Here is a 72,089-nt window from a genome sequence, read left to right as displayed (position 1 = left end):
AAGTGGACCATAAGCCCTACTTGATTGTCCCCTCCTTATCTGGATGATCTTGTAATGACAGCTGGAGTTATCTGCCATCAGCATCACTGTCCACAAAAGCTTCTACTCTCTCTGCTCAACTCTTCAGCAGCCCTGGGGAGCTGGAGCTGTTTCAGGGGAGAGGGCCCTAGAGGATTGGAAACTTTATTAAAATGCAAAGCTGTCTCTAGTGACATAAAAGCCCTGTAAAAAGTGATGGATCGAAGACCACAGGGCCAGAAATGATCTACAGAATGAAAAACTGAGATTTCATATACTGACACCGAAAGGCTAGGGTCAGTATAAAAGAAAAAGCAATGTGAAATAAACAGCAGTGTTAACATAAAGAGCAAGAGATGGAGGGAAAGGAAAATATAATGTTTCAACATGAGTAGTGCAACGAAGGCCATGTGTCAGACTAGCCCTTGCAGACTTTTGTCTCAGGAAGCAGCCCTCCGCAATGTATTGTGGGAAGTCAGGAGAGTTGGCTGCTTTGAAAGGTGAATGAAGCACCCCCCCCCCAAGTTATTCCTGATTTTCTCTTGGTAAGCAATTCATTCTTGAACTATAATCCATGAATTTTCTGACACTCTTTGTTACTAATGAAATCAGTAGTAATAAGATAGTAATAATAGGAATCCCTCATACTTTGGCTTGAAGTCTGAAAGTGGCCCTTCACTTCATTTGCCATATAACCATGAGGAATCTAAAACTTTGTCCATTTAACTTAAAGGACTCCATGTTTATTACTCACTAATAAGTTGAAATGTTGAAATGAAAACTGAGGCACTAAAATATGTAACAATTAAGTAATTTGTTATAAACAAGGAAAATTAAAAACAAGGTTCAATTTCATTTTGAGTATACTGAGCTCTCAATAAATCCCTCTTCCTTTATTTTGCATTCAAAATTCCTTAGTAGAGGGGCACCTGGGTGGCTCAGTTGGTTAAGCATCCAACTCTTGATTTTAGCTCAGGTCATGATCTTGAAGTTCGTGCTATCGGTGCCAATAGCACAGAGCCTGCTTGGGATTCTTTCTCTCCTTCTCTGCCCCTCCCCGGCTCATTCTCTCTCTTTGTCTCTCTTTCTCTGTCTCTGTCTCTCTCTCTCTCTCAAAATAAATTTTAAAAACCCAAAAAACAAAATTCTTTCTAGGGTCTCATGATACTGGAGTTGAAAAATACTCACTAGTGAAATTAGCAACCAACTTCAGCAATCTTTGCTCAAATCGCTAAGCACGAAAAGTCAAATAATTTTCAAAATTGTTCAGAACATATAAAAACCAAGGTGGTATGTTCCCTTGTACACTTAACTACTTTGAAAGCATTTCCTAGAAGAGATTTATTAGCATTACCATTACCACCACCACAACTACCAACAACCGTTTAATTGAGTGCTCACCATATTTCTTCCTAGCCCTTCTCCCTTCTCCAACCCTCATCATCAAGCCTCATTTTTGCTTCTGCTCAGGAACCTTGAAAAGGAAAAAAAAATCAAAGTGTTGGTCTAAATTACCCAAATGTTAATTTCTCTTTTTATGCACCTGGCAAGTTTGGTTAGCAAATGAACAAAGCCAAATGAGGTACCCCATTCCTTCATCTTCAGCAGAAGACATTAAAATTCCTAAAAAGTTAGAGAGGGAGGGAGCCAAACCATAAGAGACTCTTAAAAACTGAGAATAAAATGAGGGTTGATGGGAGGGTGGGAGGGAGGGGAAAGTGGGTGATGGGCATTAAGGAGGGCACCTGTTGGGATGAGCACTGGATGTTGTATGGAAACCAATTTGACAATAAATTTCATATTTAAAAAAAAAATCCTGATTGAATCATAGTTACTCCATGTTCAGAAGGACCCCCTCAAATATGTAATACTTTTGTCCTTATTTTCCCTAAAAATATTGTGTTCAGACTTGACATGTTTATAAACTGATTTTTGTGATGACAAAAGATTGGCAGAATTACTTAAGATGTTTTTTCCACCTTCAGCTCAGAGATGGCTTAAGATGTGACCTTGTAAACAAGCTTCTTTCTCCAATATTAAAAAAAAAACAAAACAACAACAACAAAACAAGGTCCTCTCTGTCCCCAAAAAAGAGACTGGGCACTGAAACACAGAGAGGCCCCTTTGTCCAGCTCTCCCCTCACCCCTATTAGTATGCACTGCTGCAAACTTGACGCCCAGTGAGGAACTTCTTTGACTTGGGAGGCTGGTTTGTGCAAAACCCCAACCTTTGTTCCACAGGGACACTCATGTCAAATGATAGTCCCTCATGGGAATCGTGGCCCCACCATGTTCTCTCATTCAGGAGAGGGTATTGGAGTGCAAGTAAGTGAAAGCAGTGCTGTTAGAAGGATACCCTTGAGCTTGCTGGAATTAATTCTAAAATAGGTTATGTGGAAAACCCTAGAGCTTTATTACTATTTCACATTCCTTATAACGTATCTCAATCACAGCTGACTATGACACACCAGAGTCTAATGACACTGGAGTTGAAAAGTCCCCACTGTTGAAATTGGCAACCGAACTGGCAGAACTCATGAATGATGAGAGCTCCTTAGATCCCTGGAACTAACCCAAGGTCCGAGAGGGCACCCCGAATCAACTCGGGCTCTTGGGAATCTTTGTGCAAATGGTAAGACCACATCATACTGCTTTGTCCCTTTTGGTCTGGTGCCCCTCATACCAAATCGACTCAACAGCCTCAAATTTATGGGGCAGGGCAGGACCAGAGAGTGTTTACATTAAACTAGGATTCGAATAAGCTTAAGATACCAAATACTGTTAACGACATGAAATTCATTTTAGGCACCATGAATAAATTTCTGTCTTTTTATTGATTATTTGCATGTGTTAACTTGGACTTTACATTGAAAAAAAATTATTTTTGTACAACAAATTTCAGTAGTTCAAAATGCAATGATTCTCTGAGGAGCTTTTTAAAAGGCCAATACTGGGGGTGCCTGGCTGGCTCAGTAGGTGGAGCATGTGACGCTTGATCTCAGAGTTGTGGGTTCGGGCCCCCGAGTTGGGTGTAGAGATAACTCCAAAGATGATTCTAGCACGTAACCAAGGTTGGGAACCACTAGTCTAAGGAAGGGAAAAGGGCGAGAGAGGGAAATCAGTATAGGGAGATATTCAGAAACTGTGGTCATACAGTTATAACTGGTATTATTTAGATTTGTCAGCCTGGTACTCTAAGCGCTATGAGGGACACTGGAGATGGGCCTCACACATCCCCAGACAGTAGTCACTCCCTGCCTCTCTCTGTGCATCTGTGCTTGAAGCCTCTATCTCCGTGAGTCAAGGGCAAAAGAAGTAGTGACTTCCCTATAGCTGCAGAATTCTCTCAAAATTGATTCAGTAACACCTTTCTCTACTTCTGTCTCTTTAGAGGCAGGTAAAAGTCGAGCGTCCTGGATCCACTACAAACTTCCTCACGAATAGACAGACTCAGACCAGAGTTTAAAAAAATAATATGGAATGTCTATTGTGAGCAAAGTACTGACTTAATCCTCATTACAACCCCATCAGGCAGGTATTAGATGTGCCTCCATTTTACAGATGAAGATACTGAGAAACAGAAACATAAGAAGGCTGCCTGAGGTCATACAGCTAATGTGTGTCTCAGTCTGGACATTTACTCTAAGACAGATGGAAAACTGACCAAGGGTCACCCCAGCTATTCATGGACAGCTGTCTGTGTCAAAAGAATCTTCCATTCTTTAGGTAGAGAAGCAAATTAGTATGCTAATTGTTTTTGCAAGTATGTGTAAGCAAGCATTATACTCACAGACATAGAAAAGAATCTTAGTATGCAGACACCAGTATGGGATTTGTCCTCTTTTGAAACCTCATCACTAGTTCACATGACCAATTTAGGTCTATGGGCGTTTCTTTGATTTAAAAAAGTATTTGGAATATCTAAGAGAACGCGGCATATGCATCTAAGCTCAAGCTTACATGGAACCTTTGGATACAGAGTCTGTCTTCTTGTTAGAACATCTCTGAAAATGGAAATCCTCTTGAATTCGTAGTAGTAGAAAAGGCAAAGAAGAGTATGTTCGGTATGTTCTCCCTATGAAGTCCTAGAGTGTGATAGTGTAATTGGAATTGACATCAACTCTACAGCTGGAGCCATCTGTTCCCTATTTTGTAAACTTTTTTCAACCAGAAACTGCTAGCTACCTAAAGAAACGGCGTAAGGTAGGACAAGCCCTCAACCAATTTGAAGAAAACAGTTTATCTTCTATTTACACATGAGGCGTTGCCTCGTGTCTGTTACGTGCTAGGTGCCATTGCTCTAGCTGCTTCATCTTTAAGCCCTTCTCACCTTACCGGCATGCTTTCTCTCTCTCCCTCCCCCTCTCCCCCTCTTCCTCCCAGCAGCCTTATTCTGGCTGTTATCCCCTGTCCCTCTCTACCCTCTGGGCCAACACCTGCTCTCAGATCCTTCATTCATACGAAGGTAAAAGTGGTTGATAACAGCTAAAAAGAGTTATGATTTCCAGGGTGACAGGCATTTTAACAGAGATCAAATCCTTTAAGCTAAAAGGGCAATGTTCTTGTGACATAATTACAGGCAGTGGCTCTCTGGAGACTGATGAAGCCTGCTCCAATGTTGCCACTCCCATGGCAGCCTGCTGCCCTCCTGAAAAGGTCAGTGCCTTTTCATGTTTTTATCCCAAGTGCTTGGCACGGTGACCAGCATATTTGGCACTCAATAATGAAGGAAGCTCTGGCCTGAGGAAAATAAGTTGCATCAATAGAGATGCCCTGACACAGATGAATGGGAAGATGCCGGATTAGTTTTGAGCCAAAATGCCATGGGAAGAGGCCAGATAAAGCAATAAGAGGAGATAATGTAGTTCCATCCTTTGAACCTTCCTAGAAGCCCACAGCAGTTTCAAGAGACTTATATGCTATTGTGAACCAGGAATACTGTTAGGCACTATAGATTGCTGCCCTTATGAAGCTAACATTCTACCTATAGGGCCTGATATGAAAGCATTAATTATGTAATTCAGTATTTAATCAGTCATATTGAGTGCTGCAAATGAAAATTGCGGGGTACTTACTAAAAAAGCATATAACAGAGGGACACAACCTAACACAGAAGGTCAGGCAAAACTTCTCAGGAAAAAAATACTAAAGTCACTTATGCTGATTCCTGAAGGATGAGTGGGAGTTAGGTAGGCAGAGAATTCAAAAAAGGAGTGGACATTCCTGATAAACACCTTTAATCCTGAGAATTGCCTTGATTCCATTTCTTGATGTTGCCCGGGTAGAAAACATTTTGAGGTCTTTGTGACAAGCTGCCTATTCAATCAAGACTCTGAATTCAGGGGTTCCTGGGTGGCTCAGTGGGTTAAGCGTCCGACTTCAGCTCAGGTCACGATCTCGCGGTCCGTGAGTTCGAGCCCCGCGTCGGGCTCTGGGCTGATGGCTCAGAGCCTGAAGCCTGCTTCCGATTCTGTGTCTCCCTCTCTCTCTGCCCCTCCCCTGCTCGTGCTCTATCTCTGTCTCTCAAAAATAAATAAACGTTAAAAAAAAAAAAGACTCTGAACTCAGACAAAAGAAAATATTGGCATAAAGGAAGGAATCACTTCCACAGATATCAACAACTTCATGAACATACATGTGTACCGTGATCTCAGCCATTACTGGTTTTCTGTGTTCTCAGCTAGGTTGTTAGCGTGAATGCCCATTGGGTATACCCCATCAACATCGTCTGGGCCAGCAGCTTTCAAATTCTGAAATGTCTACAGACTAGACTCTCTATATGCCTCTGTCCAAAAACTCTGGGTGAAAGAAAAGGAGTTGGGAAAAAGGAGATGAGTTAAGAATGGAAAACCTCAGAGAGAGCCTGGTGTGTGTAAGCCTGGTCTGTCTGACCATCCCACCCTTCTTTTAATATGGAGCCAAGACTTTGTATGTCTGCAAAAAACACATTCCCAAGCTCATCGTGCCATTTTATGCATCATCTTCCCTTGGCCCCCTTCTTCAGCTAATTAAATTCTTGTTCCTAAAAACTCAGTTCTGGCATCCTATCCTCTTACCCCACTGTCCCAGTCTAATTTAGATATCCCTCGTCTGAGCTCTCATAGCATGCTGTACTTTTATACCTTATCACGGCTATATTGTAATAATTGATTTACTTATCTGACTCATCTACTTGAGGGAGTAAGGGCGAGACTCATGTTTTAATCATTTTCATATCCCTAGTCCCTAGCAGAGTACTTAAAAATCCACCGAATGAATTAATGTTTATGCGTGATAGTTACTTTTCCTCTCTTAGCCTCTGGAGAAATGTGGAGACCTAGATTTTGCATATCTGGTAAACAAGCCTGGATTTGTATATTGGAAACTTTTGACGTATGCCAGTCTGAAGTTCTTCTCCATTTGTGCATATGCCTGTTGTGGTTACCTTAACTAGGCTGTTCTCTATAGCCTTTCTTTGAAAATATCTTAAGAACTAATAGACCAGTATATATATGACCTGACTCACCAATATATCAGTTAAGAACACGATTGGTTCTGTTGTTCAGCCCTGAATAAGCTACAAGTCTGTGCATAAGTCTGATCTTTTAGTCAATGCATTTTAAATAATGTCCATGTTTTATGTTAGAAGTGGCATCATTTCCAAGCTAGAAGCAAAGAAAGAATAAACTGTGCCTACCAGGATATTTGCCAAATATTAAGTACTTAAGTATTTCTTAAATGAGAAAAGGAAAGGAGAATTAATAAAGGAGTAATTGGATGCATGTATGACTATGGTACAATCCACAGGAATCCTCAAGTCATGAGTTAGAATAAGGGACTTATTATTGGCAAAAATGACAAAGCCATCAAATGTAAAATATAAAAGCTATTGGAAGATCACATTTTCCAAACCTGGATGAGGCAAATGTTTGATATATGAGGAGAATGTATTCTAAACTGTAGAGAAATCCCTGTACAACCCAATGTTTCTCCTCGTCCCTCCCCCCCCCCCACATACACACACATGGTCAGCACCCTCACATGCACATGTCATGGGTGTCTTGTCTCCTTGTTTTCCTAAAATGACTTTGATTTGAAAAAGAGGACATCAGAGATAATAGTAGGGTGAGAGAAAGTTTCCTCCAACTGAAATTCTCCTTCCTTCTCTGTGTATGATTTTTCAAGGTAGGCATAAGCAACCCTCTTCTATGAAAACCTTTTCTGATCCACGAGAGCCCCCAGCTAGTTGCCTCCTCTGCTCCACCACCCCAGGTTACCTCTTCCCCTCTTTTGCAACTTATTTCACTATCTTTTATCATAGTTGCCTACATCTGTCTACACCTGTCCTTCCTCTAGAATAGGAGCTTTGAAAGAGGGGTTAGGCCTCATTTATGTTATATCCCACCACCCCATTGGTAACCTAGAGCCTTGCTCCATTCCTAACCTAGAGTCTGGCAAAAAGTAGGAACTCAGAAAATGTTGGATGAAGGAAGGGAAGAAGGAAAGAATAAAAAGAAGGAAGTTTATCTCTGAACGAAAAGAGCATTTGTCTTCTTTCCTCAAAATATTGTATCTTTCTAAATAGGGGCAGCCTGTTTTCTTTCCCTAGGTGTTAGGATATGTGCCCTTGAACACCTTACCTTGGCAAAGAGCCCAAATTCCATCTCCAACCAGCTGAGTCACTTTCTGTTTCTTTGCGGTTCATTCATGCTTTTCCCCTTCATTGACACATTAACATTTCATGGTGAGTGGGTCCTGTTCAGCTGGCAGCCCCTCTCAGCCCACACACCTCTAAGCTGTCCTCACTTCACTAGTTCCCAATTGCCTGCCTCTCGGGGGCTCTGTCATCGTCAGCATATAGCTAGAGGAGCTGTTGGTTTGCTGTTGCCATACCTAAGTTTTGATAATTAACGTAAGGCAAACTCACAATGGGAGAGCTCTGCTAGAGGTGATCTTCTCTTCTGGGTTCTTTTCAAAAGCACCAGGTTGATTGAAGAAAATGAGAGGAAAAACAGATAACAAAAGAACTGGAAAGATCTAATATCTGCTTCATTTGATATCTTATCAGCCTCTCTCATTTTTAATTTTTCTCCAATACCTGTACATCTTTTAACCTCCATGCCATCTGCAACACTGACTCCCAATGAGTTTCTACTTCAGTCTTGTTTTGTAGGTCAACAGTTTGTACCTTAACCTCAAAAATAGCAATAATCCATGAGCAAATTAATAATTAAAAGTCTAGCATCTCTAAAGCATGGCATACGTGAATTCCCATTTATTGACTTTGAAAAAGAAATTGCACATGTGCGTGTGTGTGCGCACACACACACACACGCACACACACACACACAAATATTTGTTACAAGCTTAGCATTTCAAGATTTACTTTTGCTCCTTAGGCCCTTAGTAGGTGCTCAATAACTCCCTGCCGACACAGTGATTAGTTTTGGTAGCTCCCTGTTATTTCCAAAGACACAGCATTTTCCAGACTTTTCTGATCAACAAATGAAACGTAGCTTTCCTTAAAGCTGTGGAAATAGAATAATTCATATTGCGAGGTTATTTATTACCAGCCAGACCCTCATCTTGCTCTACAGGGCTCTGATAATCACCTATTTCAGAAGCCATTAGCCTTCTGTGTGCTGTAAAGCACTCTTCACCGTAACGTGTCTGTGCCTTTGTATTCTAGGGGAAGGAATGGTGTGTACTGAAGCAACAGACCTCTGTTGACCAAGTAAGAAAGTCTTTGATGCACAAATAGTACATTTAACTGCTTTGATTTGATAGTGTTGAAGTTAAACAGTGTGTAGAATCCCTGCCCAGGTATGGAAACATATAAAACCTTTGAGAATTTATACATTAATTCAGATGCTTAAAATTATAGAAACACAGACATATAGGAAAAATACGCATCGAAAGAATGTAACCGTCAAGCCTTAGGCACTTACGGGAGGACAGCAGGAGCTGGATTTAACTTATTGATTTTAGAACCACTGTTTTTTTTTAAAGGTGAAATATTGCCTTTCCTGTTTTCAGATAATAATGACTGTTGTTGCAAATTATAAAATTTAATTAGCTATATAAATGCCAGAGGAACAAATAGTGTGCTATTGTCTTGATATCTTTCCAGAAATTAGTCTTTTAAAATAAATTTGCCATATTAATCATCTAAAAATATTTTTGATCACTGAATTAATAGTTTGCAGCCTGTTTTCAGGTACTCATTGCCATAGGTGATTGCTTCTTAATTACTACATGGGCTCTTTCTATTCACTCATATTAATTCATGTTTTCTGGCACAGTCCCAAAAGGCAGCCTTGCCCTATATCTTCTAATTACTTCTATAATTGAATTTGCCCACTTTTTCTAACCTACTTTTTAAACTGACTGTGTTTGTTCATGGTTTATTGTGTCTTTTTGTGTCAGTTCTCTGCAAGCAGAATGTACATTGATTCTTTCCTCGTTTCTCATTAATTTTCAAGAGCTTTGCTGCATGTCTGTTTTCTCAGTCTGTCAGACCTATTGCTAGACCAAAAAAAAAAAAGGACTCTTATTATTAAAGGTTAGGTAAAATAGACTGAAGTTAATTAATTCATTAGTAACTCTGAGCCAATTACTGGAGCCTTCTCTTATTTATATACTTGTTAACAAGACAGAAATGAGAAAGGCCAATTACAGGCACATGTCCTTCAGAAGTTCAGCAAACCCAGAGCATTTATTGACACCTTTCCAAAAAATTTCAGTTTGTATATGAAATGTGTGACATTGCATTTAAAAATTATTGGCTAACACTCTTTTCCTTTCTATTAATGAATTTGAAGGATTTCCCCCCACCTATAGAAATCTTTAATATGCCTACTATTACTAAATTCTTCTAAAATTATCTCAAGGAGTATTGCTGAGCCTTAACAATTACGAAAATAGAAGAATTGGGCTTATTTTCTAGATTTTGTTATTCTATTCTTTCCAAGCTATTAAAGTTTTAATTCTTGAAATGGGGTAATTGACTAGCAGATCTCATATACTAGAACTCTTTAAGATACGTTTTACCTGATTATTATTGAATATGCCAAAACTTTACTGCACGTGGAAAGAAACTTTATTCTCAGATTTTTCCTGGTTACCAATAAAACACTTTAACTGCTTCATCCCTGCGGACTACCTGCAGGGCACATACTGTATCCATTACTTCTTCCCTGCTTCAGAAATACTTTGTTAATTTCACAGGGGTTTGGAGGGAAGGGAGCCGGTGATTGACAGTTGTCTGTACATCTACATTCTCTTCATATGTTGGTGTCAGCATGGAACCAACAAACCCAACAGAGTGCGTTAACACTAATGTCTCAATAAATTGGCTGTTGGGCTGAATTAAAACTAGTTTGAGTGTTTTGTTTTGTTTTGGTTTTGGTTTACTTTTTGAATCACATGTGGACGCAGATTTCCATAGATGAGTGGATGCCAAAATGATGTCAGGGTTACTGCTGCCTAACATTTTAGTTTTTTCTAAGTCCCAAGTGTATTCAAAGGTAATCAATTATTTTATAGCATGATAATGATGATCACAGCATTATAAAATGAGAAAGAATCCCAGCAGATGATTAGTCCAGGTCCTTGATTCTTAGAAAACCAAAGGAAAAAAGTTTAAAAATGTGTAATGTACCATATTCAGGAAGCCTTTCTTAATACTTCTTATATATGTGAAGTGAACACCTTGCCTCTGAATTTCCATACTATCTTATTTATAACTATTTTATGGAACATTTTACTTTCTACCCTGGATTATAATAACTTGTATCTTTCTTTCTGCTGACTTATTACCTAATTGAAGGAAGTGTATTTTATGCATTTTGTAGCCCCAACAGTCAGCTCGATACCTGGCAAATAGTAGGCCCTCAATAAGTATATGCCAAAACACTTAAGGCTGAGGAGTCCATAATCTCTTTTTTAACGTGTTCAGTGTCTAACCTCCCTCACTGTCTAGGCTAACTAAAGAATCTCATGCTTGAAATCAGTTAATGTATCTTAATTTTCTGTGGTAACTGCAATAAATTGGTAACAAATGTTCCGTTATTAATTCATTATGTAGACTTCTCTGCTCCACGATTAAAAATCTATACTAAGTTTTCCTCAGATGAACTGTTTTTCATTCCTTTAATTACTACATGACTTTTTTTTTCTTTTTTTTTTTTTTTAGTGGCTTTATGGACCTCAAGTTTGTTCCTTCGGGCCAAGACCACACAGGCCCTTGTTTCTCTTCCAATTCCATGTGTGGTGCAGTCTCTGTATTTTCAGAAACACCTATGTGGAACACAGACTTCTTGAGCCCCTTTACTCCTTACAGCTCTCACCCATCAGTTCTTTATGCCCCTGCCTCAGTGAAGCTGGTTTTCTTTCCCTCAGTGAATTTTTATATATTGTCCCTGCCTTTCTTTCCTTTTCACCCTTTCTTTTCTTCCTTCCTCCCTCTTCCTTCCTTTCTTCCTTCCTTTTCTTCTCTTTATTCTTTTAAATAAAGTGCTTAATAACTATGCCTTCTAATAACAGCACTCTGTATGTTTATATGATCTCCCATTATACAAGCTTTTGTCACAGATACTATCTCATTTATTCTTATAGGCATCTGTATTATACAGATGAAGAAACTGAAATTCAGAGATTCAGTGACTTGCCCAAGACCACCTAGCTAGGTACAGTTTCAGTTTTTGAATTCTTGACTTGGTTTACCTGTGAGAACAAAATCCAGAAAGCCCCCTTTTCTCTGTTGATTCTTACCTTTTGTGTAAAGAAATTACCCAAGGTACTCTGCCGAACAGCTGGATGTGTAGCCACCTGAATGATTTTTCCAGTAATTACATAGGTCATTATAAAAAAGAAAATGTGGCCTGGTACTTTAATGTGCCTACATCATCCTGTGAACATGCAGATTCTGATTCAGTAGGTCTGAATTTCTAATGAGCTCTCAGGGATCTAGGAAGGGGTGTGATGCTGCCAGTCCACAGACCTCAGTTGGAGTAGTCAGGTCTAGGGAACAGAGTGAATTTTGAGAATTGGAGAGACTTGGAGCTCCTGGGTGGCTCAGTTGGTTAAGCGACCGACTTTGGCTCAGGTCATGATCTCGCAGTCTGTGAGTTCGAGCCCTGGGTTGGGCTCTGTGCTGACAGCTCAGAGGCTGGAGCCTGCTTCAGATTCTGTGTCTCCCTCTCTCTCTGCCCCTCCCCTATTCATGCTCTGTCTCTCTCTGTCAAAAATAAATAAACAGTAAAAAAAAATTTTTTTTAAAGAATTGGAGAGACTTGATTCAAGTCCTGTCTCTTCTCTCTATTAACTATGACCTTGGGCAAGCTACTTAGTTCCTGTGAGCCTCAGTTTTTTAATCCTTAAAATGAAGATATTAATATGTATCTTACTCACTGAAAGTCGAGGGAATGGGCCTATTTTCTCTCCGCACTACTGCCTGGTTAGTCTTCCTAAGGTCTCCTTGAACTCAGAGACTTTGCAGGGAGCCTCACCACCTGGTGAATTATATATAAACTCTTCCCCTTGAACCTCCAACCCTCAGTGTTTGAGCCAATGTCACCTTTCTAGCTTGATCTCTCCCTACTTTCCATTCAGACCTTACATGTAGCTAACATATCAGATTTTCTACTTCTTCTTCTTGATTCGCCTTTGCCCCACCCAACCTGCATCACATCTGTAGAAATTCTGTCCTTTATCTAAGTCCCTTCTCCCATCCATGCTCTTACTGGGAGCATTTTTGCTGCTGTCTATCCCCCCCCGCCCCTCACACCCAGCTCCTACTAGATCTGTCTCCCTGCCATTTGGAGCCTCGTAATACTCTGTTTTTATCTTTGGATGATTTTTGTATTCTGTCTTATGTTCTAGTCATTTCCCCAATTATCCCCATTCCTAGTAGACTCTAAGTTCCTTGAGGATGGAGAGCAGGTGTTGCTCTGATATCACAATGGTAAAAACATAGCTTTGGGGCACATTGACCTGGGTATGTGTGCATCTCAGCTTCACCGTTTGCCAGGACAAGCCGCCTCACGTGTCTGAGCTCCAGTTTTCTCATCTTAAAGTAGGTGCCAACTGGGGCACCTGGGTAACTCAGTCGGTTAAGCGTCTGGCTCTTGATTTCAGCTCGGGTCATGATCTCATGGTTCATGAGGTCGAGTTCTGTATCGGGTTCTGCTCTGAGCCTGCACGGAGCCTGCTTGGGATTCACTGTCTGCTCTTCCCCTGCTAGTGCTCTCCCTCCCTCTGTCTTCCTCTCAAAATAAATAAACATTAACAAAAACAGTGGGTGCCAATGATACCTAGCTTGCAGAGTTCCTGGGAAGAAACGTCGTATATAAAATACCTCACACAGCATGCAGCACACAGCAAGGGCTCGTGTCAGTGAAACAGAACAGATTAGAACTGACTCTGTGATCCCGGCACAACTCAGACATTCATTCTAGTGTGTGAGCAACTGGACCCAAGCCCAGGCTTCCAATTTGTGTGAATGTTTTAACATTTTCTTTTCTGGCTATGCTTATGTCAGTATAAAAGTCTTATCAGAATATTCCATATCCAGCCCTATCCCAATCAAACTATATTTGTTGATCTAGCTCCAGTGAGCGTAAAGTGATAATGAATGTTGGTTATATGTATGGTTTGGTTTAAAAAACAAACCAAAGCAAACAAAAAAAGGCCTGTGGTTTATAGTTCAGCTTGGGTTGTTTGAGTACAAACTGCCACTCTCTAGCATTTCCCTAATCTCTCTGAACTATAACAATCTCAGAAGTTGGGACGTTTTTCATTTTCTTCTTTATATTTGTCTGTATTTTGAGGATTTTTTTCAAGTGAAGAGCACATTATTTCTTTAGCCCAGAGACAATAATAATATTCTCTTGAATGACAGCAATAACTTTCATTGCCTCAAATCTCCACTTTTATGAGTTGAATTCATATATCTGTATATAAATTTCACTTGAGTCTTCTGTGCTTTTGTGGATTTAAATATTTTATTGCAGTAATTGCTAAGGAGCCATAGTTGCATTTCCTTTTTGATTCTTTTCAACTAATTTTTAAAAAGAAATAGATTAACAGACTGTATCATGAGTCAATTTAACCTTTTGGGAGACAAACTAATTTTTCTTAATAACTACAAGTTACATATTGTCAATGTAGCCAAAGTTGACTCGATGCCTGGACACAGTGCCAAAGATGAATCCAAGCTGTATCTAAACTTAGGGCAGTCAAAGTCAAAGTCACAGCTATAGTCAGTATGTTGTTTTGTTAATGTGGGTAAAGAGGGTTTTTAAAAGAAAAATAGAAAATGGGACAAGCCTTGTTTTAATCAGGGAGTATATGGAAAGCAAATTAAATGCCTATATTAAAACCTATTCTTTTAGACTACCAATAACATTTCCCCCTAGCCCCAAGAGACCATCATAAAACAATAGTTCATAGTGCTTTTAGAACAGGAACTGAAGTTGTGTTCTGTGCATGTATGTATAGTCCTACATAGGAGGAATGCAAAGTTTAAAGCTGCTGTCGCCCTTTGGGGGAAAAAAAGGAAAAAAAAATGGGATTCTGACTCAAGTATGTATGCATTTTCTGTTCTTCTATCTTGTGGGTCTCTATTGCTAAAAATATTTTTATGAAATTGCTCTGTGCTTCGTGTGGTCTTGTTTGCTTATTCTCAAATCTCAAACCATGACATAGTTATGAAACATCTTGAGTTATTAAAAGTGGAGAAATTATATTTTGTTTGTGAACTGAACAGCAAGCCAAGCGATGTCTTCAGAAACAAAGATTTTATTTTATATGAGAAAAAAATTTATTTCTCATTTGTAAGCTACAATAAGAAATGGTTCTAGGACAAAGAGACAGAAATTGTCACTTGGAAGCTGTAATGTTGAAGCTGTCTACATAGCTGCAAATGAAGTAGAAGTTGGTTTCTTTTTCTTGGCCTATTTGGCCAATGTAAAAGCATCTTATTGGGTGAGCGAATCTCAAAAAGTCACCTTGAGATTTAAGTTACCAGTTTACAGCATACGGATGATCAGTTTACCAACAACAACACAAAGACATTTAATTTTACTTCATGCAGCATGAACACAGATTGAGACACTGTATCAAATGGTTAAGAGCATAGGCTTCAAGCGGTGCCTGGGTGGCTCAGTAGGTTAAGCCTTTGACTTCTGCTCAGGCATGTATCATAGCTCATGGGTTTGAGCCCTGTGTCAGGCTCTGTGCTGACAGCTCAGAGCCTGGAGCCTGCTTGGAATTCTGTGTCTCCCTCTCTCTCTGCCCCTCCCCTGCTTGTGCTGCTCTGTCTCTCTCTCTCTCTCAAAAGTAAACAAACGTTTTGGGGCTCCTCGGTGGCTCGGTAGGTTGAGCCGCTGACTTTGGCTCAGGTCATGATCTCACAGCTGGAAGGCTCATGGATTCAAACCCCCCTTCGGACTCTGTGCTAACAGCTTAGAGCCTGGAGCCTGCTTCCGATTCTGTGTCTCCCTCTCTCTCTGCCCCTCCCCTGCTCACGTTCTGTCTCTCCCTCTCTCCCTCTCTCAAAAATAAGTAGACATTAGAAAAAAAAAGTAAATAAACATTAAAAAAAAGGGGGGGGGTGCATAGGCGCTTCAAGTCAGGCTAACCTGAATGTGAGCCCTGGCTCTACCGCTTGCTAACCACATGATCTTCAGCAGCTTAACCTCATGAAGTCTGTTTCCTCACCTGTAATACGGGGATTGTGCCATATTTCATTAGTTGAGATGCATAGTCTTTCACATTTTAACATTAGAATGTATCTTGCAGCTGATGGTGTGTCTCAGCAACATTTTTTTTTCTTGCTTGCTAGTACATAAACTAATTGTGCAATTTAAAACCTATGGCATCTGATAGTCAACTAAATAATTAATATATACTCCATAGAGGCATTTTGAGATATAAACAAAATAATGATGTGAATAAAATCTTATGCTCTAGAACCTGGCCCGCAAAAGACTTAATAAATAATACCCACTAAAATGTTGTGCACTATGATTTTTGTAAACTCTGGCATTTCCATGTCTTTTTATTCGTGATTTGTGTTTGCCAAAACTAGAAGTTAACTTCTTTGCAAAATCCTTGTGTTGGAACAGTCTGCCTACTGAATTGTTCATCAAATTTCCTCTAATTTCTCTGGCAGCAAGATATTGACCCTAAGGGTTTAAATCTGAAACACGGTCAGAATAAGGGCTTGTGAAAGTCCGCAGTGATTTGTCAGATGGAGTTGTCTGCAGACAAAAAGAGGAGAAAGTAGTTGAGCATATGCTGCAACAGTGCTGAGCCCACAGTAAGCAGCACAGAAGTGCTCATGACAGGGAGGGAGTGGCATGCATGGAGTGGTTGAAGGGCATAGGTTCTGGAGCCAGGCTGGCTGGGTTTGAGAAGATTCTGGAGCCAGTTTGTCTGGTTTGAGTCTTGGCTCTTCACCTTACAAGCTGGATAACCTCGGACAAGTTATTTAACTTCTCTATGGCCTCCATTTCCTTCTAGGGTTGTTGTGAAAACTAAAAGAGCAGTGTCCATAGAACGTGCTTTATAAGTTTGCTATTATTATTGAAAATACACACTTCTTGTGTTTTAAGTTCCTTAAAAAAAAAAAAAAGGTCTGAGTTTTCTCATACTGAAAGGGAATATTCCAGTCAATTTGTTTCTCTAGCAGGTGATTATTATAATTCTGTTAGAGGCTTGTACCGTATAAAACATACAACTTACAAATAGTGTCTTTTGAGTATTTGTGATCATGTGACATAGCTGATAAAACTAGCCTATCTAGCAATAAACACATGACTAAAAACAAAGTATCACATAAGTCTGAGGTTGCTTTCAACAGCCTTTGGAATGTCTGTATAATATTATCTTCTTACGGCTTAAAACTCAGTATTACATATGTCAGCCTATAGCCCCAAGAAAGGGTCACTATGACTAGGAATTTTAGAGTGGGCTCTTTCTAGTGTTTGTTTACTTGTACCCATGTTATTCCAATTTTTTTTCTAAGTTGTGAACATGGTTGTTGTGCTTCAAACAACAGCCATCAAGCATGTTTATATCTCTAAGCGTGAGATTGGGTGCGGCTTTTTACTTATGGACCACACCTACTTAATACAAAGAATCAACTCGGAAGTGAAATAAAACTTACTAATAGTTAATAACTATTTATTGAGTGGCAATTATGTGGTAATTCGCATGAATAATTGTAATCAGTATTGTTGTTCCATAACGGAAGCACATTTTTAGCTTTTGTCTTCTCTTTTTATTCACATTTTGTTCACTTATCAATTATTTATCTTCAATATCAGTATCAAGAGACTGTATAGAGCAAAGTGTGTTGGAACATTGGTGTCCCAACAACATAGCTCCAAAACCCAGTCTGTCACCCAACTAACCCCCAAATCTCTGATAAGAGTTGTCCTTGCTTGGGGTGTCCGGGTGGCTCAGTTGGTTAAGCGTCCAGCTCTTGATTTGGGCTCAGGTCATGATCTCATGAGGGTTTGAGCCCTGCATCTGGTTCTGCAGAGCCTGCTTGGGATTCTCTGTCTCTCCCTCTCTCTGCCACTCCCCTGCATGCTTGCATATACACACATGTGCTCACGCTGTCTCTATCAAAATAAACAAATAAACTTAAAAAAAGAAGATTCTTGCTTGTGTCATAAGTCTGCTCAGGGCTGGGTGGCCCTTCTTTATCTTGTAGCTCTGCCATCTAATAGATGCCTTCCAAGATCATCCTCGTAGGGAAAGCAGAACCTGCACTCTTGTAGGAGCCAGTCCATTAGCTAAAACACAGTCATATAGCCCTGACCAAATTACAAGGGAAGCTGTATTCTTCTTACTTGCTCAGGAAGAGAAAATAGCGTGGTAAATACATAGCATTTTCACCGCCACAGCTTCTTACGCTACGCGTATAACTCTGAGAAAGTTATGTCTTCTGAAAGCCTCAGTTTTTTCATTTGCAAAGTGGCAATAATAATACCTATCTTGCAGAGATACTGTGAAGATAAATAAGGAAAGAAATGTAAAGGGCTTAGCATATGGTAAGTACTTCATGCAATTGTTGTTTTATTACTAATAATCAATAGCTTCTCCCTAGAACACACTTGTCTAGGGGACCTGAGTTATTAGCACCTGAGTTATCTGGCCCCTACCAGTCTGGCCCTTTAGTCTCTGCCCAGCCTGAGTCGGGGGTGCAGGACTCAAGGCAGGTGAGACTCTTGGCTATGGAACTGACATCAGTATGAGCTCGTACTACAGGGGCCGGGATAACAGGAGACCAAAGCCAGGGCATGACATACAGAACGGGCTCTGGTTTCTCCAAGAGTCTTCGAGGGGAGGACTTTGAGGGGATGAATTAAAGGGGTGGAGGACAGAAGAGAAAACTCGCCAGTGGTTTGAACTTGTGCTTAAAGTAGGCCCTAAATCCCAAGATAGCAGCTGCGAGAAAGGGGGAAAATGAACACATATTGAGTCCTTACAATGTGGCAGGCATCATGCCAGGGCTTTCACACAGGTGACCTCATTTAATTCTTACAGGGATCTCTAGGTAAGAATCATTAACCTCAGTTTCTAGTACAAAGTACTCACTCAAGCTGACATAGCTAATAAGGGACATGGCTGGAATTGGGTCTTCAAAGCCCTAGTGTGGTGTTCTTTGTACACACCACCTCTTTACATGGTACTGAATTGTGCTGATGACCAGCAGATCTCAGAGAATACACAGGAAGTGTAACCTCCCTCAGAAGAGCAGGAAGTAGAGCCATTCACCTCCTCAAGCAACCCCTCGACCCCCACTTCACACATGACCAAAGCAGCTTAACTGAGGGTCAGACTCGGGGCCAATGTATTTGCAAACACACACAAATGCATTCCTGTATGCTTGCAAATGTTTGAAATTAATTTCACTGAGAGAAGCAATGAGTGTGTATATGGGTTCCTATTAACATGCATGTGAGATCATTTCCTTTTGGGGGCACATGGAGGATGGACTGATTTTACTGAGTAGACCACAGAGTTGGATGAAGAAAACTGATCACACCAAGGCCACAGCTCCTTGATTTCATAATCTGACAGCCTGGGCAATGAAAAATGTCCAGAAGTTTTGAGCCCTCTGTAGCCATGAAGGCCTGGAATATGGTGGGAACTTGTCCCATAAAACAGTCCCATGAAATGAACCCTGAGTACCATGCCATCGAGTGCCCTCAGGGTATCCAAATATATCCAGAAAAACCAAGGGATTTGGGGCTTGGCATTTTACAGGAACAGTATTAAAACAGAACTACATCTGCAGCAGCAGAACTGAAACGAATATAAGACTAGGTTTTTCCAATCTGTCAGAATAAATTTACTTGGAGTTGTGAGCAGCATTAACTCTGTAAGTTCCAGTCTCTGCCTTTATTTCTAACACATGTTAGGATCCAACCTACTGATTTGGACAAGTGTAAGAAATAGTTCATGACCCAACATGCCCCTCATACTTGCAAATATTTTGGAACTTGTCATTTCTATGATATGGTATCTTCCTTACCATTAATTTTCATAGATACTACTTAGAACAAGGTTTTCATGATCCGCATCATACTCAGAGGCAGTACAGTGTAGTGGTTAGTGGTTAAGAATATAAGTTCTTGGGGCGCCTGGGTGGCGCAGTCGGTTAAGCGTCCGACTTCAGCCAGGTCACGATCTCGCGGTCCGGGAGTTCGAGCCCCGCGTCGGGCTCTGGGCTGATGGCTCAGAGCCTGGAGCCTGTTTCCAATTCTGTGTCTCCCTCTCTCTCTGCCCCTCCCCCGTTCATGCTCTGTCTCTCTCTGTCCCAAAAATAAATAAACGCTGAAAAAAAATTTTTTAATAAAAAGAATATAAGTTCTGGGGGCGCCTGGGTGGCTCAGTCGGTTAAACGTCCAACTGTTAATCTCAGCTCAGGTCATGGTCTCATGGTTCGTGGGTTCGAGCCCTACATTGGGCTCTGTGCTGACAGTGCGGAGCCTGCTTGGGATTCCCTCTCTCCTCTCTCTCTCTCTCTCTCTCTCTGTCTCTCTCTGCCCCTCCCCTGCTCTCGTTCTCTCTCAAAATAGATAAATACACTTTTCTTTAAAAAAAAGAATATAAGCTCTGGAGCCCAAATACCTTTGTTTGAACCCAGGTTTCATCATGTACAAGCTGTCTGACTTTAGGCAAGTTACTCCTGTGTGCCTCAGTTTCCTCATCTGTCAAATTCAGAGGTTAATAGTGCTACCTCATAAGTTTGTTTCAAGGACTTAGCAAATATATATATATGTAAAGGACTATACGTAAAGGACTTAGCAAATATATGTATGTAAAGGACTTAGCAAAGTGACTGACACATGGTAAGAGCCCAGTTCCCTAGCAAGGACCTCAAGAATGAGGGAAAGGGACCGGTGGGGAAGAAAAGCCAAGCTCCAAGCACTGTTGCCATGCAGCAGGATGGAGAGGAGCTAACACAGAGCAGCTAAAATTTGTCTCACTAGTCTGTGTCTCAACAGTGAGAAACAAAGTTGAGAATCGAATTTTCACGTGCTTATGAACCACCTGTAGATCTTGTGAGAATGTGGATCCTTATCCATTAGGTCCAAGATGTAGCTTGGGATTCTGTATTCCTCGTAGGCTTCCCAGTGATGCTAACGGTGCTGGTCTACACACCTCACACTGAGGAATGAGGGTCTAGAGAACACCGGGTTGCTAAACACTACATAGGCTCTTTCTCTATGAGGAGAAAACTTCCCAGGGATCTTTCCTTTTACCCAGCCTCTTTTGCATTTTGGTCACACGTCATGGGCCAAGAAAATGTTTGAAAATAAGTACTGCTGCAGAGCAAGAAGGCACAGATATCCTATCTTGAATGACATAAAATAGTTTTCATCCTTAAGCATTAAATGATTTTCCCCTTAGGGGAAAAATTGGCTTCTCTGATCTGGTCTGAATATATGAAAAATTGGCTTCCCCTTTATGCTCATTAATTACAAATAGAGGATTGAGATGTTTTTTGAGATAGGCAAAAGGTCTCCCCATCTGCTTTCCAAATAGGGATGGCATCAGCAAGACCAAGCACCCTCTTGCCAAATGATGACCTTTGCCAAGCAACCAGTCTTTTAATTCTAACTTCATGCACATTTCAAGGGAAATGTAAACCACATGTTTGTGCTCCACGGACACATACATCATTGACATAAAAAGATTTCCAGTTGTTAAAGAGCTTTAAAGTGCCCTGCAGGGTTTCGCTAAGACTAAAGTTGGACCTTCGCAGACCGCTAAGCCGAATAGCATTCCAATTTTAAGAGTCTAAAGCCAATCAGATGACCGTTTTCGACCTTGTGATTCACAGATTCAGGCAAAATTAATTTTTAATCATTGGATCCATTTCTTCACTATCCTTTATAGAAACCTCCTCATAGAAACTCAGGATAAGTAGAAAGTTGAACGTGCGCGCGCGCGCGTGTGTGTGTGTGTGTGTGTGTGTGTGTGTGTGTTTTAAAAATATATGTAGGAGCAAAATCATCAAACATCATTTCTACTCTTTTCTGAAACCAGCAGAAGACCTCAGGAAGAGTGATCTATATCCCACCATCAAGCCACTTGTGGCAAAATCTTACCTCTAATTCCACCAGGATTAAACTTTAGGCTTGCTCTCATTCTCTCTCAAAATAAATAAATACAGTTTTTTAAAAAAAGAATATAAGCTCTGGAGCCAGAATACCTTTGTTTGAACCCAGTCATACCATATATTCTTTTGCAAGGGCATTTGTAACAAAGTAACACAAACTGGATGGCTTAAACAACAGAAATGTATTGTGTCACAGCTCTGGAGGCTGGAAGTCTGAGACCAGGGTTTCTGCAGGGTTGGCTCCTTCTGAGGGCTGCGAGAATGTGTTCTGTGCCTCTCTCCTGGCTTCTGGTGGTTTGCTGCCAATCTTTGGTGTTCCTTGGCTGTGTCACCCAGGTCTCTGCTGTCTTCTCATGGCGTTCTCCCTGTGGAGAATTTGGCATGCCTGTATCCAAATCTCCCCTCTGTATAAGAATACCAGTCATATTGCAATAGGGGCCCACCCTACTCCTGAATGACTCCTTAACTAATCCTAACTTAACTAATTACATCTGCAATGACCCTATTTCCCCAACTCACTGTTGAGACATAGACTAGTGAGGTCACATTCTGAGGTACTGGGGGTTAGGACTTTAGCTTACTGATTTGGGGGAGGGAGGGGAGGACACGATTCAACCTATAATACACAGTATCTGTCCCAGCTACTCAGCTCAGCCTCTATAGTGCAAAAGCAGCCACAGAAAATACATAAACGGGCCTGCCTGTGTTACATATGATAAAGCTTTATTTACTTAGAAAAACAGGCAGCAGGCCTGCAGGCAGTAGTTTGCCATCCCAGTCTTTGAGTATCTCTGATCTGTTCTGAATATGAAAGAAAACAGGAAGAGATTTGACAGTTAGCAAAAAGGGAAGAAAGCATTTGGCAAGGTACTTGGGAATACCTACCGTATTCTAGGCACAATTATTTTACATGTAGCTTTAATATGTCTCATGTTTACATTCAGATATAATCTGAGTTAGTGTACATAGCTTTAATTAAGCAAACTGATATAAATTGTATAATGGTGGCTCTAGTTACCATGATACATTTTGTCTTTGGGATGTTACCAAGTTCTAGGATGACAGACAGACTTTTCCATTTGACATTATGCTGCATTCTTTTGATTTTTAGTATGAATGTGTCTAAAACATTAATAATTATTTATGATTTTTAATCCCTTTAGAAACGTATATATATTTATCCTCATAAATACATATGTACGTTTATTTTAATATAATTAATGTTGCTAGAGGCCCTATGTTAGGTTGTGTACAATGACACCTGAACAGGACACAAATATTGTCTCCAGGGATTTATTCTGTCCTAGAAGATATATACAAAGGAAATAGGTAGTACGGTAACATATTCAAACATCATCCAAAGATTTCCGTATGTACCTGCCATGTAGGGGAATTGCTTTGTCCCGTTTGGGTCCATATACATGCATATACATGTGAATCTTGCACCTCCGCTTCTGGAAACTTAAACAGAAACAAATTAGAGTTCTGTATAGGGTCATAGATGTAAAAGTGCTTTCAAAAGCTTTCACAGAAAGCTTACAAGTTGACTATGCAGTAAAGAAAAGATATCAATCTGGCACATACTATATATTTTGCAATAGTAGCAGAAGTCATGCTCCCACTTACATTAAAACATAGGCTGGGCTTATTAACGTCGTTTTATATTAAAACACTGGGCCGCTCAAAAACCCCAGAACTCTTCCTCTACATGGTTATGAAGGTGGCAGGAGTCAGAGGCCAGAATCTGCTTTAAATTTGGAGAAACAGATATATAAGTAGTGAGTGGCCTTATTGAGGATGAAGTGAGCCCACTCACAGGTATCAGTATTGGATGTAAGAGGCCCATTCATCTTCAACAGAGGTGCCTCACGAATCACTTATTGGAGTGCCCCAAAATTGGCCTTGTACTTAGGATCTGAAAGAAAATACCCACGGGATTGTACCAATTATAAAACAGGTCAAATTTGGGGGCCAAAAAAGTGGACCATCTGCCTTTAATCACGTTTGTTACTTAAAAGGTTTTCAGTTCAGACAGATTTTCAGAGAAAGTATCAGCTATGATGATACATATATAAAATTGCTATCTGACCTGCAATGTCAGATGTATGTGGCCTTAATAATTTTAACCATTTTTAGACCCAAAGAAAACTTTCAAAATCATAATTAAAACGTGATTGTTCTCTTGTAGTTATGGAAACACTATCACATTTCCTGACTGCCACACCCAAGACCTTCAATAGTACAAGCCAAAATCTGCCTTTACATATACAGTTGATTTCAGAACCACATATAACTGACTTTATATTGCCTGAAATAGGTTTGAGCTCAAGGAACGAAACTAGAGTTTCTTTCACAAACACAACAGTAGAGCCTCCCTAATTTTTTTTTTAATCACGAAATTCTTTTAATTTCTCGGATTCCCTGGCCTGTAGTTTAGACGCCACTGTCTTATTCTAAAGAATCTTCTACATGCTTGTTTGGATATGGGGCAATTTCTCTCTTTTCCTTCTACTTTTACTAAAATGAAGAGAAGAGCCTTCAGTCTTCTCACAGAACTAGAAAAGGAAGATGGAAGTAAAAAAAAAGTGAAAAAAAAAAAGGAGAAAGAGAGAGAGGTTGGCTTTTTTTTCTTCTCAACACTTTGCAAACTTTAGGAAATGAAGCATGACAGCATGTCAATGCAGAGTAATGATAATATTAATAATGATGGTGATGATGATGATAATGATGAATTAGACAATATAATTCTCCTCTTATTCTAAGTGTGAAAACTGAAGCAGGATGATGAAGTGCCTTTCCCAAGATCAGTGGCCCCACAATTAGAACTTGGGCTTTGCCTCCCTGCACACCTCTTCTTCAGAAGAGAACAAATATCACTAATGTTCATCCTCCCCAGAAGAAAACCATACTGGCCCATTCAATGGCCAATTAGAATAAATTGTAAATTAGGACAAATACGATAGGTAGTACAAAAATCAAAAGCTCTCTAAAGAAAAGGAACAAAAAACCTGAATAAATAAGCTTAACGGTCCATTGTTTGTGGGGAAAATGATGAAATTATCATCAAAATATTCTATGAATTGAGAATGAAGATAAATTTTTATGTGGAAAAAAAAATCTACCTAGAAAAGTAAGACTCCTTCCAGGACAGGTATTAGTTTTTATAAAAGGGGCATTGGTCTGTGTCTGATAAGAGAGAAAAATATGCTTTGTGTGAATCTTAGTAAATAAACCAGGCAATTAAGATTCTTCATACTGACCGATATTTAAGGGAATATGTGCAACTGTGCTAAGCATTTGGACATTAAAACCGTGTCTGCACAGGAGAATGTTCTAATTATCCCGGAATCGGCCTCACAGAGTCTGAGTCATTCAGGTGAAAACACCCTTTCTATTTAAGAGCAGTTTTAGAGACACAGGTTAACAGTAAATACTATAATGCTTCGTTTGGCCTGTAAAAAATAAACCTAGTCTGAATATCAATCTGCAGATGCCAAGTGTGTGTTTAAACAATGTGCCAGTCTGCTTCCTTCATCAAAAGTCCGGGTGAGGTGTTGTTTTCCACATTCAGGGACATTAGCCCAGCAATGCAAGAAAAAAAAAAAATCTTCATTTGGCCAGTGCATCTTTCAGACATTCCCTTCTTTTATTGATTTGTTTTCTCCTGTCCCTTTTCTCCTTCTTTTGTTTCCTTATCATAGCTTCAGGTTATTACGTGCAAAGTATTGATGGGAATGGATGGTTTTGGTCGATGGAGAGCTAATGCATCCCTAATCCCACTATTGTTACAGAGTTATGCTTTACTCTGGTCTCTGATGGGGGAAAAGGTGCAAAGCTGTTGATCCTAGTTTTATTTGTCACAAACCCATCCATCAATCAAGCGCAAGCATGTCTGAATGCTGAATGACATGTGGGTCTCAGCTGAAAAAATTCGATAACACTGTATTGTCAGGTCTCTCACTCTTTTTTTGATAAGAAATACATTTGACTGAAATAGATAAGCATGCAACTACTAAAGACTTGAAGAGAGAAAGTGACATATTGGCACCAAAGGTTATATATCTTTGGTATTAATGATACTTATGAGTAAATAAAATGGGAGGGGGCAGCTGCAGCGGGAGACATACAACATCCCTAAGGCTTGGTTATGTTTAAGTACCGTGGCTCTACTACCATTGGGATTTTCAAATATTAGTCTGGCCATATTTCACAGTCGGCTACCCTGGTTAAAATGCAAGCAAATGTGCCATTGGTGAAGGTGGTGGGATGCAGGGAATCAAATAGCACTTGTCTACACTCCTCCGAACAATACAGACAGGTCCCTTTTTGTCATGTATGGTAGGTAAATTCCATGCAATATTTTTATGTATGTATGAACTCGTAAGTTCACAACTGTCTCCTCTTGTGAGTGAAAGCATTTATGGGGGAAAAAAGCTTTAATTATTTTAAACTGGAAATATATATGTGTGTCATTTTAATAGTGACTTAACTTATAATTACAGTCTCAAAAATGGTTTCTGTGTGTCCCTTTTATCCTAGTTACTAAATTAGGTACTTTAATACATTATGAAAGCCTGTCTTTTCAGTTAGATACAATTTTCTATTCATAGTTATTTCAAGATAATTGCATTTGGAAATAGTTAAAACATTAAAAACAACACCAGTATAATATAATTTTAGGGGCAAAATTAATCAACAAATCAGAACATTTTTAAAACCATTTTATTTCCTTGTCATAACATTTTTAGAGAAGACAAGATTTTTTTTAAATGACCTAAAAAAGCCCATCAAGAAAGGTAACAAAAAAGGCAGACCTGAATTAGAGGGCACTAAGATGAACGTTTTGTAGCCTTAAATATCACCACACTAGGAAAGTAAGCCATTTTTGTTCTGTTCAGTGACTGGGGGCTAGACAACTGTAAAAATCAATGTGGGAGTGCTTTAGATTTGTGGGGTAAATTACATGTGCTTGGCCGCTCCATTGTATCTGCCCTATATTCTATACAAGATACTTTAGATGGAGCTGTCACATAATACATATACTTCATATTGATTTTTATAGATTTAACAGAACTTGAATTGAACTCCATAATAAAGCAAGAAGAGAAACCATATCTCCTTCAAATCCCTAATACTTCAACTATTCTTGAAATTAACTAAATGGTACCTCCCAATTCTGAATCACGGAGGGAGACAAAAAAAAAAAAAAAAATCATTTGATTCCAGATTCTCCTTCCCTTCCGTTCTGCTTCTCTTATTTACATTTTATCTTAACTTCCTTATATCTTTAAAAGTATGTTAATTCTTAAAGAGTTCCCGGGAGGGCCCATGAATGAATGGGCAGTGGGAGCCAACTGAACCTTTGAGAGTTTCTGGAAGTTCCAAGCAGGGACCTGTCTGTTGACTGTTCTTTTGAGTTTCCAACTTGCTTTAGTTTGGCCTTGCCTTGCAGTGATTTTTAGGTTGATGTGAATTCTGATGCCATTTACATAAAGTATCTAAAGCCACCATAAGGGTTTGAGCAAGGGTTTGGGGAGTCTGTGGCTATGCTAACGACAACCTCTCCCAGCCAGACACTACCTATGAGGCTCCAAACCATCCCAGTGGAGAGAAAAGCAGTTCAGCCCCTACTCAGAGAAATACTATGAGGTGGTTACAATCAACTCTGGATATGTAGGTCTTGGGCTGTAGGCAGAGCTGTACATACCCTTAGAATTAAGTATTTATTGAATACGGAGTGGGCTTACATCCAGAGTGAGTCTCCAAGAAGAATATGGACTTTGTAATTCTAGTTAGGATGTGAAATGACAACAACATCAAAAATACAAGGAACTGTCTTCAGAAGTGGCAGTATTAAGGACTCCTCTGATCCAGAAATGCCTTGGGCAGAAGGATGAAATGTGGGATAAAAGGGATTCATGTTCTGGTGGCATTTCAAAACCATTTTTCAAGTATTTTAGAAAATATAGAATATTATAAAGAAGAAAATGAAATCATTCATAAGGCCATCACCCACATGTGACATTTGTAGCTTCTACAATATAGGATATGTGATACAATGAAATATGAAAAAACAGATTATTGGTCTCATGGCAGTATTTTAATGTGACTAATTCTATATTAATAATGTTACTTCAAACCTCTTCTGATTTAAAAATAAAAATTATGACGAGAAGATCTATTATTTTGAAGTGACTTGGAGCCTTTTTTTCCCCCATAAATGAATGAATGTTAAAGTTATCCAAGATAAAAAAAATATCTATTTTCCCATGAGACAGAGTTTTGAACTCTACTTTCTCAATGGTGAAAAGGTCTAGAAATAACTCTTTCCCAATGACTATGAGATAAAGTTTTTTAGTACTACTTAGCACAACTTCTCTCTCTCTCTTTCTCCCTGCATGTGTGTGTGTGCATGTGTGTGTGTAAACACATTTGACTTTGGGAACATTTATTATTGTAAATAAATCTTGTCAATCAAACATTTTCTTAAATGAGAAGAAAATAAGATTAAGGGAATAGACATGTATCAGACTACTCCAAACCTCTGTTAAAGAACACAAAAGATTTGAAAAAAAGGAAAGATACCATTTTCCTGATTGAGAAGACTCAGTATGATAAACAGATTATTTCTTTCCAAGTGCATGTAATACAAACAACATAAAAACCCATCACCATTTTTAACCTTATAGACTAACTATCACATTTATTTGGGAGAATAAATGTGTTATCAAAGCCTGAAAAAGTAGAGAAAGAAATTTGAGAAAAGGCTTCTTTTCTGCCAGGTCACAAAGTATATTGTAAAGCTTCAGTAATTAAACAGTGTGTGCCCTAGGGATTTGTATCCCCTGGGTCCCCAGTTCTGATGATGTTCACACTTAAACTGTAGTGTCCTGTAACCTACAGCACTCTCCAAACCCCAAGGGGGAGAGAATAAAATTGTAGCAACAGTGATGAGAGACCTTTTCTTCCTACCAGTCTTCCTCAGATTTGACTCCTAACAAAGGACCAAGGGGTAGAAGAGACAGTGATCGTAGGAACACATAAAGAACGGAGAAACCTGATGCACTATCTGTTCTTCCATCTTACAAAGAGGTAGAATTCATTTCAAAAGGGCACAGTGATGGGGTGACTGGGTGGCCCATTCGGTTAAGTGTCCAACTTCGTCTCAGGTCATGATCTCGGGGTCTGTGAGTTTGAGCCCCTCCTCTGGCTCTGTGCTGATAGCTCAGAGCCTGAATGAAGCCTGCTTCAGATTCTGTGTCTCCCTGTCTCTCTGCCCTTCCCCTGCTTACTTGCTCTCTCTCTCTTTCATGAATAAACATTTAAAAAATTTAATAAATAAATAAATAAATAATTTTTAAAAGGGCACAAAGAGAAATATTTTACACTATTCCCAACCCCCGTTTCCATTGCATTAGTCAAAGTTCTAGTAGCTGTGCCTTTAAATAGCTTAAAATCCTCCCCCAAATAGTTATTTTAAAACTCTAACACCTTTGTAGAAAAGAAGAGAAGACAACCCTGCACCCAAAGCTCACTCCAGCTTTTCTGGAACTGATTGTAGAAAAAAGCATTATCTTAATATGATTTGAAAAAGTAGAAACTGTCACATGGCTTTTAGTTCTGGCCCTGGTTCATGGATTTCCCAAATTCTACCCAAAGAGTGAGATGTTAGTAAAACACACAAAGCAGTATAATAGAAATAGACTCTGGGAATTTGGTATTGATAAAAGTGAGATTTTAAATAAATAGCATTGCTCTCATATACTACTGGGATGAATGTAAAAGTGGTAAGCCAATTTAGAAGTCAATTTTGCAGTGTCTGTTCAAATGAAAGACATGTGGAGCCCATGACCCAACAATTTCACTTCTCCATATCTCCCTGAGAAACACGGGCACATGTACATAACAAGACAGGTACAAGGATGTAGCACTATTTGAAAAAAAATGAAAATTGTAAATGACCGTCAGTAAGGGACTAGCTAAAGGAATCATACTATCTATATGGAAAGGATGAGATAGATCTCTTTATACAGACACAAAAAGATCTCCAAAACATGCCATTGATGATTTAAAAAAAGGAGCAAGTTTCAGAATATCACTACACAAGTTATTATATGCTGACTTATATATACCTCATACATACACCAATCATCATGAAAAACATCACATAAATTTTCATTAATCTTTATTTATCTCAAACCATACACAAAAATATATTTCTTATGGATTAACAGCTTAGATATGACTTTTTTTTAGAACTACAGAATTACTAAAAGGAATTATATGAGAATATGTATTTAACTTTGCTAAGCTTAAATAAAGGCCAGAAATTATAAAGGAAATTTCTGACAGCTTTAACTTTATGACAAAATAATAGCAACAAGCTTCTGTATTGGAAATACCACCAAGAAAAATTAAAAGAAAAATTGTTGAAGGGAGTTTAATGACTATAGCATCTTTTAGGGAGAAATCCATCAATATGTACGTGTAAAACACACACACTCTGTATACCCCAGCAATTCCACTTATGAGTTTATGCCAAAGAAATAATTGTACAGATTGTCAGTTATATGTGTAAAATGATGTTCAGTACAGTATTTTGCATTTATAACAGTACATAAAAAGGGGGGGCAGTGAATGTCCCTTGATAAGTAAATGATTCAGCAGATAATGGTGCTTCCATATGATGGAATACTATACAGCTGTTAAGTTGGATATTAGCATTAACCTTTGTTGAGTTCCAATGGCAAACTCTGAGTTAAATGCCTTATCTCATTCAATCTCTCCAGCAATGCTTTGAAATAGGTATGATTAGAATTCTTATTTTAAAGATGATAGGGCTGAAACTTAGAGAGCTTAAAACATACACTGTCTCAAAATCTGGAATTTTTGGAAGATCTGTATATAATGACAGAAAGATATTAATGAAACACAGATATGTAGAAAAGGAAGTTGAAGAATAATATATATAGTGTGATCACATTTATGTAAATAAATGTAAAAGTCTGATGGCGAGAGAGAAACATGTCAAAGTGGTGGTCTCTAGAGCAATGTAATATGGGTGTTTTTTCCTTCTTTTTACTTAACTATATTTTCTGACTTTTTTCAGCCAGGAGCATATATTGCACTTTCAAAAACAATTAAATAATTCTAAGATAAAACCACTAGTGTTTTAGAACAATTAAAATTATTATTCTAGCAAAGATAATTATTTAAAATGCAGTTTTGAGACTTAGTATGATTTTGCCTGCAGAACACATTCCAGTTGGTAGATGCTCTGTAAGTTAGAATATGAAAAGAGAGCCAGGCCTTTTCAGTGGTAAAAAAAAAAAAAAAAAAAAAAAAAATTGATATACCAGTGGCGAGATGAAAGCTATCTCTTTCTATTGTCTAATTACCTAGAAGTTCTGGTACTGTTTTAAAGAACATTGGAAAAATAGTTTTTGGCCAGGCTAACATAAATTGTGGGTTTCTTGACAAAAAGGAGAAACAAAGCAAATTACTTTAAACTTATTGTCTCGGGCACCTAAGTGGCTCAGAAGGTTAAGCCACCAACTCTTGATTTTGGCTCGGGTCATGGCCTCACGGTTCATGAGTTCAAGCCCTGCATTGGGCTCTGTGCTGACAGCACAAGCCTGCTTGGGATTCTCTCTCTCTCCTTTTATCTCTGCCATTCCCTGCCCCTCTTTCTATCTCAAAATAAGTAAACTTAAAAAAAAAACAAAAAACCTATTGTCTCCATTTTTCAAAAACCATCCTCTGAGATCACATTTTTTTTTTCTAGGCAATGTGCTGATCTAGGGCATCCCCAGTCCGGTAGGCTGTGCCTGCCAGATCAGTACAATGGAACCTGCACTTGTCACTTCCTGGGATGTAGTTCCTGAGACAAAATTACCATCAAACACGAACCCTCAACCCAACCATGATCCTATTAACCACCTCTGCCATTATTTCTTTTCTTTCTCTTATTCTTTTCTTTCTTTTTTTTTTGTCAAGTTTATTTATTTATTTTTAGAGAGAGAGAGAATGTGTATGCACCCCCAATGGAGGAAGAGACAGAGAGAGAGGGAGAAAGAGAGAATTCCAACTAGCTGTCATGCTATCAGCACAGAGCCTGAGGTAGGGCTTGATCTCAGGAACAGAACTGTGAGATCATGACTTGACCAGGAAGCAAGATGTCGACACTTAAACAACTGAGCCACCCAGGCACCCCTCTTTCTTTTTCGTTTTTAAGTCAAATCAGGTTAAAATGAGTATCAGGAGGAAGGCGTGAAGGCACTGTAACGAGACACTGCAATTCTACACTCTCAATTGGCAGATATGTTAAATGGGACCTGAAGTATCAAAAGATCCCCCAGATCCTATAGCTAGAGTCAAAGCTAGAACTGGAATTTAGGCCTCCCCCTGACATCGTTTTTTTGGACAACACTAAGTGACATTTGATCTGAGGGGACTGGTGTATGATAAACAGGTAGGGTTTGCCTCAGGGGTAGTGTCAGGTTGAAGTGAGGATGTAGTGAAGAGACAGGGGTGCAGGCAGACTGTAGACATGTACGCTTTAATAGTCAGAGCCACTTTCTTTTCCCTTAACCACATTTTCCCCGAAGATGACAAACCAACGGTCCCCATGTTGTTGATTCCAAAATGCCATATGCTAAGGAAGGCTTGTGTCCACCAGTGAAAGGACAAGGACTGGGAGGAAAAGAGTAACAGGTGTTTTCTCTCTTCCCCTCATTTGCAATTTGAGAGATATCTAAGATTGGATCGAGGCATAGATAACCACTTTCTGGTATGATTTAAGAAAAGCCGCCCTCCTGCCCCTAAAATGTGTCCTCTAATGACTTGCCGAAGTGCTTGATATACCCATATTGAAGACTCATTCCTTTGGGACAAAGTATTATTAATGTATTCAATATTGGAGAAATATTTATTAAGAACCTATGTGCCAAACACTGTACTTGGTGCTTGCCCGCCCTCCCCCTAGCAGAAAAAGGTGATGCATGAATAATAAACAGTCTCTGTCCTTAAAGCTCTTAAAATCTAGATGGGAATCAGACAAGAAACAAGATAATTTACATTAAACATGATGTGTTAGCACATGGTTAGGATGTTTGTCAAGCTTTCGGGACACCTGAAGGGCAGGTGGCAGGCAAAGCAGGAAAGGACAAAAGGAAAGTGAGACAAACCAAGCAGCAGACAGAGATAGTTCTGACAGGCCCCAGAGCTGCAGAGAAGTGGGGAGATGAAGACAGAGGGTAAACACAAGCTTGCATGATCTATGCTCCCATGATCTATTCATTATATTGAATGTATAATGTACCGGAAAATGTGAGGAAAACATCATCCATAGTTGACCACAGCTTACATTTAATATAATTCTTTTTTATTGTGTGTATTTAAGCTGATTATCTCATTAAAGCTGAGCTTGCTATTTATTAGTAGATACCTTCAGGTGCCCATTCTGACCGCAAAGCACAAGCAACTATGTTAACTAACCCAGTTTTCCGACCTGTTAACGTACAGTTTTAAGTTTATGTTCAGGGTAATATAGATTTCAGGTTTTGAGCTGAAAGGAATCTCAGGGATTAAGGTCATTGCCCTGGATCAGTGGTTCTCAAAGTGTGAACCTCAGGCCAGCAGCTCAGGCTTCACCCGTGGGCTGGTCAGAAATGCAAAATCATAGGGGCGCCTGGGTGGCGCAGTCGGTTAAGCGTCCGACTTCAGCCAGGTCACGATCTCGCAGTCCGGGAGTTCGAGCCCCGCGTCAGGCTCTGGGCTGATGGCTCAGAGCCTGGAGCCTGTTTCCGATTCTGTGTCTCCCTCTCTCTCTGCCCCTCCCCCGTTCATGCTCTGTCTCTCTCTGTCCCAAAAATAAATAAACGTTGAGAAATGCAAAATCATAGACCCCACTCCCACCTGCTGTATATGAATCTCTGAGAAAAGGGCCCAGGAAAGGGTGCTTTAACAGATCATTCCCATGCACATACAAGTTTGAGAACCAATGCTGGAGAACACATAGCTAGCTAGTAATAGTCATGAATTTACAGCAAGACTGGGGGAAAACATGTCTGATGGTGCCTACTGTGACTCACACACTGACTTGCACAGAGTAGGTACTTAATAACTGCCTGTTGACTGAAAGAACTGTCTCCTAAATTCTCCCAAATTTCCGGGCTTTTCCCCATACTCTTTTGAACAGCATGGACATTAACTGTCATCTTGTTAGAAAAGTAAGAATGTTAGGCCCTACCCCATATCTACCTGTAGTTTAACAAGATCCCCAGGTGATACATTTACACATTAACGCTTGAGAAGCAGTACTCTAGGGAGGCATTTACTACTCTTAATCCTGTGTAGATGAGCTTTGTAATAAGTAAATTTCAATATTAACTTTATATGACACTCATTTACTCATTCAATAAGTATTTCTGAAGCACCTACTGTGTACCCCGAGGGGTGGTGTGGAAATGCAAAGATGATTCCTTAAGATTCCTTAAGAAAGTCTCAACAGCTATACTACCAAGCAGGATATGGTAGGAGTTTGCTGAGCTTTCTGAGGTCTCCCTTGTGAAGACATTGAGGAATATAGTAGAAAGACCCTCCTGAAAACAGAGAGGCCTGAGTTCAAATCCAGCCAGGTGATTTGGGGAATGTTACTGAGACTCTCTGAAGGTAACATCCTCATCTACAAAAGAACACAATATCGATGTTTCAGGGTTGTTCAGAGGAGAGTATGTACAGCTCCCAGAAGAATGTCTGGCACACAGTAGGCACTTGACAGTGGTATTGTTGTTGTTCTTGTTCCCAAAGTTCCCTGTGCCCTGTGCCTTGTCTCCCTTGACTCTGGAAGATGGCAGTAGCTACTTGAATGTGGCCACACTTGGGAGTGGCTCAATATGGCCTAATGAGGTCAAGATCTTCATCACCATCACGTAGCACTTTCTTCATATTTCAATCTCGAAATGGCACATTAAACCTGAAAATTATGTGCATTTTTGTGAAAATCACTTACTGATCTGCACAAAACAAACAAGATAGCATCAAGTTAATTTATGATTATACGATAGTATAGATCTGGTTATTTTGAAATAGTTTGAATCTGGACTGAATAAGTGAGTTTTCATTAGGATAATTGGTATCATTTACACATGGTGTCCATTCTTCTCATTCTATCTAGATCAATTTGAACTTGAGCTCATCTTATGTCTGGTAATGCCAGAAGCCAAGCCCCTTGGAATCTTTACTCTGCCCTCCTTTCTTCTTCCCTGTCCTCTTCCTCATCCTTCTTCTTTCCCTCTCTTTCTCTCTCTTAGCTACTAAATTTTTCATTCACTTCTCTTAAGAATGAGGCTTTGCTCTAGCACTGTGCTGCTAGGAAGATGAATAACTAGATTGGCCTGATATCTTACATAAATTATAAAGCAGTCAAAATACTGGTTCAAAATGGTTCAAAATAGTCTAGTGGACTATCTCATAGTCCTTAAGAGGTCTTCATAATTTGTAAAGGAAAGATGACAATATTTTTTAAATGTTAAAGATTCATAAAATAGTAAATGTTGTACCCTCCTATTTCTCTAAGGAAGAAAAAGCAAATGTTTCAAAGCCCAAAAGATTCTAAGGAAGAAGGGGGCAAGAAAAAAATCTTTACAATTACTCTTGAGTACGAAGTTCTTAAAATACCAAGTGTCTCATCCTCCAGTGGACAGACCAACACAGAGGGAGCCCCACGCAATCATCATTGCTATGAAGTTAAAGTGTTCCAGGGTGGTCTTGGGAAACAGGGATGTATAGCCATCCTACTGAAAGACAAGCAAGGATAAAAATAAGATTCAGAGAAGAGGTGATGGCAGGCAAGGAGATATGGACAAATGATATTTTCCTGCATTTAACAGACAATGTTTGATCAGGTAAGCATATTCATAAAATCAAATTCACTGGGTTACAACTTGATAGGATTTTAGCAAACTGCTTAAAAACCTGCCTCATCTCACTTATTTGGCAAGCTCGGCTACACGGAACATAGCCTGGACCTGAGTCTCTGAGTGGCAAGGCACACCCATTCACAGAAGACACAAAAGAGAAGCCCCTTAAACTTTCCCTCAAAGCTTACTGAATCTTCCTTGAAATGCAACTCATTAACACATTCAGTTAACTAACACTAGCCATAGTCCGTAGAAATAAAAAGTTGTATATCAGGAAATATAATGGGCTTAGCACACTCATGAGCTACAGAGGACCTGATAGCCTCATTATGAAAGAATAGACAGAAGAATCACAAAACACAGTCTCTGTGGCCTATAAACCTATAGCTTCTGAAGACACCACTGTTATACAGCACAGCACAATAACCGATGTTCATCATTATGATCTTGAGTCATCAAGAAGAAAGTTATAATTGAAGTAGAGAAGCAGTGTAGTGACATAGAAAGAACATTGACAATGGAATCAGAAAGACATAGGTTGCAGCCCTAACTCTGCCGTTCACTAGCTTTGTGATCTGGGGTAAATTATTTAATCCCGCTAAACATTATTAGCATTAGCACCATCTGCAAAATAGGAAGAATACCTACCTAAGGTTAATTATAATGATGAAATGTGGCCATGTTTTTAAAAGGCCCAGTACTGTGCCGGCCATGCGGACCTCAATCAGTGGAAGTTATTCATAATAACAATAAAAATAAGTTTTATATGTTCTATTTAAGAAGAACATTATCCTGAACGGCAATGGTTGCTAACTGATCCAGTTTAGGGCAGCAGATACCATGGCTTGCTTAGGCATAAAAATCAGATAACCAGGCATGGTCATAAAGAAAGAAGAAGAATATGAGTAATAGATCCTCACAGACCAACAGACCAGAAAGTGGTTGGGGACTGGATAAGCAATGATATCTCAGGGACTAAGTTCAGGCAGTAATAGACTACCCTGGATAACAAGGTCCTCTTTCCAAAGTTGGGGCCTAGAATCGGTGGCAGATAATTTGACCAGCATGCATAAAGTTTAGAAGAAATTTAAATGAGGGGTACCTAGCTGGCTCAGTCAGTAGAAGATGTGACTCTAGATCTAAGGGTCATGAGTTTGAGCCCCATTTGCACGTGGAGCCTACTAAAAATTTAAAATAAAAGGTTCTTTTCATAAAATATTAGACTTGGAATTCTCAGAGTAAAATATATTTATAAGTGAATTGCACTGCCTTGAGAAGTAGTCCGTTTCCCATCAACAAAAGAGTATTCAAATATAACTTAAAAGCCTCTTAATATGGGCAGCGTTAAATAGATGTAAGCACTGGCTGGAAAAGTGAATTTAAATCACCTTACGATGTTCCTTTCTAAAACTAAAACAATATTTCACTTATGTGGAATAATTTAGAGATTCATAAAAATGCTAAGTAAATGAGATGCTATTATAAATAGTTTCTTTTTTCTGAATATAAAGTGAATGTAAGTTAATTGAAGAAATTCATAAGGTATCAAAAAATATACACAAGAGAAAATAAATAATCATGACCTACTCTTCCAGAGATAAACATTTTCTTTCAGTCCTTCTTCCACAGATTTTTTTTCCAAGGTTGAGAATATATTGCACATATAATTCTTATCCTACATTTTTTTGCTATATTGTATCATAATCATTTTTGTGTCATCATAAAATGAGGCAGAATTTTATGATTGAAAAATATTACATTATCTCAATACATCAAATTTGGGCTCCAAAATCACATGCCTAGGCAGGAATCCTGCTTTTCCATTTACCAGCTGTGTGAATTTGAGCAATTTACTAACACCTCTGTGCCTGTTTTCTTACCCGTAAAATGTGAATAATATCTACCATGTACTGTAAATGTAGTACTACCTACCATAGTTTTATATTAAGAATTAAATGAGTTAATACATGTAAAATACTTAAAAGGGTGTCTGGTACATAGTTAAGTATTCAATAAATCTTAAGGATTATTGTTGCTACTCATTTTCCTAACATGAGCCATTTAGGCTGCTTTCAATATTTCACTCTAATAAATAGTTCTATGATAAACATCTTTATAGCAAATGAGTTCTTAAAGAGTTCTAAACTCTTCAGCCATTAATTTTTTGTATTTGTATCAGCTGTTCATGTGAGCTATAAAACAATGGATGAATAGGTGCTATTTACCTGTAACCACTGGCTTTGCCAATATATTTTTTTAAAGAAAAAATAATAGCTGTCTCTACTGTTTTCTTTGTTATTTGTGATACAATACATAAAATTACTGACATTTAGTACATGCACAATGTTGTACAATTTGTCAGTACGTTTTGAGGCCACTCTTTCCAAAGACAGTCCATTATAATGCACAGAGTGAGAGAAAGAAAAAGTAAACTTTATTACTCTAAAAAGTCTCTCATGAAAGAGGAAAAATAACTTACTCATTCTCAAATTTCCTGGAAACCATTGGGTCCAATCACCAAATTATAATCACCTTAAATGCTTTCTGGAATGTATATACATACTTATTAATGCTTCAATTGCCTTTATCTGTGGAGTCAGGAGGAGGACAGTCTAGAGGGAACTAACACCTAAGGAGTCCTGTTCAGACATTGTGGAAGATGGTAACATAAATTACCCTACATAGTCCTTACAAAGACTACAAATTATAACTCCTGTCTTCTTTAACACAGATGAGGAAGCTGAGGTATGGGGACATGAAGAAATTAGTCTACATTTATACAACCAAAAAGTAGCAGAGGGGGGCCTGGCCGGCTCCATAGGTAGAGCGTGCAACTCTTGATCTCGGGGTTGTAAGTTCGAGCCCCATGTTGGGTGTAGCGATTACTTGTTTACTTAAAAATAAAATCTTAAAAAAAAAAAAAAAAGTAGTAGAGATGGGACTCAAACTCAGACCTACCTGATTTCCCAAGGTCTATGCTCTTTTCATGACACCATACTGCTGTGTTGATATAAGTACATAATACTTTTCTAAGAGAAAGAGATTCTCTGAAAGCTACAACAGAAATTCCAATAACCATCTAGATAGAAAACAGCAAGTCTACAAACCAGGGAATCCAGTTTTTGCAGCTTTTCTTGATGGCTGACACCTTTCTTCTAATATTTCATCCTCCTCTCTTGCTGTCAGTTTATCGCTTGGGTATCTCAACACCCCTGAAAGGGTTATTCTGAGTGGATTAGGCACTAGCACTCTGTTTTATGCCAAAATACACACAGGCTTGTTGACCCAACAAGAAACTGCTTGTAAAGCAGCTTTACATAAACCGAAATCACAGATCTCAAAAGCTTTCTCCCTTCTTCTATCACAGTTATTTTTTTCATATCTGACAACAAACATACACAGACTATCAAGAAGAAAAGGAAAAAAATGTTTTTCATAGGAAGAGTCACTAGAATTCAGTGATAGAAATTCACTACCAGTGAAAAGTAGAAAGTAAGAGTATTATGTTCATAATCTCATTCTATCTAAAGCCTTGTTTTCTGTTTTGTTTTGGTTTCTTTGTTTGCTTGCTTGCTTGTTAAAGTAGGCTCCACACCGGGTGTGGAGCCCAATGCAGGGCTCGAACTCACAACCCTGAGATCAAGACCTGAGCTGAGATCAAGAGTGGAACCGACTAAGCCACCCAGGTGCCCCCCCCCCACCAAACCTTGTTTTTTTATTTGCTCATGTTCTTGAGTTTTCCACGATGCTTAATGTCTCATTTGCAACACGGGAATAATTTAAAACCAGTGGCTCAGGAGCACATAAAATCGTATTCATAGAGCACTTTGCTTTTAGAAGGGTTAGAAAGTCATCCATGCAGATATGGAGCCCCTAGTTCTGTGCTAAGCACATTTAAAGCAAAGTGGTTATACTGACTAGGCATTGGCTGCCTTATGAACACAGTTCTCTCATGCAACCAGTGCTGAGTGGGTTGGTATATTGTGGCTGCTGAGTTCAACCTCCCCTAGTGCTAGTGTGGCCAGGCTGCAGGAATGCCCTGTAATTCACTAATATCGGGAGCCACTAAACTTTAATATATTATATATTAGATAAGTTGTATATTCCTGCTGTCCTACTTCTCTGTTCTTAACATTTTTTTTTTTCCTGTGGAGGTCCCTGTCTGCTTCACCTGCTCTTATCTGACTTTTCTTGCACCTCCCCAACCCCCATTCTACTCTCCGAGGCAGTATCTGGTTTTCTTGAGATATGACTAACCTTCAAGGAAAAAGAAAAGCAGCTAGCAAATACTGTAAACCTTACAGGAAAAAAATTTCTTCTTGGATGACCACAATTGACAAACTTACTACTTAGTCTAAACAGAAATGATTGATTTTAAGTTAACCTTCAACTTTTTTAAGTGAGACCAGAGTTCCTACTCCTGTCTCATGTTCAGCACTTTCAGGTCGGGGTCAGCATGTGTCCATAGAACACAATAGTCTCTTTTTTTCAGAGTGACATTCATCTGCCCAGACAAAATTAACCCCATCAGCAGGAACAAGTTCACAAACAATAACTGTGCAGGTGCACAGTGAAAATTTAGAATCTTCCAGGGCATTTTAACCACAAAATTGTGAAGAATTAAGTTTCTCTTTCCCTTCTTCCCTCCCTGTCTCCCCCCAACTCCCAGAATCATATTATGTGTAATGTGAACATTCCACATGTTTAATAGTAAAAAGGCCCTGGGATGTCACCTCAGTCTGTCGGTAGATAAAGAGGAAGTATACACAGGAAAAAAGAAAGCATCAGAGAGGGATTTTATAGTTTATCAAGATATGAATACTAGTAACTAGTTATTAAATCAACAACAACAACAAAAGAAAGCATTGGGTATGATTGTCATACAGAAAGCCTCTATGGATTGCCTTGAATGACACTGTGACAGGCTGGTGACTTCCAGATATTTGCACTGGTAGGGCACTCAAGGCCCCTTAAATCCCTCCACTGACATGGTTGCTTATTCCACTTATGGACTGTATAATTCAATTTTCTAGGGTGTGACTATAGACTATGAAAAAGTCTGCTTGTAGAATAGTTTGAGTCAAGCAAATTGTTAAGAAAAAAATAATTGAGACCTATCCTTTAGGCAGTTTGGAAAATATAGAATAATAATTCTATAGCCAAGAATTTATCCTGATGAAATACATGTGTACAGAATGACACATATACAAAATTATTTGTGGTATCATTGTTTCTAATATACTGGAAAATATATTGTAAAATATTGGAAATGACTTAAATGCTCATTATGGAGGAATTGTTTAAATAAACTATAGGCGATCCATGCAACAGAATATGGAGCCATAGAAAAAGAAGAAGCTCTATAGAAATTTATATAGAAAGCTCTACAAAAGCTAAATTTAAAGTAGCTGAGAAACTACACAAGAAACTAATAACATCAGCTGTGAGGAGGGGAATTAGGTGGCCAGCGATTAAGGATGGGAGAAGAAACTTTCTACATTTTGAATGTTGACCTCTAGGAAAGAGTCTGGTTGGTTAGATCAAAATAATGGATGGACAAGGCCTCCAAAAGTAAAACTGCTGTGAACATTCCTCTTATAAATGCTCTCAGACTCCAAGATTTAAAAACTAGTAAATAAGCAAATCAACAATAAAAAGGCTTTATATAGTCTTTAATATTTGTATCATATATTGCAAGGCAATTTAATTTTTTGCCTTCACACAGTTACAATTACACTATGTAGACATCATTACTTATTTTATCAATTAGGAGAGCAATTCTTTATTCTTTTAGATATATTATGAGCACCTACACGGTACCAAATACCAGTTTAGATTCTGTAAATTCAGTGTTGAATAAGACAGACATAGTCTCTGACCTCCTGGACAGTTCTGGTGCTGTAGCTATTAAGGACAGAAAAAGTTCCTTTTTTAGAATGATACATGCAACACTCAATAGCTGCTTTCCCAGCTCAGTAAAATAGTAAACATTCAAATGTGAAATGAAAACAGCTGGAGCAGCTGGCTACAATTTAACTTAACATGAAAAAAAAAAAAAATGTCCTCAGACATAGATTACTTATTCTCTGCACACACATGAGTAACTCCTGTTCCGGAGGCTCAACGTTAAGGATAGAGTGGGACAAGACCCTGTCTTTCTCAGGTCTCCACCTCCTTCCGGGACGTGCCGACTTTTCCTCAGCCCAGAAAAGGGAGGACACAGGAGGAGTGCTTATAACAAGGCTCCATAATTTATGATTGGATTAAATGATCATTTGCTGGATATAAGCTGTTTGTGTGATACGTGCTCTATTTTTAGAGAGTCTAGGAACGTGTTGCTTAAAACTCGTGAGAAAATGATTGCACAGTCCCTATTAAGATTCATTAGCATACTTGCTCCTTTTATTTGAGTTTAGACATACAATCATAAATCTCTCCAAACTAGCAAAGCATTCTTGAGTGAAAGGTGACGTAGGGAATGGTCTTCAAAAAAGCAGCAGCAGTGAAGGGAGAATGGGGAAAATGCGGTGGGTAACGTCAGCCCCAGTGCCTCCTTCGTGCATAGAGACATTATATGTTAGAAGTAAGATGCTCTCCCACCCAAGACAACCAGAGTCAGGGGAGGAGAGCAGTCCCCAGATGAGGGAATAAACAGCGAATTGGTGTACATTCCATGCAAGCCTGAGTAAACCACAGGAAGGACACATCGGTGAGGCCCACTGGCTGGGGGACCCCAGATGGCAAAGATGGAGAAACAGCAGAATCACAAACAAGACATCTAAAACATGTTGAATAGGTAAAATGGTATCATCACTGATCATTTGATAAAGTGGGGTTTTTTTTTTTTTGCCTCCTTGGTTTTTTAAAACAATTATGGGACATACATTCTTGTGCAGGTACGCACAAGTTTCACAAGCACAAAGCCTTTGGGAAAACGATATATACTTTGCAAAGTCAAGTTCCTTTGCTGAATGAGAGAGATCATTTTCGAAGTGTTTTTGGAGAACATTTAATCGTACATAGGAAAGGAAAGAGCCTCTAGTATATCACTGCATTTCTTTTGGCTACCAGGGTAGTGGCTATGATTTGAAGCAACTGTATGTCACTAACTTTATGCTGTAAAGAATTCCAGTCTGCCTCATAGTTTGTGAGACCACACACTTTCAAATGTCTAGCACACACAATAGAAATAATTAGTGAGTGCTGTACCGCATGCGTTGAAACAGGGGAGGAGACACATAAATATGTTAACATGAGATGAACTAGTGAGAACAAATTTACTGTCCAGAATTCTAATATCCCACAGAAATAGCCCTGTGTTGGCTACTTATCACATATATAGTAGACACCAAAATTTTTTATTTGTTAAAGCCATCTGTGCTTTTGTATATTTGAGACTTAAATCATGAAGATGCCAGCGCAATTCTCTTACGGCAATAGCCCATGAAATGGTATCTCTTTCGGTTTGTTGGGAAATTAAGTCCTATAAAGAGAAATAACAAAATCAAGATCTTATATTTAATCATACTTCAAAAAAGCTAATCTGACAAAATGGTAAATTTTCATGAACCTCTTTCATACATTTTCCTTACCAAATTTTGGCCCTTTGGCCAAATAACTTCTAAGAACCAATAATAAGCCGTTTGTTTTTGGTTAAGTATATGCTATCTGAAAGTAGGCCTGATGTAATACGGTGCAAAATGTCAATAGCATCTTTGAAAATTCACTTTTATAAACAGGAAAGATGATACAGATTGTCTTTGAAATTGCTTTCCAACTCTATTGGTGATGTTAAGGAGCTAATAATGATCTTAGGCCCATAAATATGTAACTACAAGTGAAATTCTTCGCATAAAGAAAAAGATCACTAAAGCTTTAGAATTACTAAGGGATTTAGGACCATCTTAAACCACAGAATTCCTAGTCTTCTAGTTATCATGTAAATTCCAGTAGTAGCAGCTGTTGGCCAATACAAAATCTTTTTAAGTAAATAATTCTGAATATCACCATCCATACTGTGGTTGCTAGAGGAATTGATAGCAAATAAGATTATGTTGCCTGGATTAAAAGAGGCCTTCAAAAAACTCTGAATTGATTAGCTATTCCTAAAATTCATCTTCTTGGTGTTCTGCACAATTCTCCACTGTTGCTTTCCCAGCAGCTACCTTCTCTTTCTTCTTTCATGTTCTTCATTCACCAAATATTTACAGAGAACCTTCCAGGCACTGGGACCAGAGCAACAAATAAGACAGGCAAAGAGTTCGTAGTACAGGTTTTAATTACCTTTGGGCCCTCATTAATCACCCACTGCTCACACCATTCTTAATTCATCAAGTTTGCAAAAGTGATCATCTCCTCTGTTTAATCCTAGATTTAGTTGGCTCAACATAATATCTCATTTCTTAAAGCCAAGACTAGAAAATAATTTCACCATCATGGCAAGTGTGACCTTGCAATCTGTTAGCTTCTTCCTTAGCCCACCTATCCCAGGCTAAGGTCACTTTTTATACTTTTTTAACTCCCTTTCAAATTCACCCCATGTTATTTGTTGACCGTTTGAGTAGATTTATTCATTAGTTAATTTTTGTGTATGTAGCCAATTATATTAATTGTTGATCTAAAGCAAATGTCTCAGGATGCCTGAGTGGCTTGGTTGGCTGAGGGTGCGATCGTTGATTTGGGCTCAGGTCATGATCTCACGGTTCGTGGGATTGAGACCCATATCAGGCTCCACGCTGACAGTGTGGAGCCTGCTTGGAATTCTCTCTCCCTCTCTCTCTCTCTCTCTCTCTCTCTCTCTCTGCCCCTCCCCAACTCGTGCGTGCGCTTTCTCTCTCTCTCTCTCTCTCTCTCTCTCTCTCTCTCTGTCAAAATAAATAAATAAACTTAAAAAAACAAATAAATCAAATATCTTCATGTCTTGAGGGAAACATAAGTATTTAGTAAATTAAATATTTTGAGGCACTAATTCCTGAATTTTCACTTTTTATGTGGATGTTTTAATATTGTATGAAATACATTTCCTACATTTCTGCATTTAAAAACTGGTAAGAATTTCAGGATGCCTGGGTGGTTCAGTCAGTAGGTGTCTGACTTCAGCCTCAGGCCATGATCTCACAGTTCCTGAGTTCAGGCCCTGTGTCAGACTCTGTGCTGACAACTCAGAGCCTGGAGCCAGCTTCAGGTTCTTTGTCTCCCTCTCTCTCTGCACCTCCCTCTCTTGTGCTCTCTCTCTCTCTCTCTCTCTCTCAAAAATAAATAAACACTTAAAAAAATTCTTTTAATTAAAAAAAACTAATAAAAATTTCAAAAACCTAGAGAGATTACAGAAAACTGCCACCAAACATATGTTAAAAACAAACTATTATCCATCAACACTGTTATGCAATAGAAGAATGGACATTTTAAACATTTAAAAGTAGGATGTGACAGAATCTTAATGTAAAGGATAGTCCTAATTTAAAGTGAACCAATTTAATGATGAAAAATGCACCATGTTGTTTTAATATTCCTATTTTACCATAGATGGGTGAAAAGATGAATCATGAATCACTACTAAGGAACCACTTGTATAGATAATGCCAAGTTTAGACATACCAATTATTTTAGGAATTGCATTTGAAAGATATTTGTGAAAATTTTGCTGCCTTTATTTAAAATGTTAGATTGAATTATTAGGCTTTGCTGACCAAAATAGTCATACGTTCTTAAAACACACAAAAAAATCATACATGTGCTTCTAGGTGAGATTTTAATAAAGCTATTTTAGAAATGAGGAACTCTATCCTGTTCTTAAATAGTAACTTTTAAGAGCTTCCAACACTTCTCAGTGGATAAACCATTTTGAGGTTTTTCAACTGTGTTGAAGAACTTTGGAGATATGTTGCCATTGTATCTCAGAGCTCAAGCTGGGTCTGTAGGGTAGCAAAATAGCTGTTACCTATTCAACAGTTTGATTTGCATGCACTCTCAGAAATGAACCCCAGATGTAGAAATCACAAGTTTCCATAAACATTTTCGGGGAGGCAGACAATGTAACTTTTCTGCTAGTAATGAAAAAAACCTTTGACAGACTTCTCCATAGCTGTGCTCTGGCTCCTCCCATGTGTGAATGGGAGGCAGTCACTGAAAGGGAATTCTCATTCCAACCACATGTGGAAATGGAGCAGTGATGCCTCCAAGTTTGAAATGATGCCTTTTCCCAGAAATTTCTATGCCACACAGTAAAGATAAAAATGAATACCCTCCCCATTAGAATTATTTCTGATTTTTCTTCTAACTATAAAGGTTGATCTCCTAATTTTCCAAATAGAACATTTAAATTTAAATAAAAATGCCTGGGTGGCTCAGTCGGTTAAGTGTCTGACTCTTGATATGGGCTCAAGTTGTGATCTTGTGGTCAGGAGACAGAACCATGCATTGGGCCCCATACTGAGAGTGGAGCCTGCTTGGGATTCTCTCTCTCTCTCTCTCTCTCTCTCTCTCTCTGCCCCCCCCCCTTACATGCACGTGCTCTCTCGAAAAAAGAAAAACCTTTAAAAATAAAATAAAATAAAATAAAATAAAATAAAATAAAAATGAAGTAATTTGATCCCATCATGTGGATTCAATTTAAGAGAGTATTGGCCTGAATTTTGTTAGTTATTAAAGTTAAGAGTCTTTAGGATAATAATTTTTACTTAGAAAATTAAGGAATAATTTTTATTTTATTTTCTTTTTCAATATATGAAATTTATTGTCAAATTGGTTTCCAAGGAATAATTTAATCATGGAGGTGTATCAAAAACAAATGGCTACAATTATGTTATTTATAAATACACATTTTTTCATCAATGCAAGCTTTAAAAAAAGTGATGGATGGATTATTTTGTGTTAACACGTGTATATATCCCTAAAGACATATGTCATACTGTAGAATTCTTCATCAAACAAACTGAATTGCATCTTTGCTCTGTTTTCCAATTACATGTCAGAAATTTGACACAATGGGGGCAACTGGGTAGCTCAGTAGGTGAAGCATCAAACTCTTGATTTTGGCTCAGGTCCTGATCTCACAGTTCATGGGATCGAGCCCCGTGTCAGGCTCTGTGCTGATGGTGTGGAGCTTGCTTGGGATTCTCTCTCTCTCCTCTCTCTCTGCCCTTCCCCTTCATATGCATACTCTTTCTCTATCACTCTCTCTCTCTCTCAAAATAAATTAATTAATTTAAAAAATTGATACTATGTAAATGTATTTTGAACTTCTGTTGTTTATAGTTATAAGGGGGAAAAAAAAAACAAAACATAGGTGAGGGACACCTAGCTGGCTCATTGGGTACAGTGTGTGACACTTGAACTTGGGGTTGTAGTTTTGAGCCCCACGTTGGATATAGAGATTACTTAAAAAATAAAATCTTTAGGGGTGTCTGAGTGGCTCAGACGGTTAGGCATCCGACTTCAGCTCAGGTCATGATCTCACGGTTCGTGGGTTTGAGCCCCACCTTGGGCTCTGTGCTGACAGCTCAGAGACTGGAGCCTGCTTCAGATTCTGTGTCTCCCTCTCTCTCTGCCCCTCCCCTGCCCACAATCTGTCTCTCTCTCCCAAAAATAGATAAACATTTAAAAAATCCTTAAAAAAATAACGAAGTAGGTGAAACATTTATGGTAATTACAGTATGTGACAATAGGAGTTTATAATAATTTGTATTATGTCTAATAATTCATAAGTTTGAGAAAACAAGAAGCTTTTTATTCCTATTCTTGACACACATTAAATATATATTATATTACATTATTGTAACGTATTATATTGTATTATATTACATTATATTACATTACAGTGCAGTAAGTATATATTTTGATTTACTGGACTCTAAGTTCTTATGGAATGTTTTCTGACCAAGCAATTGGTTAGACATAGGAAAAGTATGCACATTCAGAAATCAATGGATCAATTACAAAATCTCAAACTCTGGGCCTTATCCTAGAGTTTAGCAATCCAGCTTCTGTCTACATGTACACAGAGTTTTAAATAAAATTTTCAGTTTCCAGTCCATTTATTTGGCATAATATAGACCCTGTTATGTAGTTTGTAAAAGAAAATGGGCATAATTCAGAACCACCAGGATCTCTTACAGACATCTGCCCATTCACAGGGAATGTTTCTTCCTTCAAATATGCTTTTATTCAGGTCTAGGTAGTGGTGCATGCGTGGAAACTCACGTTTATGAAAATGAAAAGAACTAGGAAGGAAAGAAGGGTAGGAAAGAAGATTAATGCCCCAAAGAGGAAAGATAATGGAACTAAAAGTGAATTTTATCTTTTGTGTGCACCGTTACCAGAAAATCTACCTAAAAGCAATACAATGTCATTACCCATTTGTTTCATTCATCCAATCAATATGCATTAGGTGACTACTGAAAATAAGATACCCTACATAATTTCAATTTCACTTCGGCAGAAAACAGAGGGATTCCTTTTCTTCCTATTTTCTATCTTAGTAACCAGAAAGGAGAAATTTAGTACTTGCTAGGTGATATAGAGAATTTTTTTGAGCCTTTAAAAACTGAATAATAGACTCAATTTTTTTTCAAAATAAAGTATATAAAGACAGATACACAGTGAAGTCTCCCTCCGTGTTCCTGACCTGATATGCCTCATTGCCATTAACTCCTTCAACATGCAATCATTGTTATTAGTTCCATACTAACAGACAGTTAGTTATTTCTAAACTTTTACAAATACAACCAATATGAAAAAACAAAAATAAAACAAAAACTTTGTATAAATGCAATTTCACATAAATGCTTGTGCAAGTCCTTCTGTAAGAAAAATTCCCCACAAGTGGAATGGCTGAGGCAAAGGGTAATTTGCAATCTTGAGAGATACTTCTAAATTGTCCTCTACAGGGGATATAACCATTTATACTCTTCTAAGCACTGTACAGTAATATCCTTTGCCCTATAGTCTTGCCAATATATTATCAAATTTAAAGATTTTGTTGATTCGATAAGTGGGAAATGGTACTTTATTGTAGCTCTAATTTGCACTTATAAAGAGTGAAGTTGAGCATCTTTTCATGTGAAAGAGCGATTCATATTTCCTTTTCTGTAAAATATGTTTATAAGCTCCATCCATTATCCTCTCATAGCCAGGAGTTCTTTATACATTAAGGAGGTTAGTCCTTTGACATAAGTCACAAATATTTGTCTGTTGACTTTATGAAATGGTTATTGTCATGCAGAATTGCTTTTTTAAAGGCATTGTTTATCATATAGTTTCTGAAATCGTTGTTAGAAATACTTTCCCCACTCTGACACTCAAAGGTTAAAAATAAGTTCTGACATGGAGATTTCTAAAACTACAATAGTCAGACTAGAGAATATAATTCAAATCTCTCTCTCTCTCTTCCTCCCCTCTTTCTTCGGTAACTTCTGGGTCTTCCTCCCAGATGTTGTTCTGTATCTCAAGTCAAACTCTACTAATTCAGTAACCCTTCTTCAATTGTAAGGAGTGGGAAGAGAAGGAAGCTGAGAAAGGGTATTTGAAATTGAGAATTCTCAAAACAGCTTCCACCCTAGCATATATCAAGACAGTCACACAAAACCCTCCTAGCATTGTCACTCACCACGGTACAGGGAGGAAAGCCAGTTTCATTTAAGAATGTCCTTGATGGGGGCCTTGGTGGCTCAGTGGGTTAAGCTTCCGACTTCGGCTCAGGTCATGATCTCAGGGTTCGGAAGTTTCAGCCCCACGTCGTCGGGCTCTGTGCTGACAGCTGGGAGCCTGGAGCCTTCTTCAGATTCTGTGTCTCCCTCTCTCTCTGCCCCTCCCCTGCTTGTGCTCTCTCAAAAATAAACGTTAAAAAAAAAGTCCTTGATGAATCAGTAGAAGTTATTGATTTTATTAAAGTTCAACCCTTGAGTATGAGTCTTTTTAATATTCTATGTTAACAAAAAGTGCATGAAGCACTTTTCATGCATCCTGACTGAGGAGAGAAGCACGGGTATTTCCTTGTACTTTAGCCATTGAGTTGCAGACCAGACTACTTACTTGCACCTCGTTTCACCAAACACCATTTCTATTTGAAAGAACAATTGGCAAACAAACCATGGTTTATTCAGACTTGAATGCTTGGTGTTTTCTCGAAAATAAACAAAGTGAATCCGTAACCTCAAGGGGGAAAAAATGACAGCATTGTTGCCAATGATAAAATTTGAGCTTTCAAGTAAAAATTAAAATTTTGGAAAACTTGTATCCATCACTGTGAACTTCACAGCTTCCCAATGCTTAAGTACTCTTCTTACGACATCGGTGTCATAATTAATGAATGTGATTTTTTTTTTATATTGTATAATGATATGCACAACTCAATGAACCAACAATTTCCAAAAGACCAGTATGTGAAATTACAAAATCATGCACGGGTAAAAGATTCATCAAAGTACAAGACGTGCCTATGGATTTTAATATAACAAACTACAAAAAGTTCATTGATAGTACTTTCAGATTTCACATTGAAAATAACCTTTAAGAAACTAACCACTTGTCGAGCTTTGGTGCAGTATCAAAGAAAAATATCCACGACGATCTGAAAAGGCTGTTATAATACTCCTCACTTTTCCAACGACATGTCTGTGTGAAGCTGGATTTTCTAGATACACTTCAATCAAAACAACATTTCACAAGAGATGAAATGCAGAAGCAAATATGAGAACCCAGCTGTCTTCTATTAAGTCAGACATTAAAGAGATTGTTACACATGTAGAATGATGCCACTCTTCTCACTGTTTGTGTTGCAAAATATAATCATTTTTCATCGTTAAATATTATGTTAACATTTTGTGGTCTTATGATTCTTTTTTAAATTATTAAATAGTTAAAGTTTTTATTTCTAATGTGGTAAATAACACAAGTTCTTTGGAATCCTCAATGATTTTAAGAGTATCAAGGATTCCCGAGACCAAAATGTTTGAAAGCCGGTGAAATTTGTCTCTCAGATCACTGAGCCTCCAGATCAGTTATGAGGCCATGTAAACACCCTGGGTGGTAGGTAGGCACATAATTATAATTTTACCTCTCTGGTTGGAATACCGTGAGCCTGTCTTAGGAAAGAACAGGAGTAGAGGAGACACCCCCAGAAATGCATAGTACAAGATAAATGTTGCATTTGTTACTACAAAATGATACAGGACAGGCGCGCCTGGGTGGCGCAGTCGGTTAAGCGTCCGACTTCGGCCAGGTCACGATCTCGCAGTCCGGGAGTTCGAGCCCCGCGTCAAGCTCTGGGCTGATGGCTCAGAGCCTGGAGCCTGTTTCCGATTCTGTGTCTCCCTCTCTCTCTGCCCCTCCCCCGTTCATGCTCTGTCTCTCTCTGTCCCAAAAATAAATAAACGTTGAAAAAAAAATGATATAGGACAGACATAGCCGTTGTAGCAAAAGATTGAAAACCACCTAAATGGTTGGTTCATTGTTGTTCGTTTTTGAAACTTAGGTGCACAGACAGCAGGTTGATTTAATTGTTGTCTCAGTTTCTCACTGTGTTATCATCATGGGTCTGTGCAAGATCCCTTTTCTTCAGTTTATTTCACTCTTTAATTTTCACTCTCATTTCCTCTCATTCACCTATTTTAAAGAGATTGCTATGTATCTTCAAATGTGTGAAGCATTATAAAACAGGTATAGTGGTTTTGTATACAATTATGTACATCGTATTTAAATAAATAATATTGGGGCACCAGGGTGGTTCAGTCGTTAAGCGGCCGATTTCGCTCAGGTCATGATCTCACAGTCTGTGAGTTTGAGCCCCGCGTTGGGCTCTGTGCTGACAGCTCAGAGCCTGGAGCTGCTTTGGATTCTGTGTCTCCCCCTCTCTCTGCCCTTCCCCGACTCATGCTCTGTCTCTGTCTCTCTCAAAAATAAATAAACATTAAAAAAAGGATAAATAAATAGTATTTGTGCTATAATTCTCATTCCTATTTTTTCTTTCATGATTAATGTTTTTTTAACTTTCTCCATGATCAGTTAGCTCATTGGCTTCTTACTGCCGCATAGCATTTCATAGCATGTACCCACTGTATTTTTACTTACTAATTAAATTCGCTTATTGGACACCTCAGATGTATCTATGTACCTTCATTAGGGACGAGTACTATCACATCCAGAAACATGCCCCACTCAAAGTTTTGCCAGTTCTCTGGAAAAAAGATATCCCATGAGAGGGATTGCTATGCATATGATCACTTTCCAGAAGGATTGTACAATTTATACCCCTCCCAGCTGTTCTGAAAGATCCACAAGCCCGTATCCTCTCCAGTATTTGCTAAGCCACCTTCTGATTGTTGCCATTCAAATACAGTACTTGAAAAACGATATTTCCTGGTTGCTTTACTTTGAATTGTACCTCTTTATAATGAACTTCAGCAGCTCATCATATATTTTTTTATTCATTTAGGCCTCTTCTGTGAACTACCTGTTTACCCTCTTAAGAATTTTACGAATTGTTCTCTTTGATTTCCTACCTCGTTCTTATTGATTTAAGGAGTTCTTACATAGTTTGGAAATTATCCCTTGCTGGTTTTAAACACTGCGATGTCCTTTCCCAATCTAACATCGGTTTGTTAACTTTATCTGTGGCACATTACATTGAACAAAGTCCTCAGTTTTGGTATAGCCAAATCCACCCACTCTTTTTTGACTTACAATTGGTGATTTCAAGGTTTTTGTTTAAAACACCTCTCCCTACCCCTTGGTCACAAGGATTTTATTTCGCATTTTTCTTCTATTATCTTCATAGATTTATCTCTTAACATTTAGGTCTTTAATCTGTCTGGAGTCAACCTTTGTGTATTAGAGGTCTATGTTTTTCTCCATATAATGATACAGTTATTCTAATATCTAATAAACAATTTGTCCTTTTTAAATTGCCATTATCATATAATAAGCCACCACATATACATGGATCTATTTCTGAGCTCTGAATTCTGCTTCATTGGTCTATTTACATTTTGCTGGGACAACAGCATCATCATTTATAGTATGTCTTAATATCTGACGAATGAGAATGATACTATATATTTGGATCATCCTTATGTACTTTTTTAGAGATTTGGGGGCCTTGAGTCATTATATAAATTTTAAAATTTGTTATGTTCCTCAAAAATCTTTAAGAATTTTGATTAGAAATTCATTTACTTTGCATGTGTACTTGGAGAGGGTTGATAACTTTACTAGATTAATTCATACCAACCATGAAAACAGTATCTCTCTCCATTGTCTCAAATCTTATTTCTGTTCTATTCTACTAAAGGAAACCAAAAGCATAAGGCTTTATATTTCTTAAAATATCTTATTTTTACTATAAGAATAATTTGTCTAAAAGAAGTGCTTTTTTGAGTTGATTTGTCTATTAATCTTCCTAAACTTTTGTTAGCACTCAACGTATGTTTATTCAGTTGGATTTTCTATATAGACAATCATATCATCTGCTAATAATGATTTTTATCTCTCACAATCATAATATGCCTTATGCCTTTATCTTACCTTAAAAGACAGGACCTCCAATGGTTATGTTTAACTGGTAGTGGAAATTGTAAACCTCCTTTTCTTGTGTTTTTGTTTCAATGGAAATGCTTCTAATTTATTCCAGTGAATCTATCACAAATTTTTCATAAATAGTTCAGGAAGTTCTTTGATGCTTCCAATATTCTGTAAATTTCATCATAAGTATTAATACTTTATTCTGCAAATTTTATCACAAATAAGATGCTTTCTGTGTCTCATGAAATCATCAAAGGCTATTTCTTCTTTGGTCTGGTGTTAAAGTGAAATACATTGATACATTTTTTTGATGTTGAACTATCCTTTCATTCTTGGAATGAATACTACTTGATCAATATGTGCTATTTTTTAATAAACTGTTGAATTTGGTTAGCTAATATATTATTTAAAATGATTGCACCTATATTCACAAGTGACGTAGGTTTGTGCTTTTCTATATCTTCTTTATCCTTTGTCTTGATTTTATATCAAGATTATGTAAGCTTCATCAAATTAGCTGGGCAACTGGACAGCTTCTCTTCTGTTCTTTTTTTTTTTTTCTAGAGCAATTTATATAAAATAAATACTATTTATCACGTGACAATTTTATAAAATCTCACTAAAAAACCATCTAGTCTAGGAGCTATTTGAGAAGACCGGTTATTGATTATTTTTCTCTAATCATTATTTGTACACTGAGGTAGTTTATAAATTTTATATTATGTGAATGCATAGGTGTCGCAGAAAGGCACGCGCGCGCGCACACATACACACACACACACACCTTTAAAAAAACCAGAGAAGTAATACACAATTATGTTTTTAAAGTCACACAGTACAGTTTGTGCCAAATATCTCCCTTTGCCCATCCAGACCCTTGCCCACGCTGCTATGCCCCAGGAGGCTGCCCTGTTATAGACATGTTCCTGGACATGTAGCTCCTGATTGGGTTAGGCCAGTCTGCAGCAAGATGCAGGAAGATGGTGTGTGGCTAAGGTATTTCTTCCCCTAGTCTCCTTGCTGGAGGTCCCCTCAGGCTTGTTGCTTCTCTGACCAAAGTCATATCTCCTCTCAAGGTGGTCCTCCCTTGACCATTCTTTCTGTCTGAGTTCCAGAAATTGCTCCCTCTCCTCATCTATATGGCCTAAGGACACTAACAACCCCTGCTGTTGCTAGTCCTGGGATACTACACTAATCTTTGTGCTTTCCCAACACCTTTTCCACGTGTTTGTAAACAGTCTCTTTATTAAACACTTCTTGATTATCCTAATTTGAAAGTGCCATCTGTTTCCTCCTGAGATCCTGACTGATACACTTTCATGAACTTACACAGTGAAAATCTACCTCCTGACACTCCTCTGCATTAACCATTACTAAGAGTTTAGCGGATGTCCTTCCAAACACAAACACACATGTGAGATATAGAACACCAAAAACATGCAGATAAAACATAAACGATGTTTTTAAATGAGAACATTCTTTAAAAAGTGAACATTTCTGGTTGCTATTGACCTCCTCTCATTTTTTAAACTCTTTCCCTTCTTGGTCCTTATGACTCTTCCCTTAATCTTTTTGATGATTCTACCTCTGTCTCCCCTTATGGGTTCATCTTGTTAAACTTACATGTCCAGGTTCTGCGCATAGTTCTCTTCTCTCACCGCCTTCTCTCTCTTTTTGAGATCTTATTTCCTTGTGAAAGTTCAATTATCATTACAATAAAATGATTCCAAAATCTCTGTCTCTAACTCTGACCAGTCTCCCAACTTCCTCCATTTCATGACTCTCTGAGGCTGTCCTCGACCTGAACATACTAACAGCAATTCAAATACAACAAGCTCAAAACCAAATCATATATTTCCCACTAACCCTGTTCCTCCATTTGATTTTCCTCTTTCTATTCGTAATACCACCAATCTTTTTGTCTTCCCCACTTAAAATTTTGAGGCCATACTCCATTCCCATCATTCCCACTTAGGACAAATTTTAGCAGCTCCTATCACTATAGTATTCATCTAGCGTGCCCTGCTTCATTTAGTTAACACAGCCAAGATCCAATAAGTGATACCCCTATCCTGCGATCTCGCATCAACCTCCCAAGTCAGCTCCCCACTGCTAGTTTTTCTCTTCCTCATACCTGGCCACTCAACAGATTGACAGCCTAATCTTCTAGGAAGAAACATTTCTATTTTCTGAATCAAAAAATAACTGCCCAGTATTCCCCAAATTTATGTCTAAACCTCATGGTTTGTATCCAGATGCCTCTACTATATGACCTTACCTTACACAAGCCTTCATCCCAGTACTTCCACCGTGATTGACTCATGGAACCTGAGCATAGGCTGTGTTACCTACTTATAAAGTCATCCTCACATCTCTGCTGGTTTAAATTCTTCAAGGTCTGGTTTAAGCCCTACTTCCCTAATGTCCCTCCCTTGAGACATTAATCATATTCTACCTTACATTATATTTTATGTGTGCTGTCATCTTGTTCACCAGATTAAAAGTTCCCTGGGGGATAGGGACTATTTCTTATTCATTTTTGTTTCCCGCACAGCATCTATGCAACCTGTTTCACAAAACCGGTTGTCAGTAAATATGTATTGAGTAAATTAATCAGTGAAAAACAAATCAAAAAGAAAGAGCCAAGTTTTCTTTCCTTTATTGAAATTTAGAAACCATTTGCTTTTTGGTTTGTTGATAGTTGTTTTCCTTTTAAATGCATGCACACCTATATTCTGTAATAATTTTTTTTATTTTAGACTTATAAAAATGATTATAAACCCTATAAACTACATACAAGAGATGTAGTCCAGTACAAGATATGACTGAGCACAGCATAACCCATGATTGTGCCATGATCTGTAACCAAAAGTATTGCTTTGGGGGCGCCTGGATGGGTCAGTCAATTGAGCATCCAGCTCTTAATTTCGGCTCAAGTCATGATCCCAGGGTCTGACAGCGCAGAGCATGCTTGGGTTTCTCTCTCTCTTTCCCTCTCTCTCTGCTCCTCCCCCACTCATGCTTTCTCTCTCTCTCTCTCTCTCTCTCTCTCTCTCTCTCTCTCTCAAAATAAATACACTTAAAGTGTCACTTTGGCATAAGGCAATCTTTCTTTAGAGAAAGAGTAAAATAAAAACTCTCACTCTATTGGGTCTTTACTGAAATACTGCTTGTAGTTACCTCCTCTTTAGTGACACCACTATCCAAATCTATTTGAATGGAATTATCTTAATTATATTTTTGTAGAAAATCGTGCAAACAAAAACTAAATATGGTGCATCTGGCTGTTAGGAGTTGAATGTATCAAGTCACCAGCTCATCTTAAAACCAGAACTATAGGGGCTCAGAACTGGGTGGCTCAGTCGGCTAAGCGTCCGACTTCAGCTCAGGTCATGATCTCGTAGTTCGTGGGTTCGAGCCCCGCATTGGGCTCTGTGCTGACAGCTCAGAGCCTGGAGCCTGTTTCAGATTCTGTATCTCCCTCTCTCTCTGACCCACCCCGTTCATGCTCTATCTCTCTCTGTCTCAAAAATAAGTAAATGTTAAATTTTTTTTTAATTAAAAAAATAAAATAAAAGCAGACCTATGAAGTATTAGACAGTGTATAAAATAAAAACAACAACTTGTGGTTTCAAAAATGGAGTGACACGGGTAGCTGAATAGATCTGTTTACTACTACAGTGTGAAGAAAAAAATGAACATTCCCTTCTTTCATTTCTTCCTTCCATCCTTCTTTCTAAACGCATCCCATGTGCCAATCACTATGGTAGGCATTGGGGCTATCAAGTAGGATAACAACATGAATCTTTCTTTAAAAAAGAGACAGAATTGCAAGCAAATCATGGGAAAATAATTTAAATGTAAAGTTTGTGCCAGGCATAGCAGTAGCATAGAAAAGGAAAAAAATATATTGTTACAAATAGTTTTATCCTTGAGAGCCTTTGCTAATCTAGCTTTCTGTAACTTACTATAAAATATCACTCGCCAGACAAAACCAAGAAAAAGAACATATTATGAGACTTAAGTATTTGAATAATTTATAATGTCTGCATTGCTTAAAAACCTCAATTCATTTTTGGCAACATGATGAGATCATTGGTCTCAAAGTTGAAGAAAAAGCATACGGCATCGCAGGGCCTGAAAAAAGAATACAATTGTAAGTATTTAAAAGTGGGCACTAGTTATTATTTTCCATAGTCAGGAGGGAAATGCATGTTTACTTCAGTTTTTAGCAGCATCGTTGCCTACCTTAGATTTCTTATCTCGGCACCAAAAAGTCATTTTAATTTCTAGCAAAGCCACGAAACACTGTTTCTCAAAACATGTATTCAAATGATTGTTTATTTACTTGGCTTTCTCCTCACTAGACCATGAGCCTCTTCTACGACAAAGACTCTTTCCTGTTCATCGTTACATCTAATGCCCAAGCACAATTCCTGGCACGTAACAGACAATGATATTTGTTGTAATATTACAAATGTAAATACAGCCCTTTGGAACCCTACCAGTTCTCAATGCTCAAGCTCTCTAATGCCCACCATTTGCATCTTTTCTCAATCTCATTCTGCTAATGAAAACAAGGTGAGGGGAGAGAATTTTCAAACAGCCTAGTGTCGAGTGTACCAGAGCTTCCACAAAGTAAAGCCTCAAGGCTTACGAGGGGACTTTAATTCTCAGAAAGAAAAAGAAAGAAACCTTTTGTTTGTATTTCAACTCAAAATTGTACACTTCCGGAAAATGTGCCTCTTATTGGCTGCCTGTGAAACACCTTGAGCAAATGGGAAACTGTAGACACGGCCTTAAACTTCACTTAAAATGACTGTTTTTATTATTTTTATTTTTATCTTCATTTTTGCTGCAGTTGACGGGAATAGCGTGGAACATGCAAAATATGCTAAGCAAGAAACACAGCCCATACCTGAAGAGTTAGCAGTTGAAAGGCACAAAGAGGTACAATGGATTTAAAAGCCTCTTGAAGAACAGCCTTTTGCTGCATAGATGCCAGGCAAGACAGTATGTGGCAGGAAAAGAGTTGGGGAAACTGCTTTAAAAACCTATTAACTAGGAATGTGAAAAAGCAGGGAACAATTGGGAAAGGAGGGAGGTGCTCACTGCTTAAAAGGCTTTTAAATGTGACCATATTTTTGTTGGCTTTTTGCCTGCAGCATAAAACGAGGATGGTGTACTGAATGGCTAGCTGGCTGTTGAAGGTGGAATGAATGGGAGCTGGGCTAGGAAGTCAAGGCTGAATTTTGAGATGCCACTCTGGACTGTGTGCAGCTGTTGAGACAACTCTCAGCAATGATTTAGTGAAGTAAACACAAAATTCAGTCAGCCTGCTCAATCACCCTTTCATTCTTGTGTTTTTCTTGATCCCATAAATATTTGCCTGTGTGGTCTTTGCTGCAGATATTAAGGAGTTAATAAATTAGCCAGCCAACAGGCAGGAATCAAGAAAAGCCACAGAACTTAGAATTGAACAGCTGACAGCAGATTCTGCAGGTGCGAGATGGGAATCAGCTCTGAATTTTCTCTGTAGCACAATTTTCTCTGTCTGGGCTGTGGCCTGATTTTCTGGTCCCTTCAGGACAAGCTGAGTTGTAAGAGAGAATTCCAGAGGGTCTTGCTCTATGATCCTCTGAACTCTAACCTTCTATAAAAAGGAAGCAATCTCCTTCTATGTTTAGATTGATAATATTACATATTGCCAGTGGCCTTGTAAGATTTTAGTTTCACGTTAGGAACGAAAAATACTCTAGACGCCATCCTACTTAAATAAGAAATGGCGGATCACACTGCACAGCACAATGAATCAGCCGCCTACAACTGGGTGTTAAGGGGCGAGCCCGCATATGTGTGTGTATGCTTGTGTGTCTGAGGAAAAGTGGATCACTCCTTGCCGTGAATATAGAAGTACCACAGCAGTTAGTAAGGTCATAACAGAGGAGGGAAAGGAGAGAAATGAATTGCACTAAAGTGCATCTCTCCAATACACTGGTTCGACATATTATTCTATCACTCCACTTGCTGATAATGGACATTCAAAACTAAACTCCACATTGTGGCAGTTCTCCCTTATCTTTTTGACTTACAGGGATAAAAATACTAATTACATGACACTTGGAAGTGTTCCATGTGATCTTGTGATTAACAAAATAGTCCAGTGTTTCTTCTCTATAGGGTTTTGGGCTGCCTGCAAGTGGGATAGTGACTAAGTAGGTTGATAACAAGAAAACTGATTTGATTTTGCTTTACACTGGTGATATGGCCTACACATCCAATGCCCACCATTTGCCTCTTTTCTCAAACTCTTTTATGATATATATATTTGGAGTAAGGGTAGAAAAACTCAGATCTGAGACTTTTCTCTAGACAGACTCTGTGAAAGACAGATGAATGCCTGCAGTTATTGAAAATGGAAGTTAGTGCCTACGATTAAATCTCATTTTGGATCTTCCTTTTCTCTAAGACCTGCTTTACATCCCTAAAATCCTATGTTCCTAATTTCTCCTTCTAAAACGGAAAATCCTGAGTGCCTGGGTGGCTCAGTCGGTTAGGCTTCCAACATTGACTCAGGTCATGATCTCACGGTTCGTGGGTTCGAGCCCCACATTGGGCTCTGTGCTGACAGCTCGGAGCCCTGGGCCTGCTTTGGATTCTGTATCTCCTTCTCTCTCTGCCCCTCTCCCGCTCATGCTCTGCCTCTCTCTCTCTCTCTCAAAAATAAATAAACATTAATAAAATAATAAATAAAAAATAAAAGTAAGAACAAGATCTTAGAGAGCTCTGAAAAAGTTTCCCCAATCCAAAAATACCTTTTCAGACATTTTTTTTGGGTGGGGTCTCTAACTTCACCATTAGAAATTTTAATATTTAGAGTAAGTCTTTGTCCCTTAATGACAAATTCACTTTCAAAACATAGTAAACTAAATAAATATAAACATCCAAAAACATGTGAACGACAAATATAATTTTTAAGTATTCGTGAGCCAAAGATCAGGAAGGAATATAGAAAATTAAATGGTGTTAGGGTGGCAGTATTATAAATTACATTTTTTCTTTTAAATTTCCCTTTAATGTGCTCATTGTAAACATCAATAAGGAAAAGAAAATGTCAGTTTTAAAGACTCCAACTCAGTTTGACCACTGTATTTCTCTAGCTAGGAACGTAAAAAACAAAAACATAAAATTTTAAAAAAGAAAGTATAAATACTCTCAGTGACTACACTGAGTACACACTCGATTTAGGAAGAAAAACATAAACATGACATATTTGTTAATATTCATTTACGAGTTAATGTATATCTATTATGAGGAAGGCACTTTGTTGGGTGATACGGTGGATACAAAAATGATCAAGATCTGTGCTCCACCACCCCACCACCCCCCCACCACCTCCACCCCGCCCCCCCTCCCCGTTCAAAAAGCTTCTGGCATAAAGCTTGTAACTTTGATGAAAGAATACATTGTTATCATCAGTCATTAGTACATTACGGTGAATCCATTTATTAGCCATTTGTTTCAGATTTTGAAAAGCAAAAGATGGAATAAGCCTGGGACACTACCTAGGGAACATCAGCCTGGATTAAGATACTTAATGAAGGAAGAGGAGGGCAGTGGGCAAAGCAGGGAGAGGCCAGAACACAAAAGAGGGACAAAGATGAGAGCGTGCTAACCGCGAACTGTGTCTCTTTCAGAGGGTTGATCAGAGCTAGCTCGGACTTGGAGGAAATATTTTCAACATACAAAATGGACCCTAACAAAGTATTATTCCTATCAATCATGGTGTGCCAAGTAATCAAAAGGGATATTTATACACAAATGCACCTTAATATTCACAATATAAACTTCGAAATAGTATGTATCTCCTTATAAACTGTAGTGAAGGCTGTTTTCGTCCAATCACTTTTGAAGCTGATGTTGCAGATACCCTTGTGCTCTTACTCTGTTCCAGACATTTAAAACCAGATGGAAAAAGTCATGCCCTTAAGGAGTTGAATTCATCATTAAAAATAAAGTATTTTTCAAGGTGTTTTGGAAATGAGTTACTTTCTCTTTTTTCCCCCTTTTCCTAGATGTCAAAATACATTGTTTTTCCCCCCCACTGGTAAAGAAATGTGGAATTGAGAAATATCAAATGAACCCACTTTAACATATTTTAGCACCGTAGTGCTGAGCTATTATTTGTAAACGTTTCTCTTTCCAAGACTCCTTTCTTAACAGCTGATCATTCTCATTAGGAAGTGCTTACACTCATAGGCCCTAAACTGTCATTTGGTCCCAAATATTCCATTTGGTAATCAATATCCTCTTCTGCTCCTCCCCCTAAGCCCCACAACCTTATTCTCTGTCAGCATCTATCACACTTTTCTCTTTCTTTAGCCCCTTTCATTTTTAATCCTTCCTTTTTAGCCAACTTGTCTGCCTTTTATATCCATATTTACTTCCTCCTTCTCTTTCTCATTCAACCCTTTCTAGACCTTTAGATAATGAACACTGACATTTGTGACTCAAAACAAATTTTTTTTTCCATGGTGGCCTCCCATTAATAAAATCTCCCTTCTTCGCAAGATTGTCCCACGAAAGCATAATTATAAGCATCCGTTGGCAACTATTGCCCAGAGATTCACTTCATTTGATTCTTCATGCACTAAATCATATGTGTTCAAGAATATGATTTCCTACTCCTATTCTTATTTAGCATTTTTGTGTGTGAGAATCTCCTTTATTATACCTATACCTTTCTATCGCAACGTGGAAACTTAAGCTTTCTGTGGTCTAGTCTAAACTGTACATGGGACAGTGATAATGACCTTCTGACCCTACCATTCTTCCTGGCTATGGGTAGAATTGATAGCACTTTTTCAATTTCTCCCTTGTCTTTGCTTGAACATACTGGAATTACAACCTCTGACAAAGGTAACATCCCTTTTGTAGTGGAAACAAAAGGAGTGTGTAATGAATTGGTTAAGATTACATTGCATGTTTAGATGATGAAATCCAACTGCAGCTCAATTCCTTTATTTCCCCTAGCTGGGCCTGGTCTTTCAATAAGACATTATTGACTGGCATCTTCCTCAGAACAGGTGCTTTGGAATACAGTCTTGCTGCTTCGAGTTCTTTAAACTGAAAAACAACTGTAGGGTCAAGGGAATCAGATATGAGACAATAATGCCCGGTCTCTTAGGATGAGCCCTGTGGATGATCCATATCCAGGTGGCACCAAAAAAAAAATAAAGGATCCTTGCATTTCTATGATGTGCTGACCCTTTTCAAATTAACTTTAGTTACCGAGATGGCAGGATGTGAATTAGAGTTTTATATGCCATTTCTCTGCAAGTTTCTAGGACTGAGAAAAGCCAAGAAAGAAAAAGAAGACAAATTTTTATAATTCATTACTATAGATTTTACTGCACTCACATTGTAAAGTGAATCTTTAATCTTTATGAATATGGACTCAGTTAATGCCACAGTTGTAGAGTATTAACAAACTCCGTATTTTTATCACAAGACATCGTCTTGTTGCTCTGAATAGCAAATTATTGGCCTCTTTCTACCTTTCCTTTTATTTTCCTTGTATTTTTGCCTTTACTTAAACAAAAATCACTTAGAATTTTTGCTTAGCATAATAGCAATATTGGCTGCAGAAAATATTTAAAATGTGTGTTTTCAAAGAATTATCAGATCGTTTATTCATCTTCGAGAGAAAAATGATTCTATTCATCTCAATTATTTTTGCCAAGGACTGTAACACTAATTTTACTCTTTCTAAAAATTAAAATAGCAAACAGTTTATATAAGGTGTTGATAATTACCTATATTATTGTACTGCTGTGACAGATGTTGGCAAAAAAGCCTAAAATGCCTACAGCTGTGCACTCCATGACATCTAGTTTATACTCAGACAGAAGGCTAACAGATGTTCTGAACTGTCACTTTGCCTAAATGTTTTTTAAAGTCTAAGGACCTGCTTTATAATTCACCAGGGTCTGGTTTGGTTTCACAGAGGTCCTCAGAATTCCCATCTGTGACAATTAATGTTAAAGACATTGATAAATCAACCCTTGTGTTTTCCCTCTTCTTTAACAAACAGGCATCAGTTTATGTATGGATTGTGGACTGTAAAAACTGTTTTTATATACGTCCTAGTTGGGCAATTCTTCCCTTAGACACAGATAGAACTGGGCTGCCAGAATTCACGAAGATTTGTTTTGAGCATATGGAAAGCGTGTTTGTTTTGCGTATTTGGAAAAAGCGCGCAAAGATCATCCATTCTTTTCATTTTGCTAAGTCCTACGCACCTTGGAAGTAAATGTTACCAATTTCCAATGACAGTCCTATTTTTCTGGTGCATAAAAAAGTGTTCTTTTTATTTCAGTTATGCTTATTTGCCATTTTAATAACTCTGCTCATAACAGTAACTATTGACTGTGTAGCCTATCAGAATGATGGAAGAACAAAATAAATGGCATTCACACAGCATACAGCACATCTTCTCCTACTTGACACCCTAATACTTCCTCTTCCCAAACATACCTTCAGATCCTTCATACAGAATTACTGCCCCGTGCAAAGGCCATCAATGCCTTATTTGCTATTGCTCTTAATTTTAACAAGCAGGATTCCTGTAGTACACTTGCTTAATAGTTTAAACATTCTGTTAACAATCGGGTGTTTGGCCTATCCTGTTTCTCCTCCTTCTGTATAGAAATATAACTCCAAATAGTACATCTTTCTGGGTTTGTTTCTAAATTAGTCCCCACACTTAATTATGAGGATGAGAGGGATGCCTTATTCCTCTTTGTTATAGGCTAAGCTCTCAGTAATCCCAAACAAAAGAGCCAGTTCTGGAAGATATAGGATTTGCTAGCAGGATTATGGTCTCATAGATAATGATGTGCAGTCAGCAGAAGCGAAGCTTTATTTTAATTCAAATAAGCTAGTAAACAAACCACTGACAAGTCTGCTGGTGAGAGTAACTGGCTGCTGTTGCCACATTGGCAGCTAAATTACAGAAAATCTATTATACCCTGTTCACCATATGTTTAATTTAATACAAGATACAAATTAAACTATCCACAGTGCCTATTAAAATAACAATACTTTTTTTATATTTGAATGTCTTAAAAATAATTTCCACTGACCTTTTAAAGGATGGTTTTGATATAGGTGATTATCTGGAGGGGAAAGGTAGTTAATAGAAGGCAAAAAAAAATTTAATTGCCTTTCTGAGAAAATAAAAATATAAATGTTAGCTGGTTTGCAGTTGTTAATAAGGTTAATTAGCAGTCATGTGTTCTGTTATTACTGTATTTCCCTCCCACCCTTTTGGTTGCTGAAGCTGGGGTTTTAAGAGTGATACACTTCGTTTGACCTGTATGAGTCTGTCCTCATGAAATCATTACCTTGGTCAAGCCAGCCTGTGGGTAGTCTTAAACCTGATGCCGGTTGAGATGCCTATTCAGAAAATTCAGTTTACACTCTAGGTCCAACTTTGGTATGACACAGGAAAAAGACGTAGACTTTTATAATCCCTGCCTCAAGCCAATCTCTTCATAGCCAAAAGATCCTAAGAGGGCCAGAACTGAGAGCCTGCCATCCAGAGAAAGGAAAGAAGAAAAAGACAAGACCACACACTGTTCACAACCAATTTCCTCCTGTACCCTCAACAGTCAGTAACCAATGATACTTACTTGAGTCCATTTGGACTCAGTACACCAGACTGTAAAGACCAGTCTGGGTTTTAGAATTACAGATTTGAAACCCAGATCTACTGTTTCCCAGCTGTGTAACCATAGATATTTAACCCAGCTGGATCTCCCCTTACTCTGTTAAAGAAAAGGGGGGGGGGGTGGTTAATAGTTCCAATTTTATAGGATTATTATGAGAGTTAGATAAGAGAAAATATCTGATAAATAATAGATGCTCACTAAAGGTTAGTTCCTTTCCTCTTTTTACCCTGAAGCAAACAGAATGTTGCTCTTTCTTCAAGGGTGAAGGGAGAATGATAGGAGAAGGGATTGGAAGGGACGTATAAAGAGAAATTCTGCCTAAAATCATTTTCCTCGGCTCATTAACTCCTTTCCACAGTCAAAACCCTAAAGGGCATGCTCCTCTTCTCCCAAAATTTATCACAATATTTACTCTAAGAATGTATCAGTAAGCCACCCAGACTCATTGCTTCTCCTTGTGCCTCTGCAATAGAGAAAGAGTAATCACCACACTTTGGGATACTTCTTCAAACTTTCATGTATATCAGCTTTTGCACTGGGTCTGCAACTGTGCTCAGGGCACTGCCCTATGTGAATTTTGGTCCAAATATAGGCCTATCAAATCCAACTATGTACTGGTGGTAGTTACAGTATTGCATAAGGTGTACATTTGGAAAATAGCCCCAGGTTGGGTTATTCTTGACTTCCAGCAGAAGTTAGTAATATTTTACCCAAAACGCAAGTTGATTTATCTCAGAATGATGCAAGAAGCAACTTCAGGAGTATGGTACTGGTAAGATATGCCAGAGAAACACAGGACAAATATCCCATGGTCCCACTACCCTGTTCCTCAGAGGTTGAGAGCCTAGAGACATTTCCATTTACTGAAACTCTGAATTATTGGTAAAGTAAGAAATCAGAAAAAAGTGTCACAAAATGTGTGGCACATTTTAAGTGTTTAACATTTTTAAATTAATACTGTTAACACATAAACACAAAACGTGTGACTGCGCGTATAACTTAATTTTATACATAACAAGAAAATACATTTTTATTTTTTATTTATTTATTGTTTTAGTAATCTCTACACCCGACGTGGGGCTCGAACCCACCACCTGGAGATCAAGAGTCGCAGGCTCTTCTGATTGAGCCAAGCACCCCATAACAAGAAAATGTAAAAGAGGCTATTGATGAATGTGCGCCATAGGCCTTGCTACTACCTCCAACTTTCCTCTTAGTGATAAAAGCACACCTTTCTCTAGTCCCTGGTGTCAGTCTTCGCCTGAAACAAAGACTGAGGGAGCCTGAGAGAGTTCCGAAGTTTTCCCACCGGTAGGAAGGAAGGTCCTGCTAAGTATCTGGCCACCAGAAAAGCAGGCCGCTTTGGAGCCTATGCTCCTACCTTCGCCACCTGGGCTTTCCAAGTCGGGCTGGCCAGCCTGGGGGCTGCCCTCCGCTGCCTGGTTGGCAGGAGCTCGGTTCCCGAACTTTCCATATCTGAAGCACCGGGGTGACCACGGACCAGGTCTCGGGGAGGGTGCACGCCTCCCACCACTCCCAGGGCTCTCCGGAGCTCGCGTCTCTACACGCGGCGCACTGGAGGACAAACCAAGCTGGCCACGCTGTGCGCTCGCGGGGAAGAACGAGCGGTTACCAACGTCACTTGGACATTTGAGCCTAGAGTTGGGGGTGGGGGGGCTTGACCTGCCAGCCGCCCGCCCGCGCGCGCCTCGGAGAAGCCCCGAGGCCCGACAGGCCCGCCAGGCCCGTGGGGAAGGGCGGCCTGTAAAGCCTGGGCCTGCAGGCGGCCCCGGGGAGCCTGGCTTCGACTCACTCAGCCCGCACCGCCTGTCCCTCGGCGGAAGGCCCTTCACCTTCCTTCTCGGGGTCGGGGCGGGGCCGCGCCGGGCGCTGCAGGCCTAGCGGGCCCCAGACGGATCCGCACCGAGATGCGGGGCGGAGAGCGCGGGAAACGGGGCGGCGCGCGAGGGCTGGCGGGCCGGTGGGGGCGCAGCTCCTCCCGGGCCCGGGGAACGCCCGCCGGCCCACCGGCCGAGCCCCCGCTTACTAACGCGAGCGACGTAGGTCAAGGCTAATCCGTCCCGCAGGGCCCATAAGACCGAGAAGGATCGCCGTGTCTGCGAAGGCTCGTGCGTTCCTCCTCAGCCCCAGGTGTCCCTCGGTTTTCCCCGGCCACGGAAAGGACCGATGGGGGAGCGCTGAAAGTCGAGGCTCCTACTAGAAGCTTGCTCCAGAGGATTTGAGAAATGGGGCTTCCAGTCTTTAACGCACGCGCGCGCGCTCTCGGGTTAGGTCCTAGAATGTGCGGAGCTCGCTGTGAACCACGTCCTTCCCAGGGCCGCTGCCGGCACAGACGTCTGCCTGGCGGCGCTGCCGGGTCATTTGGAAGCGTGCATCAAGTGGCGGCGGGAGTGAATAATGCAGTCGAGGAGGGCGAGTAGAGGGCAGCAACACGTTCATAGTCCCATGGTATATTTGATAGCACTCGCAGTTACCAGCCCCCGCAGATGGGGAAGCAGCCGTCCCCTCCCACCCGGCGCGGCCGCTCCTGCGGAGCCCGGCAGACCCGCGCAGGGGAGAACCTGCTGGCCCGCGCCCCGCCGCCGCGAGAGCCGGCGCCGGGAGGCCGCGACCGCGGAGCCTGAGCCAGGCCGGTGGGCCGGGGGCCCGAGTTGTCCGAGTGAGAGCGACTTCCACGTGCAGACGGTAGAGCGGCCAGTTAGTGGACGATTGGTTGCTTGGGGAGAGCGAGGCTGTAGCTTGCACGGTAGCTGGTGGCCAAAGCCGGACACTGTGCCATATCTGTGAAAGTCGTGGTGTGTATGGCCATTGGGTCGCTGAAACATCCAGACCCTGATCGTGCGTACAGTGTTTTCCTTACAGGCAGCATTCGCCAAGTTAAAACCGGTCCCGCCCCGGTGCCCCTCTTGCTAATCCTCTCTGCCATTAGTCCGCTTAAATCCTCCTTTTATGCTCTTTCTACCTTTCCTTTCCCTTTCTCCCTTCCTCCCATCTTTTCCTCTTCCTGCCCTCCCTCCCTTCCGTCTGTCCTGAATTCTGAATGCCACTCACTCACCGGCATCTCAGTCCAGGAGTCGGGGTTAACAACCCCACATCTCCCCAGCACAGCTTGCGCTTGTAGAATTGGAGAGCTCTGCTTTGGCCCCAGAGCACGTCTCGGTGATAGTGAAGTTTCCAATTCAGAGCAACCCATAAACGCCCATAACTCGGTTCACACGGACTCCCCAACCTCGTCAGAAAGCCTTTTCCACAACTTAGAAACGTTTTGGTGGTTAGTGTTTGCTCGGAGAAAAGGAGCTGACCAGTCAGCTTAGTTTCTGGATACAGAAAGGTTATTTTAAAAGCAGTTTTCCAGTCGCAGAGAACTGGTTCTCGATTCCCTCACCTACCAGGGCAGTATGTCACTTTGGCCCTTCACCTTAACACATGCCACATGTTTGTTTGTTTGTTTGTTTTTAGTTCAAGGCTGAAGTCTTCCCCCATGTCAGATAGAATGTCACACTGCATTACAGCATATGAGACAACTTTTGGGGACTTGCCTACAAAACTATCTTCCTGATCATTCACAAGAGAATGAGGCCAACAGAGATTTTAAACTTTCGTATGGCTGGGATTGAATAGGTTTAATTGATCAAATGTGTGAGGTTTACCACTTTCAGTCACCTGAGGCTACTGCCTGATGCCTTCCTGTCTTACAGACTTAGCTTCAGCCCCAAACCCCTCCTTCAGTGGAGAGAGGACAGTAATTCAGATTCTTCTCTCAGTTCATTATAAGAAGAAAAATAGCTTTTTTATGAGGTTGGAGCATCTCTTATAAGTTTTGATATTTAGAAAAAATATGACAAGGGAAGCAGGAAAAGGTCATTCCGTTATTTCAGTGGATCACTTTTTTAGTGCAAAGTTAGGAACACTGGATTAAACATTTTACATTTGCTCTCTCCCACTCCTCCTTTAGTTGGAAGAAGTGTTTCCACTATTGACTTTCAATTTTGCATAATGCTCCCTACCTTTCCTACAAGGCCAGAAGTCACAGGTACACAATCCTTACTTAGCCTGTTCTATTGGAGGAAGCTCTTGATTGACACTCTTCACTTCCCCTCCCCAATGCACTGACACTTACAAATACACTTTTCTTGATCCGGATGGTGCTGGGGTGTGCATAACTTTTTTGGTATTGCCCTCCTTGACTTTTGTTCTTTTCAAACTGATATTAAGGTGTTCGCCCTGAGATTAAAAAATGAATTATTGAGAAACAACCAGGCGAACATTTGTTCAATTTTCTGCTATTTTGTGTGCGTTTGTTTTTCAAGTTTCATAGGGAAGGCTGTAACAGGTGTCTAAGTAACAGTCTCCAAGAATCCCTTAGTAGATGACTTCTAGACCAGTTCTAAACCAATAACATTATTGTTTCCAAAAGGGAGAGTGGAAGCTAAGCTCGGTTTTGTCAAGGGATCCATTTGAGCATTTGTCTTTATTTTACTCATTTTATTTGTTTAATACTATTTATTGAATGGTTTGTGGGAAGAAAAGGAGGACTAAATGGGGCAGGGGGCAGAGATAGAGAACCCAGTGACAATTTGTTTTTATGACTAAAGCCATTTTCCCAGACTATTGTCTTGCCACAAGTGACGACACAGAGAGCGCAAGTCTGAAAGTGGATTACTGTCATTCTGGGCTATTGGAGGCCTGGAGAGCCCTGGCATTAATTCCTATAGGAAGGTAGACAAACCCAGCCATCTCCCCCTGCAGCACCTCATTGCCTCAGAGTTCAAGGCTCTCTCAAAATTGCTACTGACCTCAGCTAGGTCTAGGTGGCAGGGCTTCCCCACTTGGGGGAAGCTGACGCTCTGTGAGAACTGAAGAGGAAGCAGGGTGGCTGTAAGAACAAGCCTGAGGGGACGGGGCACTATAACAGGCAGGCTGTGGCCATCAGTCCCCGGGCAGGATAGCAATCAGTGAGTCAAAGCTAGCTAACAGTGAATGAAAGAGAGCCAAGAATGGGACCCTTTGGGTGCTAGAGACTAGCCTTTAGCTTGTTCCACTCCTCCCCCTGGGCTCCAATCCTAGGTTTTCAGGGTTGGAGATCTAAGAGAAGACAAGCATGGTAAGAAAACATGCCTAGCCCCCGTCCAACATGCAAGCATGGGTGGACGCTTGCAGAGATCAGGAGAGATGCCTCGAGTCCTGGGTGATCTGTGTGTCTGACTCATGCAAGTTGTACATGGTCAACAGGAGAGTGGGGTGCAGGAGGAAAGCCTTGTTTTCTTCAGTCACTCTGTCTGGGGTTGTTGTGTCTCCTCTCCCTCAACCCTCCATCTCACCCATCAGGACCAAATAGCATTGAAACTCCCAATGCCTTTGCCTGCACTCAGCCTAAAAACTCAGGATTTGATAAGGTTACGGCACCATTGATACAATCACAGATTTTTTTTAAGCCTCCTCAAAGAGACAGATGTTTAGGCTGATTAAAAATTGAGGAGGAAACCTGCAGCTGCACCAAGGAATAATCTATTGGACAAATATTTTAATAAAAAAAATATGAAGAGATCAGCCCGACCTTGCAAGGTCTTCTGCTTTAAAAAAATCTTTATCAAACCCCTATTCTATGGCTTCAATAAACAGAACCCATTACCTCACGGCATCTTTTGTTGGCCCCATACAAGAGAGAACAAAATGGTTATTCAGGGGAACGCTTTCGATTTTTATTGTGGGTAGCCTGCACAAAGAGCCGTGTTATTGTATTTAAAAGAACCATCTGTAGCAGAAACAATGGCATCAAATTATCTTTGAATACCCACTGAAAAAACATAAAGCTTTTTTTTTTTTTTATTCTTCTTCTGTACGGTGGGGGGATAGAGCAGTGTTAGGATAACTGACTTTTTTGTTGTTCTCTGGGTGCATTCTTCTCGCTCCCCCTCTCTCCCCCTCACCCTCTCTCTCTCTCTCCCTCTCTCCCTCTCCCTCTCTCTCTCTCTCTCTCTCTTTTAAAAAATCAGCCATTTGGAGTTTTAAGCCATAAACGATTTTTCTTGTTGCAGGGGATTGCAGTGGCAAAGCTAGGCTAGGTCTTGGAGGCTGGTGTAAGGCGAAGCGGGTGAAGGCAGGAGGCTGATGGAGAGACTGGGGGGAAGAAAAGCCGAAATGGATTCACGGTGCCTTGGATGGAGGACGAGAGGGGAACTGCAGGCTCCTTCAACTCGTTCTGTCCGGTGAGAAGTGATCAAGCTTGGGCTGACAAGAGGCTCAGGGAGTCCTCACGTTCTTTCGCTTTTTTACCTGCCAATCAAACTGCTACAAGACAACACCCTGATCTGGCATGGACATGTAAGTAGCTTGCAACCCAACTTTGACATTCACTGCTAGCTCACTCCTCTCCGCCCACCCCCCCAACTCACTTTCTTCCCCTCTCATTCTTTTTTTTTTTCTTTTGACCTTTAAGAGATCTGGAAATACACCCTGTGTAACAGTCATTTAACACAGACAGATTTAAGTCTGAAAGCGTTAACTTTTGGAATTAAATGCTAATTGTGATTTCTTTAACAAATGCAGAAGTGAAGACATTATTTTATTCTCTTCTGAACAGTTTTAGTGCTGAACATAATCAGTTGCCTTGCAAGGGTGTGTGTTTCTTTTTCCTTTGAAAATAAAGAAACCCGTGAGCCCCCAGAGAGAGATGCAGAAATGAAAAACTCAGGCTTCCATCTTAAAAATGTCAAATGCTAGCATCTCATCCCTACAAACACACACACACACACACACACACACACACACACACACAGAAAAAAACCAAACCAAAACAAAACCAAAACCAAAACCAAACAAAAAAACACCCTTCTCCAGACCAAGGTCACACAGAATGGAAAGAGTGATTTGAACCAAAAGGTACATATCATTAAGGGGTTGCTACTCTTTGATCTGGCGTCTTACTATTTTGGTGGTGGTTGGGGTGGGGGTGTGAAAAAAGAGAAGGAAGAGGACATGGCGATACCTCATTCTTTATGAGAGACTGACATTGAAGGGGCTAGAGATACAAGAGGACAGGAGAAGCAGGAAATATTACCTGAGAGAAGGAATCACAGAGCATGGCGGAGCTGGAAGCTAGGAGGGCTTCGGTGGGAAGTTGTGCGAGAGGTGATGGGGCTTGCTCTCTGGCGCCCTCTAATGGCAATCGGAACCAATGTTTTACTTTCTTAATTCAGTACTAGGAAAAGCAGCTGGGTTTTTGTTGTTGCTGTTGGTGGTTTTTCTCCGCAGGCT

General features: G+C 39.4%; 1 long non-coding RNA gene across 1 annotated transcript; it reads right to left on the bottom strand.

The window, feature by feature from the left end:
• Positions 1-21,803: 21,803 nt before the first annotated feature.
• Positions 21,804-49,315, bottom strand: LOC111562267. Its single transcript, XR_002745346.2, has 3 exons — positions 49,169-49,315; positions 23,018-23,101; positions 21,804-22,005 (listed from the first exon to the last, which is right to left on the bottom strand). It is a non-coding gene; the product is annotated as an uncharacterized LOC111562267 (long non-coding RNA).
• Between the last annotated feature and the right edge of the window lie 22,774 nt (positions 49,316-72,089).

Source organism: Felis catus, chromosome C2 (genome assembly GCF_018350175.1).
Source record: "Felis catus isolate Fca126 chromosome C2, F.catus_Fca126_mat1.0, whole genome shotgun sequence".
NCBI classification, from domain to species: Eukaryota; Metazoa; Chordata; class Mammalia; order Carnivora; family Felidae; genus Felis; species Felis catus.
Note: the sequence above shows the minus strand (reverse complement) of the source record. Positions and strands in the feature narration are given on the sequence as shown.